This window comes from Acomys russatus, chromosome 22 (assembly GCF_903995435.1).
Source record: "Acomys russatus chromosome 22, mAcoRus1.1, whole genome shotgun sequence".
Lineage (NCBI taxonomy): Eukaryota > Metazoa > Chordata > Mammalia > Rodentia > Muridae > Acomys > Acomys russatus.
In genome coordinates this window covers 27,136,872-27,206,643 of record NC_067158.1, presented here as the reverse complement: position 1 = coordinate 27,206,643, position 69,772 = coordinate 27,136,872, and the positions used below count along the sequence as shown (strand labels likewise).

Below are 69,772 nucleotides of genomic sequence, written 5' to 3'. Positions count from 1 at the left end.
TGTATTAAAACACCCTCGTGAACCCCATCAAAAGGGCAAGCGGACTCCACTCCAAGCACAGCACCAGTGGCTGGGGACCAAGCTGCCCAGGAAGGAGTGCCCCTTTCAGTGTCCTGAGCATAAGCACAAGCAGAGAGGGACAGTCTCAAGCTCCGATTCCCTTCCATGCATGCACACCTTTTTTGCTGACCTTCTCGTGCCCACCGTACTGGAAACTTCCCTGAGCAACACGTGGCAAACTGAGTCACTTTCCCGGCAGGGTGAGGGCGAGGGGCGGCGGAGGAGGCAGTGGTATAAAAACTTGCTGAAGTCAGTCCTTGCATTTGCCTGGGAACGGGGCAGCTGAGCATTCCTGGGAAGTCACGGGGACTCTGGATGGGCTCTCCCACAGAGACACCCTGACCTTTTGGATTCAAGATCTAAGCCCTGAGCCTGAGGGAAACACCCTGATGTAAGTTTCAGTGACAGCAAGTGGCTGCAGAGTAGGATCTGGACAAAGCAGAGACTGCCCCCAGGGTCACTGGGCAGCTGGGATGGTGGAAAGTTAGGATATTCCTAGCCCCAAGGAGCAGAAGCACCTCTGTAGGTGCCTGTGCTGGGCTTGCCTGCTCTGAGCAGCTAGGATGCTGATAGGCAGAGAGAGCCAGGTCCAGTGAGACACAACACTCACAGGCAGGCAGAGAAGTTTTGCTACTCACTGAAGGCAGCAAGCATAACAGAAGGCAGGGCCCGAGGGGACCAGTACCCAGGGCTCAGAAAGGCAGCCAGAGTAGATGGGGTCTCTCTTAAGACATGACCACCTTGCATTATGCAGAGGCTCTAAGGATGCTCTGCTCTGAATTTTATGTCCTGGGCACCATGTAGCTCACTGTGCTTAAGAGTTGCGGAATAATATCTGGTTTTAGGTGGAAGGGCTACACAGCCTGGGGGCTCTGGGTATCTCATCTTAGGATGCTGCACTCTCTCTAGCTTCCACCCCGAGACCTGAAGGCAAAGGTGGGCAGCTAGGTGAGTGAGGCTTTTTAGGATGTATTGCTTGGAGCCTCAGCCTGCAGCTGTCCTACTCCTTTTCTGTGACACTCCCATACTGGTTTCGGTCTTTGCTCTGTGACATCCCACAGAGACTGGCTCAAATCTTGGGTCCATAGAGGTGACACAGCTGAAGCAACAAGGAACCCCTCAGAAGAAACCTCCATGTCCAGTGGAAGAGGCCACCTCTATCCCTGCATTGGAGGGGGCCTTTAGGGCTTACCCAGAAGCCCTGGGCTTGGCCCTGTCTCTGAGACAATGACCAGAGTGCCTTGAGACTGTTATCTTGTTTCTCACAATGTTATCCAAACTGGCTACATGATGAAGCAAGAAGAGGTTTTCCCCAGCAAGATGCTGAAGCTGGCCTGTGCACACGCTCCTAGCGAAGGTCAAAGAGCATCCAATGTCACGTGATGGCATTCAATTTCCTGAGCACAGCACAGAGAAATAGAAGGTTGGAATCCTTGAAAAATCACCCAATAGTGCTGGTGGCATGGCTCAGCAGTTAAGAGCGCTGCCTGCCCTTGTAAAGGACCTGGGTTTGATTCCCAGCACCCACATGGCAGCTCACAACTGTCTGCAATTCTAGTTCCAGGGGCTCTGACGTCCTCTTTTGACTTCTGTGGGTACCAGGCAGGCATGCGGTGCACAGACACGCGTGCAGGCAAAACTCCCACATATATAACAGAAAAGGAAAACAGCCTTGGCTGGAAAGAAAACCTTCCCATAAAGAGAGATTCTCCTGGTGTTGGCCTGGTAATTAAGCAGAGCCTCCAATGAACCCTTTGGATCCGTGGGCCAGAGAAGACGTCAAGTTCAATTGCCTAGGAGATTTCTGAAGATGAGAGCTGAGCCTTCCCTTGCTGCACTGACAACAGGAAGTTGAGAAGCAGAGTACCAGGAAACGAGAGATGCTGTGCATGGGATGATGCAACAGAGGCGCAGAAGCAGGAGCTGAGGTTGCCTTCAACAAAGGGAGAATGCAAGCCTGTGCATGATTCAACCAGCTAACTGGCTAACTCTATCCAATCCCTACCTCATGCCACGCCTAGAAATATGCACCCTGTCAATAAATACCGAAATGTACCCAAAACGAACACATGAAAACAAAAACGATCCTGGCTTGAGAAGAATTTCTAAGTGTGGCCTACAAGGCTGGAGCACACATACTTTTGGGGCTTTTTATTTATTTATTTATTTTTTTTATTTTTTTTTTTTTTGGTTTTTTCAAGACAGGGTTTCTCTGTGTAGCCTTGGCTGTCCTAGACTTGCTTTGTAGACCAGGCTGGCCTCGAACTCACAGTGATCCACCTGCCTCTGCCTCCCGAGTGCTGGGATTAAAGGCGTGCGCCACCACGCCCCCGGCAACTTCTTGGGTTTTAAAGTGAGAAAGAGTTCGGAATTTAAAGCTTAAGCCATTTTAATTCAAAATGAGAATGCTAATACACCACAAGGCAGATGACTAATGAGGGGCTATAACTTACAAAGGAGGACTATGGTTTTTACTTTCCATATGTAAAAATGTTTCAAAACCAGCCAGGTGTGGTGGTTCCTGCCTTTAGTATCAATCCGCATTTGGGAGGCAGAGCAGAGGCTGGCAGATTTCTGTGAGTTTGAAGCCAGCCTGATCTACATGGCAAGTTCCAGGAAGCCAGGGCTAGGTAGACAGACCCTGTCTCAAGACAAAAACACGCTATGAAACAAACAAAGAATGTTACAGATAAAACACAAGTTTAACTGCTCTGTTGGGCACAGAACAAAACGAAGGGCTCAGTGGGGAAAGAGCTTGCCACACAAGCATGGAGATCCGAGTTCAGATCCCTAGAACCCACGTCAAGCCGTGTGCGGCAGTGTGTCTGTGGTCACAGTGCTTCTACAGCAAAGTGGACACTCACTCACCTGCTATGCACAGGACTGACCTCTGAGGCCATCCTCTGACCTCCACAGGTCACTGGGGCGCACACGCATGCACACACACACACACACACACACTTTTAAAACAAGAAGCTAAGGACAGGTACCATCACAGGACAGCAAGAACAAATAAGGCTGGGCTATAAGATGAAAGGGGACATGCTAGTGACTCACTCCGGCCTCATCGAAGGCAGACTGGACAGTCAGCCTGCTGCTGTGAAATGCTTCCACCCTGAGGACAAGACATCTCCTGTCTTCCTGGGGAAGCAGCTGGGGGAAGACTTACCAAGTGCATAGCTTGCCAGCCTCTGGCTTGTGTGCACTCACAGATCTGCTGGCATCTATGCTCATACAATGCAACGAGGTGCCTTTCCTTAAATGGGAATGTTGCCACAGCTAGTACTGGTGCAGCTGGCCACTGCTCATCCTGTCTCCACCCCTCTATGACAACCTGGTATCCAAAGTCCTATAGCAGACCACACCGTAGGAGTCCCAGCAATCACCTTCTGAGAGCTGACCACATGCAAGGACATACAGATACATTTATGCCAGCTGTGGTGAGACTGAAGAGCAAGTTTGTAGACTCAGATCTCTCAGTCTCCTCAGGAGGAGGCTGATAACTTTGGAGGTCCCAGTGGCTTGGTGGGGGAAACGCATACAATAAGAAAAGCATCCAAAAGGATACCGAGTAGCATCATACCAGCTAGTGTGATGCAGAGCCAGGTGATGGAGAACCTTAGGAGAGGCGAGGGGTCGCTCCCACCACTTCAACTTCTCTCAGAGTGGAGGGAATCTGGCAGGGGCCAAAAACCACTGCTCTATGTCTTGTGCCTAACGTAAACGAGTAAAAGGTAGCAGTTACTCCCAGAGGTGTGAGGTTGCCAGAAACACTCGTTTTCTTTGAACTCTGCTGTTGCCCAACAGCGCCCAGTGACGGACACTGGCTTCACAGGCAGAGACATAACAGGAGAAAGCAAGGCTTGGATTTCAACACTTTATTGCAATTACTCAAGTTTTTACTGCTGTTTACCAATGTCTCATTTTTAAAGGACCTTTACAAGTTTGTCTCAATGATGTAGCCTTTGACCATAGGCCTCCACATGCCACCAGCCTCACCCTGGGGATGGAGGAGTAGAGTGCATCACAGGAGCAGGGACTAGGGATACATGATTCAGCCCTGCAAGTCACGTGATGTCTGCAAACTAACAGGACACCTGTCAAATTCTGGATGTCCAGAGAGTCAGTCCCTGCCCCAGGGACAAAGACATATGAAAACACATATGCACACATTAAAGAAAACTCATCAAGTCCACTTGCACCACACATATGGTTTTGGGTATGTGGGCATGCACTGGGGCATGGTCAGCATACCAGTGGCTACTTTTAAAGAAAATGGACTCTCCCTCTCCCAGAAAGTATAGCTGTTAATACATTTTTCTACCTTTGAAATCTGTTGGCACCTCAGCCACCAGTGGAAGTTCTGCAGTCAGACTGCTTGACTCCGGGAACCACATGACTTCTCCTAATGTAATACTATACTGACTGCACACTTCTGTGACATGCGGGTCAGTCTCCAGACAGGATAGTAACCGAGCTCCCATACAAAAGTATGGTCAGGCCAACAGGTGGCTGAGGTGACTACTGCATGGCAGGATGGGAGAGCACAGACCCCAAGATCTGGGAGGACCCAAGGGGACCTGAGACTTAGTCCTCATTGTTGGGAAAAGCCATAGATCCAGGTGGAGGGGATTCCCTGTGAACACCTGGTCCACATAGTAGGCAGGGACTCCAGCAGGCATGTCCCTACTGGCCTGGGGTGGGACTCTGAGAAGGGCTGAGCCAGGGCAGGGGGAGGAGGCTGAGCATGAGCAGGGTGGTGAAGAGAGAGGCTATTGGGTTCGGCAAGCATCTGGGGCTGAGAACAGCCCATCAAGAAGGCTAAGGCTGTGGGATCCCTCCCTACAGCAGGAAGGATGGTATCATGGCTCCTGTGCCTTTCACAGGCTCAAGGGTCTGCTGCGGCCAGTGTAGCAGTGTCACACCATGTGTGAATTTGCTTGGTGAGGGACAGATGGCACTGGGCATTTCTCCCATTTTAGGAACAAAAGGACCGAAGCCACTGCCAGCCACTCAGAGACACAGCGGGGATGTTGGCGGTGCGTAGACTGGATGTCCCCACCACTGTGCCTCTGTGCGGGCACTTCCTTGGTGGAGACTTCTGGTGCCACCAAAGGAGCTAATAAAACATTTTCCCCCCCCAAAAAAAATCTTCAAATGATGTCATTCTGATGGTCCATGGTACAGCAGTAAGTGGCAAGTAAACAGAGGTATGGGTACACCACAGTGGGATAAAAAGAAGCCGAAAGCAGCACAGAGAAGAGAGCTTTGCAAAAGTCTCCCACGGATCGCAAAGTTCACCTGAGCAGAAGCCTTCACTGTGAGCCCCGACTTTACCCTTCCTATCTGTATCCCAAGGGAACAAAAATAAAATCCTTTGTTAAAAATCCCAAGACCTTCAGGGAGCCACACTGTGCAAACACTCCCTGTAAGACCCATTTCAGGATGGGCATGACAGGCTGACCAGGGACAAGGACAAGGTGTGGTATAAGTGTTTTTCAGCGTGGGTGTCTTGTTGTCTCCTGGAGCTCCATGTCTGGACTCAGGCCTCTGGGTCAGCTGCTCCTGCTGTGGCTGCCCCTCCCAGTGTGTCTACATCTGGGACTTCAGCCTGCCAATCACAGGTTTGTTGGCAGTGAACTCAGGCCACCAGGCGGCACGTTCCAGCACCCCGTTCTGCTGCAGGATAGCGCCCCACAGGTTTTTATAGAGCTGCAGGAGACAGACCAGGTAAAAGTGAAGGGCAGGGACCAGCAGAGTCGTCAGAAGACAAGTGACCAGTGCCCTGCCTTCTGATCTTGTGAGAACAGGAAATTCTCCACTGTTGCTTTTTAGGAAATGTTAAGATGATATATGGTTAATTTATATAAGCCTTTTATTTTTTAGTAGGAAGCAATTAAGAAAACTTAATTATAAAACTCCATAAAAGCATTTCTGATGGGAACCATCCCTTGTGGGATATTCTCTCGTGGGGAGCCATGGTGGCCACTCCTATCTGCGCCCTTGTCCCCAACCCCTACTTTCACCTCCCACATCTGCCAGGCCATGTTCTTATTTTCTCTGAGACTTGTCCTCAGCTACCCTACATCTTAGGATGCACAGGCCAGCAGTGACTAAAGAGCGGGTGGGTGGACAGGAATGGGGGCTTGGGTCCCTGATAGCCCCGGCTGGAGTCTAGCTGTTCTTAGTCTCAATGGAACCAGCTAGAGTGGATGCTATCTAAGAGGCAGACCTGCGCAGATCCAACCTGGCCAGATCCCACACCTGCTACAGACATAGACACATTGGGCAGGGTCAGTTAGAGCAGAGCCACAACAGAGCAGATGGCTCAGAGGGACCCATGGCATGCAGCTGCTCTCCTGCACTGCAGACCTGCACTGCTGCCCTGTGGGATGGGCACGTGGCCACGTTCCACAATGCTGAGCACTGTGCTGCCATCAGTGCTCTCTCAGATCCCCAGCTGAGTTTCCAGGTCGGAAGCCATGTCTACCTGGGAGAACCTGGGCAGAGCACCACTTCCTTAGGGTGAGGGGTGCGTGCAGTTTGTCACCACGCCAGGCAGTGCCTCGGTGCCACGAGCCTCGGCACTCACAGCCAGAAGTCCCTCTCTATTCAGGGACAGCTCGTCTCTACCTCTAGTGATTCTTGACCAGAGAGCACGAGCTACAGTTCCTTCTGCAGGTGACAGGCCCCGGTGTGTGTGTGTGTGTGTGTGTGTGTGTGTGTGTGTGTGTGTGTGTGTGTGTCTCCTATAATGCAGGTCCTGCTTGCACATACCTGAAAGGCCCATCTTTCTTGGGGGGGGGGACCCACATGAGGGAACCCCACTCCTCAATGATTTCTCTACACACAAAGTCTCCCGTCATCAGTTCTAACACCAGGACCCAGATCTCTGTCCACAACTTTCCATCTAGAAGGCTTCTCTGTACTTTCTGCTCTTATAAAAAATATGTGGTACACACGGTGGGCCATCAGGCCTGCCTACAGGTGCTCTTGATGCTCTCTGCCCAGCCCTGGCTCCTATCTGCTCCCTGGACACCCACCCCAGGGCACATGAAGTCTGAATCTATCAATCTTGATGTTCAGACCCCATCCCCCATGCCCCGCCCCTCACAGGCTCGATCCCAGTACTATCTGAAGACAGTGGACTCTGTGCCTTTACCATTGTTCTCCATTTCACAGAAGGCCACCCTGGTCTTGGGGTCAGTAAGCATTAAACCTACCTCACAGCTCACAACCATCAGACCCCAAGCACATGGCTGGAACACTTTGCCACGCCATGTTGCCGGAATAATGGGGGCATGGCCCCATGGCTAGCCAGGTACTTTGGAATGCCAGGCTGTGAGTGTCTCCCTACACAGGAATCATCTTGTGGTAGGGTGTCATACAGGAAGTTACTTCTGAGCTGTCAAGGGCCACCTGGCGTTTGTATGAGGGAGACAGAGAAGGCAGGACTCAGGCCTGGCTGGGCAACAGAAGGGTGCTCCAGACATGGTGTGGTATGTGCAACGGCCTAGCATATTAGAACAAAGGGAAGGACGGGGGCTACTGTTGGAGGGCCGGAGCACCACAGTATAAAATGACAGGAGAGAAGCAACAGAGCCAGGCATAGCAAGGGCAGGCGGGTACAGTGAGGGCAGAAGAGTCCAGTTGCATCCTGGGTGGCTGGTTGTTGGTAAGTAGATCATACTGTGGATGGAGAGGCATAAGCCCACTAATTGCTTCTGAACAATCATTCTATAATTTGGTAGCAAGTGGGCATCAAAAAGTTATGGGGCTGTAGAGGCAGGCACAGAGGGGAAATGGCCCCCACAGTTGCAATAGTCAACTGGAGTTTGAAGGGCAGGCAGGGTAGGGGAGAACTTGAAGATGCCATAGTTGTAAAGCCAACCAGACAAGCTGATCTGCAAGTCCTGTCTGATCAGAAGGCCCAGGGCCTGGGTGGATAATGGTGGTTGCCGTGTCAAGTCTATGGCTTTGATGCTTGTCTGTGACTGAGCTACAGGGCCATGTGGAGAGCAGGTAGGGCGGGACTAGGAGGGTGAGACCTCAGGCCTCACAGAGGAACTGTGTGTCACTCCCGGGCAGCAGTGCAACCTTCCTGTTTCATGGGGTACAGGGCGTTCAGGAATGGTACCCAAGACCACAGAGCTGGAGTGACAAAGGGCTGTGACACCACCTGATTTCTCTTGTCCCCAGAAGGCTCCCCAAGGTTGACAATTTCTAGGAAGGCACCCAAGAATGCTCATTACCTTAGGACCCACACAGACTCCAGGCAAGTCTCAACAGCCGCAGGGGCACTCCCCCTTACCTCACCGTCAGCTCTGGCAATCGGGGAGCCCAGAACAAAGTCAGAAGGGGCGATCACGTCCACCAGGGCCACTGCATCATCTTTCAGCTGTTGGGAAACAGAAAGTCCATCCACTTGGCGCCGCCCTACAGTCTCCAGGGCAACCATGGAGTAACAGAGCCACGCAGCTGGTTGCTATAGCGCGGTGGAAACCTGAGCAGGCGCACGGTGCTCTGTGGCCTCATCGGGTCTGGGTTGTGGGCTCCCTGGGTGTGTGTTTGCATATTTCTACCATGTCGCCATTCACTCTGGACAGCCAGCATTTGTTGTTGCGGCAAGGCTGGGAAGTTGGCGGAAGTGGTGAGTGTAGCCTGTTAGCGTGTCCCCTGAGGCTCATCCCCAGCCTATAGCCAACCTGCCCACTGCTGTTCCGAAGCCGGAAAGGAAATCCAGAAGCCACAGGGGCAGAAAGTGCTCCTGAGCTCCTGCAAAAGCCATCATACTTGCAGCTGAGGTGGTGGTTACCTGACCCCTGCTTCCTCACACAGACTATTATGAAGCCCCACAGAGCAATCTGCTGTGGAGACGCCCAAGGATTTTCTTGAAATGCAAACAATTTTTTTTCCTTCAAATAACTCCTGCCAAGCACACTGAAGTTTAAGTTAACGTTTGGGTGTTGGCAGAACTCTGGCAGACAGCCTCAGGATGATGGTGGAGGCTGCACAGTATGGACAGAGAGGATCCCAACAAAGGTGACGTAACTCACCTGCCCACACAGTGCCAGGATGGCATCCTCCATCGCTCTTCCTGTCTGGTCACCAGAAATGTAGCCACCTGAAAGCACAACCTTGTCATACATGCCTCAACCCTGTAGCCACAGCACATCAGAAATGGCTTTTCTACTCAGCCCCATTAAATCTTGGACACAGATGTCAGGGTCTCACAGCACTGACCAGCCAGCCTACTGTGATGCCTGGAAGAAATGTGCTGGCTCTAAGCCAGTTCTGAGGTCCGCTGCCCCCTTCGGCATGTGTCAGGCTTGGCTAAGAAGCAGTGAGGGAGGCAAGGTCCTGAGGCTTGGCGCTGAATGCACTCCTACCACGGGAGGAACAAGGAATCCATGGGTAGGCAGGTGTCTGCATCAGACTGCACGGGGTGCCCAGATGCACTGCAGGTGGACAGGAGGGGCTGGCAGTAAGCAGGGTCACAGGCCTGTGGTATATGGGATGTGAAGGCCTCTAAAGCCACCAGGGGACAGAGTAGGAGACTCAGCCCCTTGGTGTCACCTCAAGGCTACAGCAGCCTTCCTAGAGACTCTCAGCAGTGCTCTGTGAATCGGGGAATATGCTGGGGGCAGGAGCTCCTTTTGTGATGTTTTCTCCAAAGAGAAAGGTGCCTGATTACCAGACCTTCTCAGATAGAGGTCCAAGTGGCAGCCTTACCTTGGTAGAGCAGAGCCATGTGCTGGCTCAGGGACCACAGGCCATAGAGTGTGCTGAGCCGCTTAAGTACAGCCTGCAGAGTTGGAGGCACGCTGGAGCTATGTGCATGCGTGTGGAACCGCTGCAGCACAGTGAACTCCATGAAGGCCAGGGCCAGGGGCCGGCAAAAGTACACCTGCAAACAGAACAGAGGCCGGGTGAGGGCTGGAGGTAGCCAATCACTGCAACTGTGTAACCGGGTCTCACATAAGGAGGGGCTACAGGGAACTGTCAACCAAGGCCTACACTCAAAACACTCATCCTAGGTCAGTACTGTGAGGCTAACCAGCATGAGGACACAGTATGGGCCCCATACACAAAAAGGATCTGTGAGTGAAGCTAAGCCCGGTGGAGAAAAGCTACAGCACTTGCACACTTCAAGATAGCCCACTTTCACCTGGCCCCATGCCCAACTTTCAAGAGAATATAGGCCCAACAGCCTATCACCCTGGCACTGTGACACCAGCAAGTGGTTCTTGGGCACAGAGTGTGTCCTATTCTCTGGCTGGGGAAGGCGAAGGAGCACACGTTCCACTGGACAGGGCTAATGCTGCACTATTCTGCAAGTCTCCCTGTTCCTAAACTGTGGGTAAGACTGGCGAGTGGCCACAGGCTCTGCAGGATTCCCTCTTGAGACATAGACGGACTGATCACCTCTCTGGGGAGGCTAGCCACGGAAGACTTCTTGGGTGGCCTTCTCTGGTACCCAAACCGGCTGCTAGCACATCTTTCCCTGCCCCCGGTGTGCTGCCTCACCAGGGCTTTTAAATCCACAGAGGATTTTAAGTCCACACATGTGCTGCCTGACTGTGAGCCCGCCCGCGCACATGCTGCCTCTGAGAGTGGGAGAGACACCAAGCCAGGTGGGTGGAGAGTAGGAAGCACTGCGGCCCATCCCCACCAAGGTCCACGGCAGTGGGGTGGGTAGGAGTGAAGGGTGGGCTGTGGGAAGCGCTGCCCCATTGAGAGCCCTTATTGTGAGTTCATGTTCTTACACCTCACGCCTCACTCCAGCTACCACTGCTCTGGTTTCCAGCAGCCACCACTCGGCACTATAAATACCCTTCATCTCTCTCACAGGCAGCCAGGCTTGTACTGATACTTTACAGTGTAAGGGTGGGGCCTGCAACTGCCAGGACACTGACTTCTCACAGCAGACACCAGAGTGAACAGAGCAGACACAAAGTGTAAAATAGACCTACCTGGCTGTTGTTTCTTGCTTCAAAGTCATTGCCTCTGGACTTTTTCTCTTGACAGTATCTCTGATGACTCCCTTGGAGCAGGTAACAAACAAGCCAGTGGTATGCTTCCAGGGGGGCTTCAGAGGGGACACAGGAAACAGAGCACCTATCACCACACCTGTAGCCCTGGGCAGGCAGTACCACTGGCCATATGTACACTGGTGGTCATGATGAGGACGGTAGAAGATGGGGACAGGGAACCCAGTCACTGAGGGTAGCTGCCCAAGGCCCTCTACCAGGTAGAGTTGATGGGGCAGGTGTGATTGACAGCATTTCCACACTGTCATTGCAGCTTCGAGGCTGCAGATCACAGAGCCACTTAGAGCTGCTCTGACAGTGACAAAGACAACGGCTACTCTTTCAGGAGATGAGAGGACGGATGCTTGTATTCCCATCCTCAGGCTCACTGGCCAGCTAGAGAGAGATGTAGGTTGGCATTTGCTCTGTCAAGGCCTCAGCCTGGCATGGTGCTCCCTACAAGCTCTCATAGGCAGCAGAGAGCCAGCTACAGAGAGGGGAGGGTGGAGGTGGGGGTGGGTTGCTGACACCTAGCCAGCCATGTGGCAGAGAGGCAGATGCGGGGCTCACCCTCCCTAACATACCTGAGCAGACTTCTAACTACTCAGGACATAGGGACCTGGTGAGCAAGGACATACAGCCTTGGATGGGAAATAGGGTCTGACCAGTCTCATGGCAGAGTCCACGTTCTCCACACCCTACTATGCCAGGGAGAAAGGGCCCAGCCACCTGGTCCAAAGGACCTGCAGGTTTCAGGGACCAAGGAGCAAGGAGACCTCTTTTGGGCAGCTGGTCATGGCTCCTGGGAAGGAAATAGAGGTCTGGCCATGACAGGTTTGGGCCCATTTCCTCTAGTGTCACAGAGCCTCTTCACAGGGAGATGATGCCACAGAGTAGCTGGCTGTCATATCCTCATGGCTCAACCGAGAAGCCTCCAGAGAGGTCTAGTGGCCCACACATGGCCACACAGCAACCATGAAGGAGAGCTGCAGTGGGAAGGCAGGTTGCTGTGACTTGAGCCTTAGGTGTTCCAAGGAGCACGTGAGGCAGGGTTGGGGTCTGGAGTGGCATGCCCTTCTCAGGGTCCTTCCAGGTGCAGTGTAGACAGGCAGGTGGTCCCCAAATATCTACTGGTTCCTGACCCCTGGTGTCTGTGACTGGCTATTTTAAAAGGGCATGTGTAGGTGAGAAATAGTTCCTGCTAACAAAGTGAGGGCACCCTGGATTAGGGAAGGCCTCCACTCCTTATACAGAGACAAAGAGAATATCCTGAGACGACAGAGGCAGAGGGCGGAGTATTACAGTCACAAACAGAGAGTGCCTGGAGCCCTGGGATCGGGGAGGGGCAGGGAGCACCCAACTTAATATTGGATATCTTCTTCTTCTGCACTGTGAAGCGGTGGATGTCGGGTACACTGAGAACCCAGACAACCCCAGGACAGGATCCAGGGCTGCCCGATGCTCATCCTTGAACTGTAAATGTCATCCTCAGCATGTCAAAACCTGCATCAACTTCTGGAGGCTACAGCCAAGGCTGGGCGATGCCCACCCATTCTTAGTTCATGTGATTCATGGCTCCTGAGGTTCCTTCCACAGGATCAAGTCATGGGCAGCATGAAGGTGCGTGCCACAGAGACCTTCCCAAGGTTCATGTGTGGCAACAAAACCAAGGAAGCACTGCAAGCCAGAAGAGCACCTGCTCCCATGGATGGTCACCCCAGCCTAAGCGCAACAGCGACAGTCTCCATCCCTCAGTCCCTCCCTCCTGTGGCCAGGTGCATCCTAGGGCAATGACAGGAAAAGCAGGATGGATGGAGGGGAGAGTGCTAGTACCTGCTGTGTCCAGCCAGTCAGCCTTGCTGGAGCCTGTGAACTTCCGGCTCAAGATTCCAGGATAGGCTTCCAGAAAGTCCATTGTCCTGAGAGGGCTTGTGAAGTGAGTTCCGCCTAGGGCACACACTTCTGTAACTTTGGAGAAATACAAGGAGTCCCCATCCACAGAGCCTGGCCTGCTAGCTCATTCATCTCTGGTTAGGCGCCCCCACTAGGCTGGCCTGCACCAAGACGTTCCTGTGCTACCAGATGGATGACCTTTGTATCCACCCTGCAGATGGTAGGGTGGATGTTAGCTTTTTTTTCTTGAGACAGTGTCATTTAATTTAATTTAATTTATTTATCTATTTATTTTGGTTTTTCAAGACAGGGTTTCTCTGTGTGGCCCTGGCTGTCCTGGAACTCAGTATGTACACTAGGCTGGCTTGAAACTCACAGAGATCCTCCTGCCTCTGCCAAGTGTTAGGCTTAAGTGTGTGCACCAACACTGCCTGGCAAGCAATATCTTGCTCCGTAGCCTAGACTTAGCCTCTAACTTGCAATGCTACCACCTTGCCCTCCCAAGCACTTAGATTATGGGACTGTGCTATCATGCCTGGCTGGAGGATACATCCTAACACAAGCTTGGAATGCCCAGAGCCTGAGAGAGTCCTGTGCCATGCTGGGCTCCGCCTCCCACAGAGGCGCCTACCTTGGAGCCGCTGCTCCAGGAGGTTGAGCAGGTAGTTGCTAGTCTGCTGGAGCAGGACATTGTTGTCCCCTTCGTAGGTGCAGTTTGGATCATTGTCATTTCTGAGGTTCCCAAATCGACTCACTGCAAAAGAAGAAAAAAAAAAAATCCACGGTGTCACTCAAGATGTTCTGAGAGGTGTCCCTCCCACAGCCCCACCCAGCCAGGGCACAGGAAGTGCTCACTCGCCTCCCTGTCCACATCTGCTAGCTGTGCTTCTGCACCACCCTTAGGGAAGAGAAAGCCTCCAGGGAGGCTATGGGATGGCACGTGGACACTCAGTTGGAGGTAGTGAGGACTGTCCTCTTCCTGCCTGTTGGTATTACCAACAGAATCACCTGGCAGAGCTTCCCCTGAGTGTGGGGACCACTCCAGAGATGGGACATGGGGCTACTCATCTTTTATAGCTAAACCACACCTTAAGAAGACAATTACTGGGGTTGAGGATTTAGCTCAGTGGTAGAGAGCTTGCCTAGCAAGCGCAAAGCCCTGGGTGCAAAGCCCTGGGTTTCGTCCTCAGCTCTGAGGGGGAAAAAGAAAAGAAAAGAAAAAGACAATTGCTAACTCTGAGATTGCTCTCTCCTGCTACGTGAACAGCCAGGGATTGGGTGCGCTTTGTCAGATGTGCTTTGCTCAGGGCCTGCCTGAGGTGAGCCTGGATTCAGCCTCTTGGCCTTCCTCTTTTAATGGAAAACATTCCCTTTGAGGGAGATGGAGCAAGAGGAGAGAGCCAGCCTCTCCATGCTATAGCTAACCCACTAGATAAAGGGCTGGGGTAGACTTCATGGGGACCCGGACAGATGACATTTAACCTTGGTTTGGTTGTTTGCACTGCTGTTGACTTTGGTCTCTGCATCCTTACTCAGTAGGTCATGAGCTGTGAGTCAGTCATGTCTGCATCTACGGTACTTCGAGATGTCATTTCCTAATTCTATTTAGAGCTAAACCATTTATGTGTTTCTGTGAGTTACAGTGACAAATAAAAGCCCTACCAAGAACCCTGCAGAAAGGACAAAAACACACAAATAACTCATATATGGCCATTGCAAGGTAGTGCTGGTAAGAGCCAGAGTATGGGGGAGTGCAGGCCAGGCCAGAACACGCTGAGCAGCTGGGACAGGCTACTGGGAGCAATCAAATCCAGACCATCACGGGAACATTGAACAGCTCCACAGGAGCCTGATTCATCTCTCTGGCTACTGAGGGCTTGGCAGGTCTGCACTGTCGGCAGCAGCGACAGCCGTCCCTGAGCAGCCAGTTATTAGTCATTTATGACGTGAACAGCAGAAGGCCTGCAGGTGAGTGGCAGAGAGCGGAGGTCAGAGTAACCATTCTAACTTAATAGCAGAGAAGTGTTATCTGGCCACTTCTCTACTATAGTATAATACTATACACTCTAGTGCTATACGGTTACCATATAGCACAGTATGCTATAGTGCTATAGGCCAAGTCCTCTAACCATTTATATGCATTGACTTGAAAGAATCAACATGCTCTGTGTAAAGCTGTGGGCACAGTGAGGGTAACCTGCCCAGTTACCATGGAGACCACACCAGCTGGTTGTTTCCGGTCATGTAGTAGCTGTGTGCATGACATGATGCTTGGTATCAGTAAAGCTCTTGCCCAGGTCTCAGAGCTACACTAAAACTAGTGCTAGTTTCCTTCCATGTCATCTGCCAAATGTCACAATGAAATAACTGGTTAACTCTGCTCAGCTGCCTGCTGGAACCGCACACACTTCAGACTTCCTCCTTACCCCAAATGTTGACCAGGAAGTACAAGGCTTCAGAAAGTGTTGGGACCTGGCTAGGACAGGGGTTGGGGAATTTTCCCTGTGATGGGCCAAAGGGTAAATATTTCAGGTCTGTGTATTGAGAACTTAGTACTGTCCACTACAGTGTGGAAACGGAGAAAGTGTGTACCTGAGTGAGTATGGCTGGAAAGAAAGCGTGTGCCTGAGTCGGTATGGCTGTGTCCCAATAAAACCTTATCAGAAAAACAGGCGGCACTTTGTGGGACCATGGCCCAGCAGCCTATGGGAGGACTGAGGCTGAGAAACTGCCTCAAACTAACCCAAACTTACTGGCCAGATAGCCGTGACCCCCGCATGCCTCACGGCACTCCTGGATTCCCCGTTGGGCAGTCCACGAGGCTAGGGGCTTGCCAGCTGATGCCAATACATGGAGCTCCCGTCCAAGCTCAGCCTGAGGGAGAGAACCCGGTAAGAAGAGGTGAAGACAGGCTGACAGTACAAGTCAGGCTGTAGCTTCAGCACTAGTGTCAAAGAACAGAAACCTAGCTATAATGACGAGGGGTTAGGAAGCACAGAGAAGAGAGTTAAGACGGATATGATCCAGGGCACAGGCCCACCAGATGAAAAGAAGTGCGTCTTGGCTCTGTGTGGAAAATACATGTCAAGGGCAGCATACCCACTGCAGGCACAGACTCCTGGAGAATGCCTCCTACTAGACTTCGCTCCTACCTAGTGGATGCGGAGTAAACGTGACCTTCTGCAGAGAGGGTCACAAATCAGGGGCAGAGGCTGCCACCACACTGGAGCCAGTGCAGCCCTCTGGGGAGAGGGGGATCTAGGACCATGGTCACGCAGATGCTTGGTGATGCTGGCAGCATGGGCATTCCTTGGCCTTCCTTCCTGAAGCTCACATTTGTTCCACATACATCCTCGTTTCTAGCTCATTGAGTGCAATGCCTGCTCCACAAAATGATCCATTTAGCCAACAGTATCTGTCTCAACTAAGGACAGTGTCAGCTGCCACTGTGGCTGGCTGGGTTTCACCAGGGGGTTTCAGAAAGAGGAGACCCAGAAGAACGATGTCAACAGACCCACTAGGGAGAGCATGTTTGGCCCCTTTGTCTCAGCAGCACCGCTCAGTAGCCAGTTCCTCTCAAGGGAACCATGCCAGCATGTGTGATAATGTTCCACCTCTCACTCCGGATCTGCGCTGCGCACCCCAATGCAGCTCACTTGACAGAGTATGTAGCCCCAATCTTCAGCTTCTAGAGCCACGTCTTTTGATTCACATCTGATTTCCACTCAGGGGACAGCACAAGGAGGGACCAAACACCAACCTGTAGGCCACTTACAGAGAAGCCAGCCACGGACCTCACTGTGCACAGCAGCTGGCCCAGTGGAGGTGCATGCTCACTTCTGGCACAAAAGCTGGGCTGTCAACTCAGAGAGAGTGGATTCAGACCTCTGCGCAGTTGCTTTTGAAAAGACAAGAGCTGAGATAGCCTCCGAGGGTGGCAATGCAGAGTGTGAAAACCATTGTGCTCTCAGAGAAGCTGCCAGCACATCCCCAAGATATGGGGTGATGGACACAGCCCAAACTGCAAGTCACTGGGTAGGCCAAACCCCAAGATGGTGGGGCAGAGTAAGTAATTCGTGCAGGCTCTGTTCCCACAGCCAGCTGCTTTTGTTTGGCCCCACTGTTGAAACAGGGCCGCTCAACCCCGGCAACAGTAAAGCAGATGCCTCACCTGCCTGGTACTTTGTTCTCTCTTGAGCAGAACACGATGGAGCCCTATCATATCCAAGAAGAGTGTCTTAGAGAAGTGGTCCAAGGCATAGGCAGCTGCCAGGTATGGAAGTAGGCGCCATTGCTGAGGGAAACAAGACACACAACAGGTACTCAGAGTTAGCCAGCCTACCACTGACCATGGGAACCTGGAGGCAGCTTCCTGAGGAATGAAGGAAACCCATTGCTGGTGCTCGGTCAGCCCAAGACAGGCACCATGTTTTTAAAAAATGCTTATTTATTTTACATGTGCGAATGTTTTGCTGTGTGTACTACATATATGCATCTCATGGTACCCAAGGAGGTCAGAAGAAGGTGTCAGAGTCTCCAGAAGCTGGAGTTACAGGTGGCTGTGAGCCACCAGACAGGTGCTGAGAATCAAACCAAATCCTCTGGAAGAGCAGCAGGGGCCTTAGACCACCAAGCCATCTCTTCAGCCCTGGCACCATACTTCTTGAACCCACATGAGATGATCAATCTCCCTGAGGTTGTGGGGACTCCTACACCAGGACCTGACACACATGGCAAACACTCACTTCCAGATGGACAAATGGATGAAGAGGAGAAGGGATTGGAGGAGACAGGCGGGGCCTGAAAGGGACCCAGTGAGCTGTCACCATGTCTGTTCCATGTGTGCAGAGGGCCAGCCATCACGCCAGCTGTCTCCATGTGCCAACTCTGTAAGCCCGTTGCGGCCCCAGGAAGTGGCAGCACCAGTGAGGACCTAGGTGGACTCCCCTTGGCACCCAGAGTACTCAATATGTTGTTGCATGGTGAGACACTACGTTTCAATATTCATTTCCTAAACAGGAAAAGCTCATTGCCAACATAAGACGAAAGTAAAAAGAACGGGCAGACGCTGTCTCATTTACTCTGACTCTCACTCAAACACTCAGGCACAAGGCCTAAGTCAGACATGGCAACCAGGCAACCTACCTGACCCTTGTCCTCAAAAAGTGGGGCCATAACTGCCCCCTCCGGCTGCAAAGGGCACCTGAACAGAACACGAAGAAGGGCTCTGAATGAGGAGCATAGGAGGTGGCTGTGATGCACCCCTTTCCACCGAAGGCCTTCTGTGCTTTGCCACGTAGCTGCCTCTGAAGATGTGAGGCTGGGTGCCCCTTCTACTGCTTTAAATGTCATAGTGTTTAAAAGGGCTGTGCTCACCTGCAGTTTCCAGAAATGGCTTCCTCAGGGCCATTTCTTAGAGAGATGGGACACATGAGTTGACGAATGTAGCCTGCCAAATCAGGGTGACTGCATGTGCACGCACATTCAGCTGCCTTGCACCTGCCACCAGAGGGTCTCCCTCCTCCACTCTGCCTTTTTAATTAAAAGCCACCCCAGGGCCCTGGTGCCTGGCAGGAGTGCTCCTGTCCTTGAGAACTCTCACCAACTCCCAGGGGCCAAGAAGAGCAGAAAGCAGGAAATGATTCGGACGGTCAGTACCTGCAGTGGATATTCAAGGACAGGAATTTCTTCCTTATCCGTGGGTCCAAACTGACAGCGTGTGGCTGAGAATCGGACAGCTATGGACACGGCCAGCTTCAGGTTGACCACGGATATGGCAATGATGGAGACGCGTCCTGAGGACAGGCTGCCTAAAGACGCTCCGAGACGCTGCCGGACATCCTGGGGAAGAGGAGCAGGTGTCCTATCAGTCAGATGTTGTGCAGCCTCAGAGAGCATCCCAAAGAAGATGTACGGCCAGACGTGCTATGAGGAGAGGAGAGGGAGCCCAGCTGCCCAAGAAAAGGAGCTCTGAGTAGAGAAGCAGTGTGACTGAACTGTGCGGGCACCTCCTCTTTGGTGACCTGTGACCTGTCCACCTGAGGGCACTGTGCCCTGCCTTTTCCTAGATGGGCATGAGAATGTAGGGTGGTCAAGCATGGTGCTCTGTATCCGCCAGGCACTCTGCTGGTGCAATGGCTCCTTGGACCCCAGCTGCCAAGCTTCTGTGGACTCAGGGTTCCAGCCTTCACTGCCAACTCCACATCCATCCTGCCCTTCACTATGTATGGAAGAAGCTGGGCTCAGGCCCCTCAGTGGTGCTCTGGGACAGCCTGGTGTCCTTGCTCCCTGTTCCTATTTCCTGCTCCGGAGTTAGTTTGGGTTCTTTTTCCAAAACTGTGGTGTGTGCATGGCAGCCTTCCAAATAGGGAACATCTGTCACACTCTCATGTAGAGGACAGTTTTGTTGGTGTTAAAAATGTTCAAATTCGCTGGGCATGGCAGCGCACGCCTTTAATCCCAGCACGCAGGAGGCAGAGGCAGGTGGATCGCTGTGACTTTGAGGCCAGCCTGGTCTACAAAGCGAGTCCAGGACAGCCAAGGCTACACAGAGAAATCCTGTCTTGGAAAAAAAAAGTTCAAATTCAGTGGCATGCCTGAGGAGTGGAGGTAAGCATTCACCTATGTCTTCTCTTTAATGATACTATTTTCCCTATGTGTCAGCAGACAGCTTTTCCTCTTTGGAACAGCACAGATACTTTTCATCATTCTTTCTTTCTCTAGCTGGGGACATTTGACTGCCGCTTCTCTGAATCCCTGCTGCCATAGGCAGGGCACCCACCTCTTCAGGACCTTAACTGAATTCTTCCTTTTCAAGTCTTTCACATTATGCTAAATTCTAATAGGCTGTTTTCATATTACTCTGTTTCTTATGTGGCTTCTTGGGTCACGGAGCTGATTTCTCTCAAGCAACTTTGCTGCATTCATCCTTGCTCCACCCCCCCCCCCACCACCCCCAGCGCAGGGTGAGGGTTGTCTGGGCAATGTCCTTCTGGGAAGTCTCCCCCTGGAGCCCTGCTCTCAGGGTCAGCCAGCTGCCTGTGTGCTCACCACTGGCCAGGGCTGTGGGCTGCCCCATGGTCTATCTCCATCTACAGCCTTACCACACTCTCAGTTATCAGCACATCCGGGTACCCCATCTGTGCACAGCTTTCCCTGTGACCCGGCTGTGAATGACAATGGCCCCCAGAGGCTCACATATTTGAATACTGTCAGTGGGACTGTTTGGGAAGGACAGCCTTGCTAGCGGAGGTGACTGGGGGAGGGGCTGGCTTGGGGTTTTCAAAACTCTTGCACCATTCCCAGTGTGTCTCTCCCTGACTTGTGAATCAAGATGTGAGCTCTCAGCTGCCATTGCTGCCATGCCTTTGCCACCATGGACTCTGACCTTCTGAAACCACATATCCCAAATTAAACACTTAAAAACTCCTTTTTATAAGTTGCCTTGGTCATGGTGTCTTTTGCAGGTGGGGGGGGGGCGGTTGAGACGGTAACCTTGCCTGTCCTGGACTCATTTTGTAGACCAGGCTGGCCTTGAACTCACAGGGATCTATCTGCCTGCCTCTGCCTCCCAAGTGCTGGGATGAAAGGTGTGTGCCACCACACCTGGCTCAGTCATGGTGTCTTATCACAGCAATAGTAACCAAGACAGTTTTCCACTATACACTCTGGGAGAGCAGCCCCCTACTCAAGCAGACCTAGATATCCAGGCACAACCAGAAAACACTGCCAGATCCAGGCCACCTCCGCCCACCAACACTGTGGCTAAGTCCCTTCTCTCTGAGGGCACCAAACCCAACAAAGAGAGCTGTGTGGTAATGCTGGGCCAGCTGCTCCTGGGGTGAGCTCCAACACTGCAGGGACAGGCACGTGGGAAGTTCGGCTTACAAACACCCACAGCTCACTGGTACCTTTAAGGAGGTGTTGTAAGTGCCCTCAGAGGTGACAGTCCCAGTCCTGTCCAGGAGGTTCTCGCGAGGAATTCGAACTTTGTGGAACATGGCGAATCTGTACAGGAGAAAAGGTAGGCTTCGATCATGCGAGTCCTCCAACAGCCTGTCACATGGTTCCTGAGCTTTCCTCCTTTCCCCAAGAGCAGCTGAAGGTAACATCACCCCCAAAGACAAGGCATGTGTGATGGGGCCATGTGTGGATCATCACGGCCCAGCCCTTTACTTCCCGGTATGGAGATGCTCTCATGTCACCAGCAAAGAGAAACTCCACACCCACCACCCTATCCTCAGCAAAGGTCACACACCACTGACAGGAGGATGGCGACTGGTTCTAAAGACTGACATCTCTGGTCTTCAGACTTCAACCTCAATCCAGAATCCCCAGGACAGAGAGATAAAACCAGCAGATGGAGCTTAGCTCGGTGGCACACGCCTGTAATCCCAGCACTCTGGGAAGCAGAGGCAGGTGGATCTCTGTGAGTGCAAGGCCACCCTGGTCTAAAACGTGTGTCCTGGACAGCCAAGGCTACAGAGGGAAACCTTGTCTTAAAAAACCAAACCAGCTGGACAGTGGTGGTGCACGCCTTTAATCCCAGCACTGGGGAGGCAGAGGCCGGCGGATCACTGTGAGTTCGAGGCCAACCTGGTCTACAAAGTGACTCCAGGGCAGCCAAGGCTACACAGAGAAACCCTGTCTCAGAAAAAAACCAAACCAAACCAAACCAAACCAACCAACCAACCAACCAACCAAACCCAGCAGATGGTGGTTTTAAAATGCTAAGTGAAAACAAATGGTCCTGTAGTCTAGGCTCCCTGCTTAGGAATAGTGATCTGCTTCTAACAGGTGCCGCTACAAATACTGGGCACTGACGATCCAAGACGGGTTTGTAATGGTTTAAGGAAGAAGCTTGTTCAAGATTACGAACCTCTGTCAACTGCAAAATAAAACCATTGAAAACCTCACGGGTTCCTATCACAGCGTTCTGATGGCCAAGATGCTATGCAAACACAGAGGACCTTATCAGTTGCCAGCAACCATCTGTGCTGATTGTAGGACCGCCTGCTGCGGCTCGCCTGCATCTGACCCCCTTCAGTCTCTGGTTGGAGGCAGCCCCACTCCACCTGAGTAGCCAGCTGCATTAAGCAGCAGGCACGAGCAAAAGCATTTCGAAAAAGGACACGCCCTACTTGAGACCACCATGCTGTGACACTGGCCCCTGCTGACCTGTGGCTCCCTGCCTTTTCCCTGAGAACCCTCAGTCTCCTTCAGAGTGAAGCAGGCTGCCACTTCCTCTAGGAAGTCCACATGATTTCCCACCCATCCTGCAAGGATCACAAGGCAGACCTTTGTAGTTGTCCCTGTTCCTCAGTGAGGCATTTTCCTGTCAGTGGATTCTTGGGGCTGTCATGTTTTTCTTACAAGTCCCAGCACCTGGCCTGTACCAGGCACTTAGTAACAAGGAACAGAGGTGGTAGGTAGGATGGAATCCTGCAAGGTGACAGAGCCATCCCCTCAAAAAAACCATTTCCTGGGAAGACACAGCTGTCCTTCCTGTACCACAAGACAGGGTTAAAAAGAGCCCTGGGGCTGCAGACACTAATACAGCACACCCAGCTAAAAGAGCACACTGTGTCTGGTGACCACTTGGCCTGTGTCCAGCCTGCAGGCTGCACACAATGGCCCATTTTTAAGAAAACCCAGCTTCACTGCCAAGCTCGAGGTGCTCCAACTATTTACTTGAAAGCCAAGGAATGCTTTTCAAGTGCAATGTTGTCAGTGGAACGCACACTTTTTAAGGAGTGGAAAATCTTCACCCTTTTTTGCCACAGAGGTAGAATGAGTCTGAAAACACTTGTGCTTGTGAAATTCCCACTCTAGTTTAAGATAGCAAATCTCAGCTGGGCGTGGTGGCACACGCCTTTAATCCCAGCACTCAGGAGGCAGAGGCAGGTGGATTGCTGTGAGTTTGAGGCCAGCCTGGTCTACAAAGCGAGTCCAGGACAGCCAAGGCTACAGAGAGAAACACTATCTTGAAAAACAAAACAAAAAGCAAATTTCACAAATCATCTTTGGGTCACTTTTATATCTGCAGAAATGGTCTCAGATGGGTTCAACTGGTGGGCGACTGACACACCACGATTACGGTTTCCAGAGGGCAGGGGATGTGTGTACAGCAGGGTGTGACAGCATGACACAGGGAGTGTGTAGCACAAGGCATGTTCACACATGTGTGGATATGAGTGTGACATGGGAAATGGGGAGGTTCAAGGAGGCGTGTGTGTATGGGGGTATACGGATGGGGGTTGAGGAGGCTTTAAGGGTGTGGCGTGTGTGTGTGTGTGTGTGTGTGTATGGGAGTGTGAGTGAATTACAGGACAGTGACATGGGATATCTGTATGACATGAGGCATGTGGAGTGAGGAGGGATAGAGTAGGGGCTAGGGAAAATGCTGTAGGCATGTGTAGATGACACAGGGCAGCGACCTGGGGCATGTAGTGTGAGCGTGACAGGCATATTGGAAGGGTGCCAGGGATGACACAGGGCAGTGATATGGAACATACATGTAACACGGGGCATGCGGTCTGAGTGTAGCAGACCTGTTAGAAGGGGGTAGAAGGGGTGTGTGTTACAATAACTTCTACCCCAGTCTCCTGCTGCAAATTCCAGCAACTTCCTCTCTGGAGGCCCCCTCCAGCACCACCAGCCCAGGCACACCTGGAGCAAATCCTCAGTCTGGAGCTTCCACCCCTCCCCCCCAGCTCTTGAGGAGCTTCCCTCATCAAGAAGTACTCCCCAGGCCCAAAGGCCCAGCCTTATCACAAAAGTACTATGGTCACCTTGAAGGTTTGACTCAAAGTGTCCCCTAGAAAGAACCTTGTCATTAGAATGTCTGATTGAAAGTGATCCATGCATCTGACTCTGGATCGGACTCTGCTCTGGATCCCTAGCCAGTCATGACAGGTCCCCAGGATGCTGTGCATCTCTTAAAATTGAGGCAGAGCAGCCACTCAGCTCTGGAGCTCTGGCGTCCTCTGCTGGTGACTTGTGGTCAGCGCAGGCAGGTAGCTTAACAATTTAGTCTTTTCCAAGGACCCAAGGATCCAGTGGCCAAGCATGTCAGGGAGGTTCCAACAGGCCATCTTCCTGGCCACTGCTTTGCTGGAGCAGCTGCTCAGGCTGCCCCACTGCGCATCCATGGTGAATCTCAGCAGAGCCTTTGCCACACCTACGTGCTGGAGCTCCTGTAATTTGTGACTTGGTGCCTGTGATGTGTGTCCCAGAAAGAGACTACCCATTCTGTAAAGACAGGAGCTGCTGTGATGGGCCAAATACAAGCTCTCTGTGGTGTTCCAAAGTTACTCTGATGGATCTAATCTGTAGCCCCGGAAGAGCAGCAGACAGAGGCCCTGAGGTCATAGGCCACAAGTTACAATGTGCCACCAGCACAAGCCAAGGGTACCTGACAGGTACCCTCAACAGAGGGAGTTCTGGGATTTCTGGTCACTCTCCTTAAGTTTAGACAGTTAGGTACTGGTACTTCCAGCCCCCTCTACACTGTCTGTGGCCAACCTATAGATTCGGGAGGCCTGAGCCCTCCCCTGGCCCTGCCCTAGCCTTCTGCTGATGGGCAGACAGACGAGTATCCAGTCCAGCCTTGGGAAGCCCCTGGCCCAGGTCAGGATTCTCTCTCTGGAGGTGGCTAGTCTCAGTAACCAGCCACAGCAGTTGTTCCTGGTGACTCTAAGAGCCCAACTACACACAGAAGAAGGGCCTACACAGTTGGGCGCCCCCAAGCCTGAGGTCTCCCCAGGAAATAGGGAGCACCCCTAGTCTGACCTCAGAGCTGGGAGGGTCAGGTGGACATCTGGGAATTAAGACGATACAGGCCATAGTTGGTGCTCAAAGTGCAGTGTATCCAAGGCAGGCCCTGGATGAGTGTGGCACTGGCAGCCTGCTGCAGCCTGTGGCTTTGGAACAATCCCGGGGAGGTAGGATTGCAGGGGCCCCGGGGAGGTAGCATTTGCAGTGACACTCACCCATTATCCAGGCCATTCTGTCCCAGCTTCCTCCCCATGTCGCCAACCATCACCCCTGGCATGGGAAGCAGGGTCTTCGGGTCCCGAATCTGCACAAAGCCCCGAGGGATAATGGCTAGTTAGTCTTTCAGCAGACTAGAAGGCATACCCAGACAAGCTGAGCACTGACAGGGGTGACTCTGAAAAGCTCTGGATCATTCTGGGTCCTAGTGGAATGATATGTCCAGGTCAAGAGATAGAGCCTCTGCAGCTGTGTGGAGCACAGATCTCAACACAAGATCACCTGGATTCCTGGGTGCACCACAAATCCATGGTAAGAGTCCTTACAAAAGAGAGGCAGTGTAGAGGGAGGGACGCAGAAGATGGCATGATACGGCTGCTAGGGAAGGAAGCCAGGAGCGGGGACAGGTAGTAGCGAGCTTCCTGAACTGTGAAAAAGCACAGATTCCTGACTCCAGCTTTAGAGACCAGTGGTTCTCTGGGTCTTAGTCCTAGCTATGGTGTGTCACTACACCAGCTTGGGGCAGGCTGGGGGCCCACACTGTTTCAGGGGTGTTGAGAGATCCTGTTTATACCTCAGACAGAGGGCCTGCAGTATCATGACAAAATGGCTGTGCACATATGTGCTGTGGGAAGGACGGCCAGGGCAAGCTAGGGCAAGCTCATCTGACCCCACCCCACCACACCCACACCCCGAGTGTCCACTAAACAGTTCCTACAGGAATGCAGGCAATGGCTGGCTATAGACTCCCGACCTAGGGACGCTATGGAAAAAACAGGTTTCATTCCACCTGAAGTGGGATTGCCAGCCTTAAAGCAGAGGCCTCACTGTCTCTCTTCCCCTCAAGGGGGTGGGGACAATGTTCAGAGATACTGCTGTTCTCAGTCACAGGCCCTGCTGACACACAGTAGTGAGGACCAGAGCTGCCACTTACCCACCCAGAAAACACAGGACTCTTCAGTTCGGAAGGCCAGAAGCATGGAGGTGGGGGCATTTGGAGGCTGAGAGTGCAGCCCAGGGCACAGTATGGGCTTAGTGTGTGGGAGGGAGACCTTGGGCCAAACCCCAGGAGCAAGAGAAGAAAACAGGGAGAGAGGGAGGGTTGAATCTAGGCATTTGGGATTTAGCTATCTGTCTAAGTCACTAGCTTTTCTTCTGTGGATCTGATTTTATTGAACTTCAATACATACGATAGTAAGGCGAAAGCTCAACATGCTAATTTTCTATAATCTTTCAGTAAAGCTCAGCAAAGATTTAGACACAGATACTTTTGAAATAAATGCCATAAAAGCAAGATAGTTGGGAAGACAGTGGAGATGACCAGGAAGTGTCAAGGTTTGGATCCTGGTCCCCAGAGGTAAATGGCATCAGTCCATGGTTCTGTGGGAAGGAGGGACATGGTGGGAGGAAACCAGGCCATGGAAAGTGTGCCCTTTAAGAGACTATTGAGCTGGGCAGTGGTGGCACGCGCCTTTAATCCCAGCACTTGGGAGGCAGAGGAAGAGGTAGGTGGATCTCTGTGAGTTCGAGGCCAGCCTGATCTACAAAGAGAGTCCAGGACAGCCAAGGCTACACAGAGAAACCCTGTCTCGGAAAAGAGAAAGAGAGAGAAAGAGGGAGGGAGGGGGAGAGAGAGAGAGAGAGACAGACAGACAGACAGACAGACAGACAGACACACACACACACACACACACACACACACACACACACACACACACACACACTATTGAGACTCTGGCTAATCCTTGTTTCTTCTCACTTTGTCCCCAGACACAGCTTACTCAGCCACATACCTCAGCCTGGATATCTGGGCTGTCACAGGCTGGCAGCAGCATCAGTGCCACGGACTGTGGGTGGACACTTCAGAAACTGTGCTAGAATAAACCTTTCCTCCTTTGAGGTTATTTTGTTAGTGATTTTTGTCACAGCAGCAGAAAGCTAACACAGGAGGGGCAACCAACAAGGCAGGAACAGTTGGCATTTTTCAAATAATCAAACAAAAAACCCACCGGTGGGGCCTAGAGGGATGGCTCAGTAATTCTTGCAGAGAACAAAGGTTTGGTTCCCAGCACCCATGTCAGGCAGCTCACAACCAGCTGTGCATCCAATTCTAGGGCATCTGATGCCCTCTGGCCTCCGTAGGGACTGCATGTATGTGGCATACAGGTGTATATTCAAGCACTCTGTACACGCACACATAAAATAAAAATAAGTCTTTAAAAAAATATGACTAGTGGAAGTTTCCAGTTCATCTGGAAAGTGTTCTAAAGTGAAAAGCAAAACTAGTTAAGGCTATGTTTCACTCATAAATATTAACTGTGCAACTTCACCTGTCTATTCCCACAATGTGTACAACGGCCAAGCCTGCAGGGCAGCACAGGCTGTGCTGTCTATATAAGCACTCAGCTGGCGGGGGATGGTGAGGTGTCACCAAGGTGCCCTGAGTACAGGCACTCAGCTGGAGGGGGATGGTGAGGTGTCACCGAGGTGCCCTGAATACAGGCACTCAGCTGGAGGGGGATGGTGAAGTGTCACCGAGGTGCCCTGAGTACAGGCGCTCAGCTGGAGGGGGATGGTGAGGTGTCACTGAGGTGTCCTGAGTACAGGGGCTCAGCTGGAGGGGGATGGTGAGGTGTCACCAAGGTGCCCTGAGTACAGGGGCTCAGCTGGAGGGGGATGGTGAGGTGTCACTGAGGTGCCCCAGTACAGGTGCTCAACTGGAGGGGGATGGTGAGGTGTCACCGAGGTGCCCCAGTACAGGTGCTCAGCTGGAGGGGAATGGTGAGGTATCACTGAGGTGCCCTGAGTACAGGGGCTCAGCTGGAGGGGGATGGCGAGATGTCACTGCAGTTTTCTTGCAGCTATTATTGATTTTTGAGACAGAATCTACTCCATAGGCCAGATTTGCCTCAAACTCACAATCCTGCCTCAGCCTGCTGAGTGCTGGGATTACAGATGTGTGCCATAACCACAGGCCTGCTGCGTGCTTTTAGTATCACTCCCAGAGACTCTGGCAGCACTGAAAGCGAGGCCACGGCAAGGAAGCCACGTGTCAGCATGCATATCTTCCACAGCAGTACAAGTCTGCCTGGTAACACCGCACACGTGGCTACAGGTAACTGTCTACCCGTGCCGGCCCCACCCAGGTCTTACCTGCACCACGAAGGAATGTAGCCCATGGCACTGGCCATCTGGCGTGTACAACTGAGCAAACACCACTGCATGAGTTGCTGTCTTCCCCATGTTGCCCACCCAAAATTTTGCAGCCTTGAAATCCGGGGAATGTAAGATGAATTCCTGTGAAGGGGAGATTGGTAGCCTTGTAATAGCAGCTGAGATCAGAGAATGCCTTTCTCTCCACAACAGGCTGACCCCAAGGCTCCAAGCCTCTGAGGCAATGGTAAAAAATGGATGGAATATTTTATTTCCTTTGCGGGGCAACCTGACTTTATTTTTGTTCCAGGGTCACCTTACCAAGGAAATGGAAACTGAGGCTCAGTCTCACATGTATAGAACTGGTGGCAGGCACTCACCCACAGAGGCCGCCACTGGTCTCACTCTGGCAGTAAAGGTCTGGTCTACTTCTTGCCACGCCCCCTTCTGACAGCTAATGAACAGTGCCTGCTTTCCTTCGGTTGCTTTGAATGTGTGGGTGCCCCTCGCAGGAGAGCATCAGAAAGGAACCCTGGGGATGAACATGTGAGGCACAAAGTAGTACATGAACTATGGCCACACGCCAGTGACAGGGATGTCTGAGAACAGGGCGGTCTGGTTCTGCTGAGTCAGCAGTTACCCCCACAGGCTAACGTATGACTCCAAGGCACTGCTCTCTGCTACCAGCCCGCACAGGCTTCCTACCAAGTCCCTTAGAAGCCATAGGCACCAGTGGGAGCAAACAGGGCCAGGGAATCAGAAAGACCTAGATGAAAGTCTTCATCAAGAAACTATGGGGGCCTATGTGATGGCAGGTATGACTGCCTGCATGGTGGTCCCTCTGTCACTTGTCCTGCCTTGGTAGGGCCTGGTATGAGGCTCTCCATTTCTACCATACAGGAGCCCATGTCTGCCTGCACGCTGCCATGCTTCCTGCCACGATGATAAAGGACTAAAGCCTCTGAAACTGTAAGCCAGCCCCAATGAAATGTTTTCCTTTAATAAGAGCTGCTGTGGTCATGGTGTCTCTTCACAGCAATAAAACCCTGAGACAGAAATTGGCACCAGGGACTCGGGTGTAGGAATCAGGCCTGACTGGGCTGCCTGCCTGTCTTGCTGTTTCATGTCCTGTTTCTAGCAGCTTCCACGTCTGTGTTTATCTTGGTTAACTAGTCGTGTTTACTGCTTTGAGAACACACCCCTCCCTTTCTCAAGACTTTTCCTCCTGTGTGCAATCACCTCTTGAGGGATTTCACCTGGGAGGAGGATTCCTGTTTTGCTGCCTATAAGAAGGCTTTTTGGAACTCTGGGAAAGGATAATAAACCGCTGTCGTTGCGGCTGCTGCTGCGGCTGCTGCTCTCTTAGCAGGAAGGACCCACTGTGTTTGTGTGTGTGTGTGTGTGTGTGTGTGTGTGTGCGCGCGTGCGCGCGCGCGCACGCGCGCGCACTTGAGTTAAATCCGCAGTCCCTCGCCCTCGACTCGGTACCGTGGTGGCGCAACTTGGGTATTGCTGTCATAGGCCTGAGCAATCTTTTGCTTGGAGGTATATGGAACACTTTAGGACTTTGGATTACAAAACCAGTTTAACACTTAAAGGGAAGCTTAGTGGGCCATCCTAGTGGGAACACGGAGGACAGTGGTGCTGAGGGGGTGACCTGAACTGTGGGAGTCCAGCTCAAGAGTTTCAGAGGAGAAGAATTTTAGTGTGTGGCCTAAAGGCTGTTCTTGTGATATTTTGGCTAAAAATGTGTCTCTTCACAGGAATAAAACCCAAACTAAGACAAGACCCATGTCCCTCTCCTCATACTGTGTACTAAGAGCTTATAGAGGACCAGGCATGTGGCGTGTGGCCTGTCTCCACAGTACCTCCCTGCAGAGGGCAGGATCCACACAGAGCACTGCTTAGCAGTGGTCAGCAACACAGCTGTCTCAAGGATGCCAGAAATGTGGCAAGGAGCAGAGGATCTAGGCATCAGTGGGCAGAGCAGACTGCTCAGCCACCAAAAGGCCTGTGAGCATAAAGGCAAGGCAGGCCCCAGGGTTGGGGCCAGGGAGAATTTCCCTCCTTTGGGAACATCATGAAATATGAGTATCTGACCCTCTATGGCTCCTTATAGCCATTCGCTCAGCATGGAAGGTAAAGGTTTCATGCCTCAGCACAAGGTGTGCTCTCAGTGGCCTTTGACAGTGGCCTCTGATGAGAGTGTGTAAGGGGACAAACATGCTTGATTAATTATTGTTCATTTACAACATGTCATGCGCTCTGCCCAGGGCCCAGAGGTATCCAGAACCTACCTGGGTAGCTGGATCATAGTGAGCTGTCGTCCGCATGGCCTTTGTGTTACTCCCATGACTCAGTTCGGTGAGAGCGAAACAGCCAAAAATCTAAAATCAAAGCGCAAAATGACTACAGGTGAGAGGTGCGTTCCTGTGTGCATTCCTACAGGGACCTTGCCACGGTGAGCCCTGGAGGTCTACAGCCAGGAGCCCAGGCACGCCGCGAAACCTTCCCTGTCTCTGTAACCAGAATATGACATGGCTGAGTCCTCCTGTTGTGCCGGATACTACTCTCACCTGCTGGCAGCAGCCTATGTTGAGGATAGTCTGCAAAAACCTTTAAAGTCAGAGGGGGCCACGGGGCATTCAGTCAGAAAGGAAAGCTAAGTCCACAGCCAGTCCAGATAGGCAAGGAAACACACCAGCCTGAGAGGACTTCGATGAGCAGGGCCTGGCTCCCCACGCCCCTCCTGTGGCCTGCCCTGTCCATGGCTAAGTGTGATGATAGCACTAGCTTCACAGCTCGCCATGGCTGACTTACCTCCATGGTAAAGATCTTCTCAAGGTATTTGAGATGCCGCTCAGAACCGGAACTGAAAACTGTGGATCCAAAAATCTGAAATGTAGCACAGATCAGGGGTAGAGGTGGGTGCTGCCGCTCCTGGGTCAGGGTAGGCAGGTCTCACACCTATCTCATGCATGCCTCACCCTACCTCTTCCCACTGGACTGTTGTAAATTTTGAATATATTTTATCCAAGAATGATGCACAGGTACAAATCTGCACTAAAAGCTGAAGCTGAACATCTGGTCTTGTTGCTGAATCTTTTTTTGTTTTGTTTTTCGAGACAGGGTTTCTCTGTGTAGCCTTGGCTGTCCTAGGCTCACTTTGTAGACCAGGCTGGCCTCGAACTCACAGAGATCAGCCTGCCTCTGCCTCCTGAGTGCTGGGATTAAAGGCATGCACCACCACACCCGGCTTTTGTTGCTGAATCTTAAATGCCACATATTTTAGGAGCCATGTGGCTGTGGATCGTGTCTGATGTGTGTGGTCCTGTGTGGACATGAGCTCCCTGCTCTCTGCCACATACTCACCATCATGTGGAGGATATATTTGTTGGCGAGGGACCAGTCATACATGCCCAGGCAGCTAATAAACACTAGAATCTTGAGGGGGTTCTGTAACATGTCCTCAACATTGAAGAACCCATACTCAAAGATCCGCTTGCAGCGAAGGAAGGTCAGTTCTCTATGCTTCTCAAGAGGCAGATCATCCCCATAGGAGCGGGCAAAGAGAGGGTCATTCTCCAGAGCTGAGAAGATGGTTTTCTGTAAACAGAGAGCACAGGGTGACAACTTGAAGGCCAAAGGTGGGTTTCACCTGCTCCTACACATTTAGTTTCTCTCAGGGCCATGGCTGCCTAAGACCTAGTCTGACCCAGAAACTCCCAGATGAAAACATCTGTCCCAGTGGAGAGAGAAGGACATAGGAATTTCAGAATCTATTTTTTTTCTTTGTTTCTTTTTCTTTATTTTCTTTCTTTCTTTCTTTTCTTTTCTTTTTTTTTTTTTTTTTTTTTTTTTTTTTTTGGTCTTTTGAGTTGAGACATGGTCTCTCTGTGTAGCCTTGGCTGTCCTGGACTAACTTTGTAGACCAGGCTGGCCTTGAACTCACAGAGATCCGCCTGCCTCTGCCTTCCAAGTGCTGGGATTAAAGGCGTGCGCCACCACGCCCGGCTTTGGTGAATTTCAGAATCTTGTCCATTCCTTCCTCTGGCATCCTAGGACCCATCTTGGGGTACAAGGAGACAGACCCATACTGTCCCAAGACCACACCCATCCTACAGAACCATCAAGGCCTGGAAGACCACTGCATTTCAGAACTTCAGAGCCACTTCCGTGAGGGAATAAAGCCAGGATCAGGCTCCCTGTGGACCTCACCTTGAAGTGCAACATGTCCGGGCCATCCCAGAAGAGCAGCAACTCCTCGGAGCTGAAGGAGGCTCTTGCTCGGTAGGCACTCAGGGGGCCCTCAGGGACGTCTGGCCATAAAGCGCCATCTCTTCCTTCTGCTGTGGATGCCATTGTACTGTCACCTGCACAGAGAACCAAACCCGCTGCGTGATACCATTGTGAACACCCACACCACATCAGAACAAAAGCAGAGCCTGGAGCTCCAAAGCTTCAGCATGGAAGCACCAGTGTCCGAAATAGAGGGTGAGACAGCACGTCTGCTGCACCTGGTCTGCATTCCTGAAAAGGCAGTGAGAGCCCACGGCTGAGCTGAGCCATCTGAGGATGGAGTGGGAAGGAGAGCCAAGGTAAACAAGCTGTGATAAGCCTGGTAGCTGTGGGCAGTCCGGCCTGGGGCTTGCTCTGTCGTTAACAACTGCCTGCCTGAGAACACTGGGTTTAGGGTGAGCAGGAAGTTCAGGTTCCTCCTGGATCACTAGGCCCAGAGCCAAGGAACTGTGTGTACCCTCCACCCAACCCCCACCCCCCGGGCATCTGGCTATTCACAACACATAATGTCCCTGCTCACCTGCTGAACACAGGCCACTGGAAGCAGAAGCTGCAACTCCAGGTTCCTGTACTGGTCTGTACTTTTAACACTCAGGCATCCTGTTCACAGGGCAGGTAAGCCCTTTTTACTAAAGGACTGTTCTGGAATTCTCTGGATAACCTGAGTCCTCTTCCAGAGATCTGATTCACCATGGCATATAGGCAAAGAGCCAACAGGAATCTGAAAGCCAAATCCAGGCAAGGAGACCCAAGGACCTATGTAATACATTGAGGTGACTGTTCAAATAGTCTAGGGCTGAGCTCTGTGTTGCAGTCATGGCGCTGGTTTTTTTTTTGGGGGGGGGGGGTAGTTTTGTTTTGGATTTATTCATTTTTATGTGCATTGGTGTTTTGCCTGCACATATGTCTATGTGAGGGTACCAGATCTTCTGGAACCAGAGTTACAAAAAGTAGTTGTGAGCCGCCATGTGGGTGCTAGGAATTGAACCCAGATCTCTGGAAGAGCAGCCAGTGCTCTTAACCACCAAACCATCTCTCCAGCCCTGGTGATGTTTTCCTATGTGACAGGGAAAGCAGGGACATGGCATGGCTGAGCACCTGCTCTCTGCAGACCAAGTCCTTCCAGACCCTCCCCAACTCTGAGCCAAGCAGGTTGTCCCCTCAGAAACATCAGCCACTAAACACAAAGCCATAGGGAGGAAACGCAGTCGAAGAGGAGAGCCAGGGCCTAAAGCCGAAGCAAGGGAAGGACAACAGACAAAAACTCCAGGAACAAAAACTATGTCGTTGTTAAGACTGACAGGACTGGGGAACTTCCACCATCTGCTCCCAGAGGAGAGAAAGCCCCGATGCAGACAAGGAGACAGAGGGGGCATCAGGACCCGTCACAAACCAGAGGCACTGTAGGAATACACAAGCGGAGTTAGCTCAGGGGTCACCACAACACAAGGAACTGTATTCAAGAGTCACAGCATTAGGGAGGGCGAGAGTCGCAGCTGTGAAAAGAGAGGTTAATTTAAATAATAGCACTGGGAACACTTTCAAGGTCAAAATAAGCTACCTGATGTAATCAGCCTTCTGGCAAAACCAGCCAGTAACTAATGCTGCAGGAGAGGTCAACAACTGACAAAGTCATCATCGGAGATGAGCAATGGGGACTGTGACCACCTAACTGGACGGGCAGTGCATGAACAGCCACAGATCAAACCTTACTATTAATTTGACTGGATGTGGAAACTTGAAAAAACAAAACAAAACAAACAACAACAAAAACAACAAAAAACCACTTAACCTCTGGGTGTGCTTGAAGTTGTTTCCAGTGAGTTTAAACTGGGGGAAGACCAAGCTAAACATGAGAATATCATCTCATGGGTGGAGTTACAGCCTAAATTAAAAAAGAAGAAGAAGAAGAGCTGGCCGCAAGATGGCTGGGGGATAAAGGTGTTTGCTGTCAAGCCTGGAGACCTGAGCTCGATTCCAGGGGCCCCACATGGTGGAAGGAAAAAGCCAACTCTCTCAATTTGTTCTATGACCCCCTACATGCATGCTATGGCATGCATGAGCCATAAATGACTAGAAAAGATTTTTTTTTTTTTTTTAATTTAAGGGGGAGAGATGAGTCAGTGATTAAGATCACTGGCTGCTTTTTAGAAAAGACCTACATTTGGTTCCCAGCACCCACAAAGCAGCTCACAACTCCAGTTTCAGAGGATGGGACACCCTCCCCTGGCCTTGGTAGGTACTATACCCACATAGTCATACACGTATATGCAGATGAACACAACAAAATAAGCATATACGATATATACATGTGCATATATATGCATATATATTCATATCTCCCATACCAGACATGGGCTGGACACCTGTAATCAACGTACTTCTGAGACAGAGGCAGGAGGATCAGGTGGTAAAGGCCAGCCTGGTCACCTAGTGAGCCCAAGGCCAGTCTCAGCTATGTGAAACCCTGATTAAAAAAAAAGTAACCCTTGTACATATTGTCACTCTCTTCTCGATTAGCATGCCACAATAATTCAATGTGAAGAAACAGAGTTTTCAAGAACTGTGGATAGGGCCCCGTGGAAGGACAAGGTTCTCACACACACAAAAACTACCTCCCCGTGACACAGGTCTGCACTACAGAGGAGACCTATCAAACTGTTAGATGGAGAAGCCAATCCCTGTAATCTTAGATTCTCAAAATCTTCTTGGATAAAGCATGTGATGGCTTAACTACATCTACAATCAATGAAAGCACAAGCCCCTGGTCAGCCCTGGGATCAGTTCTCTTGTTCAGATTATCTGAAGCAGAAAACCCTCTTCTGCTGGCACCCTCCACCTCCCCTCATCCCGATAAAAGGATGTGGAAGGAAACTTTGCTTCCAGCCTGCTTGCTCTTGCTTTCACCAGCAAGCCCATCTGCCCTGCTGCTGAGGCATTCATCCCAGGACTAGAACCAGCTTGTTCAGGATTCCACCGCAGACAGAAGACCAGGCGCTCCCCGGGAATCCTCCAGGGCTACAGCCCCACACCGGGACTGCTGAGACACCCACTGGCATGGACAGAGCGACTGCTGCATTCTTGGCTTGTCCAGGGTGAGACAGCCATTGCTATACTATGCAGACCACATTCTATAAGTCAGCCTAATAAATGATACACATACATACATACATACACACACACACACACACACACACACACACACACACACGAGCATATATTCATTCCGTCAGTTCTTTTCCGCTAGAGAACCCTCACACAGGCCATCATAGGCAACAAGGAAAAGTGGATTTCTTCTTAATTAAAAATGTCTGTGGCAAACGAGCAAAGTGCTTTGGTCTAGATCCCAGATCCTCACCAGCTCCCAAAGGTCCTAGGCCACCAACGCAACCACACCACGGTACACCTGTTACAAACATAGCCCACTGAGCCAAGTTGTCTTGGCTCCAATCTCAAAAATACAGTTTACTAGCCCAGCGAACTTACCAAGTTTCTTTGCCACTCTGGTCGCCAGAAACGACAGTGACTGTGCACAGAGGGCAATGAAGGTTCCTGGGACTCAAATCGGGCCCTTCCGGTGCTTCCTGGGGGTAAATGGCAGCTTCATTATCATTGTTCCAACACAACTTTTCCTCTACTCTTTTCCTCTATTTAAAATACAAAATTATGAAGCGGTAGTTTTGGCTGAAGTCCTCTATGTACAGCCCCAAGAGACCAGCTCCAACCAACAGAGAGTCACTAACATTACACGTCCCAATGTCAGACTGAAACTTGCAGGGAACCTCGGAGATTGGTACCATCTGGCCTTATGGCCTTATGGTAAGGTTTACCTCTCTGCTTCAGTCTTACTACAAAGTAGCAGATGGCTCAACCTTTACCAGTCTGTCCTTGCCTTTGTTCCTCTTCCTTGACTTAAAAAAAAAAAAAAATCACTGTTATGCTGGGCATAACCGCCCTGACTTCTGCCAAGACTGAACCAGGAAGAGCACAGGCGGGTGTAGATCAGTGGTAGAGCACTTCCTAAGAATTTCCTAGGTCTAGAGTTCAACGCTCTTGAGGAGAAGTATAAATAAGTAATATCCTGCCCCAGCCCAGTGGGGAGCAGTCCAAGAACACTACAAACAAATTCAATCTACGGCTAACTTTGTCTGTCTGTCATGGGTATCTTCCCAGGCGCGGGTCTGAATCTAAAAAGCTGCGGTCAGCTCTTCTTCCCTCTAGTAAGTACGACATGGGGGCAGAGTGCAAACTCCAGCAGCCAACCCCAGCCTGAGCTCCCGCAAACCCTGTCCTGTCTGGGACCTTCCGGGACCTAAATGTCCTCACCGGCCAGATACAGCTTAGGGTCCGCAGCCCCAGTCACTCTCGTCCGGCGAATTCTGTTGACCATAAGTATCCTGTCGTCTGAGGGCGGGGCAAGTTTGTAGTACCGGTCCGGTCCCGACCCCGGAACGTGACGTTATCTCTCCCTTGGCGCCAGTTGCAGCTGGCTAAAGCCTTGCGTCATCATTCCGAGACGCCTCGTCGCCGGGGAAACGCAGACGCGACCGAGGGTTGAAACGAACTGAGACAAGATTCTGAACTCAGATGCTGTTCCGGGTTTGGATTTATAGGACTTCGTCCCGGTTGCCCTTGGCCTGGCTAGAGCCCCTGGCCTATTCAGAAATCACCTTTGGCCCAGGTCAGAGCCCTCAGCCTAGGTCAAAGCTATCCTGTTTTGGTCCAGGCCTTTCACGGCTTGGGGGCACTTCGGGGAGAGTGGAACCGCGTCTCCTTTAAGGTGCATTTTACCTAGAATTGCTATTTTCCCAGGAGACCTTCTTGCCAGGAACTCCTAGAATAGTGCTCTGATTGACGGACTCCCGAAGTCACTGCAGAACTGCTCAGCGCACCTCTGGCTGGGCGTTTCTGAAAGAGCAGCTGCTGGTCGGCTTTCATCACTGTGGCTTTCATCACCGTGGCCCAGCCGCGGGACCTGCTGGCCACATTAACCAGCTCTCAACTGCAACCTCACTATACTTGCTTTCCTTCCTCTGCCTCACGGGTTCTCTCTACTGCCTCTTGGTATCAGCTCTACACCAGAATCGTTTCAGGGCCTGCTGGGGTCGGGGTAGGGATCGAAGCTAAGTCTTACATACATGAAATGTACAGATAGAACCAAATGGGACTTGGTTGTTTGCCAAGGGAATGCCAGTTTCCTTCGAAAGGAACTAAATGATGGGTAGTACAATTAAGGGAAGAGAAAGAGGCTGAATTCCTTTTCAGAGACAGGTTTAAGGCACTAGGACCAGACACAAGGGGACTTTGCCATAGTTGGCCGAGGCTGGGAGCTGCCTGCCTAATTGCATAACTACTTTGAAGCAATATCGCATTTATGGCCCTGATTCAGAACAGAACAGACTTGCAGTCACAGGTATCAGTGGGGCTTTCCTGTTGAAAAGCAGGGCGTCCTGCACATGCCTACTGAACTCACAGTGGAGAGGACTGACTCCTGAAAGAGGTCCTCCAACCTCTAGGAACATTGCGCACGCACACACACACACAAACACACACACTAACAATAATATTTAAAGCAGAGCATTTAATATTTAATAATATCTAATAGTTCATAAATAACATTTAAATTTAAATAATAAAGAAAATATTTAAATATTTCTTTAATATTTAAACATTAAAGGGAGCAGCTTAGAGAATGGAATTACTCCCACCATTAAAACACACCACAGAGAGAGAGATAAATATAATCAGATAAACCAACAACAAATACATCTTTTCCACTTACTGTGCAGTTGTCACAGTGCCTTCCATCACCACGCAGGGGAACCTAGCAGCAGGGTCAGAAAGCAGCTATCAAACCCCTGAAAGTCCTGCTCTAGTCTAGCCTAGAAGGTTCCAGAATTGGAGGAACACCCCTACCCAGCCACCTTCAGAGTGACTGCACAGATGGCAGGAACATCTTCTGCCAGCATCTACAACCAGAATGCCGTCATTGGCAGGGAGTCCTGGAATCCACAGGGCCAGCCAGGATGGCCTGTGAGGATGCATACTATTGTTTTTCCAAAGTTAGGAGAGTAACAAGGTACCGCTCATTATGGAAGTCATGCATAGCTCACAAGGTTTGTCCAAACACAGCTAGTAAGAAGTCAGGTTCATGTGTGAACATTAGAAAATCATTGGTCCCTTGGGAATGATCAGTTTAGATGAACGGTAGGAGACTAACTCCCTAAGATGAAGGTTTTCCTTGGGAACAATGGGATTGCTACCTGGGATGTATGAACCATGATGGATCACAGCATGGGAGAAGACTGGGAGTGTAAGGACAGTAACATGCATTCTTTGGGAAAGCAGGTTCTTAGCCATAAGGACAGATAAAAAAAGGTTGAGGTCCCTCGGAGGCTGATGGCAGTTCCTGGGCCGGCTTCCTTAGGGAAGGCTTTTTGTGCAGTGCTGTGTTGCTTTTATTATGAGGCAAATATTACCAAGAACCAACCCAGGTCTCCTGACACCATTTTGTTGGGAGGTTGTCGACATAAGGTAACCCCATTTGATTCTTGTCCAGGCTCCCTCCAGGAGTACGGGAGAGAAGAGGTATTTCCAAGATGTTGTGGGAGCAGGAGAAAGGGTCAGAACTGCTCCTGAGGCAGCCGAGGTAATGGCTGCGGCATGGAGTCCGGTGGGTGGGAAGGGAGCTGTCGACTGTCACATCCATGGAGGATAGGTGTCAGGCCAGTATGAGGCGGGAACTTAGAAAGCATGTTCCAGCGCCCCCCCCCCAACTTCCTGGTGTGCATGTTCTCCCCCTCTCCCCTCCCCATTTCCACTCTCAACAGTTCTCCACTTGTTTTCTCAGGGCAGGCTCAGCATGTTTGGCTCCCATTACTTCACTCTTCGTTTAATTCTATGGCAGCTGGGTTAAAGGCTTGACCCAATCCAGTGGGATGGAGAACTTTCCTTGTAAGACCAGCCCTAGGGAAGCTGAGGTAGGAGGATCACAGGTTCCAAGCCAGGCTGGCTGACATAACAAGATCTCGTCAAATCAATCAGTCAATCAGTCAGTCAGTCAATCAATCTGTCTCCCTTAGCTCTGGCCTGCTTTATTTCAAGACCTCTTGGTAGCATTTGCTCTAGGTACTCCTCAACTCCGTGGCCCCCTTCCTGAGTCTTAGGACATTCACTAGCCTGTGTGTGACAGAGAACTCGCTAGACAGCTCTGTGTTGAACCCAGGGGACAATGAGACTGCAGGATGGTGGTGAGAGGAAGGACTGGACCACGCTGGCCTCAGGTGCAGACTGTGAAGACCAGAAGGGTTTCATGTTACAGGAAAGAAAGGGCTTTGCTCTTGCCTCATTAGCTGCTTTCTGGAAAGACTGCCAAAAGCTGCAGGTGTGATGGAGCCTTGGATGGCTCAGCAGGCAGTGACCCTGCAGGGTCGGCAGGAGCTCTATCAGCAGACCCTCGCCCTCTGCCTCATTCCAGTGCCCTGTCTTGCCACCCACACCCCGTGTGTTCTGTTGGCTGGCACTAGCACCTGCAAGTATTTTCAGGGTTTTTTTTTTTTTTTTTTTTTTTTTTTTGGTCAATGGTGTTGGTATTTGAGACAGTCTCATGTACCCTGGGTTGGCATCATCCTTGTTATATAGCTCAGGAGGCCTTGAACTCCTGGTCCTTTTGTTGGGAATGTGGCTATGTGCATTGACTGTACATTGTAACAGTTTATTCCCAAACTCTGGTCACTTGTCTTTCACCATTCCTTCCTTGTCACCACAACACCTCCACAATCAGTCCAATATTCACAGGAAAGTGATGGGGGACAGTCACCACATCACTCAGCAGAGAACATGGCTGGTAGTAGCTTTGCCAGGACCACCCACACCAGTCTCCTGGTTGTAAACTCCTGTACAGCAAGCAGTAAGCAGCCAAAAGGGGTGTTGGGTTGTAAGATGCACACACAAAGGCTGAAGTTTAGTCATGGTGAATGTTCTGGTGTGAACCAGTGGAGGGGCTTGGGGGGAATCCCACTGTAAACACAACTATTCAGTCCAAAGGGTTATCAACCCGAAAAGAAGGGCAGATTCACAAGCTCTTGGGAGTCAAGAGCTTCTGTGGGAATAGGAGAACACTGCAACTCAGCCTGGCTGGTTACAGCAGATCTGATGAGCTGTGGACCAAAGGGAACGCCACACAAACCATCTGTTACAAGGGCTGCTGCAGGACTTGGCACTAGCTCGTTGGTGAAGACACACAGATGTGTCTGTGCAGGCTGTTTACCTGGATTGCTGCAATCTCAGGAAATCTCTCTATAATCCAAGCCCCAGGCAAGTACAAGGTGGGATAGGGGAGTGGAAAGCCATGGGAGCCATAGAAACCATAAGAAATCCCAGAGTGTCAGGGGAAATATGGCTAGGCTTTTGGCCAGGATCCAAAGGAGAGAGAAAAAGAAGGAGAAGACAAATGCTTAGTGCCAAACCACAGATGTGATTTCAGTCAACAAAGGGGTGCACTAGGGACACAAGGTCAGAAATGGAAATAGTTTCTTGAGAAGGGGAAAGGAGCTGGAGGGTGGCTCAGCACTTAATGGGTCTCCTTATTTCTGGGCACTTTCTGATAAGTGGCCCAGGAAGAAAGAGATCCAAGGAAGAATGTGTTCCTTGCTTGCCCAGTGGCACCCTCAGAGGGCAGATGGAAAGATCCCCCACCACCACTATGGCTACACCGGTTCTGGCCAGGCAATAACTCAGATGTCTTATCTATCCTGGATCCACTGGTTTCCTTTCCCTGAAGGCTAGGACCTGCTTCTCCCAGGAGTCACTGCAGGGTCCCTCAGTGCTCTGCAGTGTTCCTGTCATGCTTCCTAACCTCAGTGACCTCCTTTGTGCCACAAAGGGTCCTAGTGCCATAATGCTGCAAGTTATTGGTGCCCCTTCTAGAAGAAGGAGACTGGAAGCAAACAAAATCAGGTATAAGAAGACACAATACAAGAGCGGGAGAAAGGTCCGGGAGGTGTCTCCTTGGTGAGGAGGGAGAGAAGATCTGGAAATGTACAAACCAGAGGGAAGACCCTAAGGCCGGAGTGGCTCTGGCTTGTTTGAAGAACCAAAGACCATGAAGCAGGACTCAGCAAGTGGAGAAAGAAGGCTGGGGTATGGGGGCAGCTGAAAGGGGAGATGGACTGTGTGTGGTGCTGGGGGTGCGGGCCATGGGCAGGAAGACAGACACCTAGTTCAGTGGGACAGTTTCCCACAAGAAGCCCACATCATGTTCTGCCAGGACACCAGTGCACATCAGTTGGATGGCTCTCCCTCCTCCCCAGGCGGTGGCTTCTGGGTTTCCAAACTCTGCTCCAAACCTAAGCCTACAGGCTTCTTAGGTCCTCTATCACACTGTTGTGACATGCAGCAGTGAACTACTAATTAAAAGACGGTGTGGTGACACACACAGAATCCCAGCACTCGGGAGGCAGAGGCTGGAGGATCGCTAGTTTGGGGCCAGCCTGCCTCTGTAGAAATGCAATTGGCCTGGCAGGAATAAAGGTATTCTATTTTCATTCAAGTATATACTTGTACCTGTGGGGTGTGGGTGTGGGTGTGTGTGTACGTGCACACGAGTGCACATGCACATGGAGGTCAGAAGACAGCGTCCAATCCCTAGGATCCTGTTGCTGGTGTTTTTGAGCTGCCAGATATTGGTGTTGGAATCTGAACGGCAGTCTTCATGAGTTGAGCAGCAAATGTTCCTTTTTTGTATGTGTTGTGTCTTTTGTTTGTTTCCTTTTTTGAGACAGATTTTCCAGTTGGCTGTCCTGGAACTCACTCTGTAGACAAGGCTGGCCTCCAACTTGGAGCTCTGCCTGCCCCTGCTTCCTAAGTGCTGAGGTTAAATGTGTGTGCCATCACTGCTTAGGAAGAGCAGCATGTGTTCTTAACAGCTAAGACATTTCACCATCCCCTACGAGTTAAGATATTCTAAAGAAACACTTGTGCCCTCTCATTTGGCTATCAGACAATAGAAAAGATGGTTCCCAGCTGGGCCTTTAAGCTTAGCATTCAGGAGACAGAGGCAGGCAGGTCTGAGTTTGAGGCCAGCCAGATCTATGGAGTGAACTTTAAGCCAGTTTGCGCTACATAAGGAGAGCTTGTCTTTAAAAAAAAAAAATGTAAACAAAAGATTCTAGGTGTTTTAGCACACCGTCTTTTAATTAGTAGTTCACTGCTGCACGTCATAATGGTGTGATAGAGGACCTAAGACGCCTGTAGGCTTAGGTTTGGAGCAGAGTTTGGAAACCCAGAAGCCACCGCCTGGGGAGGAGCGAGAGCCATCCAACTGATGTGCGCTGGTGTCCTGGCAGACAATGATGCGGGTTTCTTGTGGGAAACTGTCCCATTGAACTAGTTGTCTGTCTTTCTGCCCATGGCTCTCACCCCCAGCACCATGCTTTGCTGTGATGTGAGTGATATTAAAAATCTCTGCCTCATTTTCCCAGGCCCTGACCTGAGCATCATCCACCAATCTTGGTCTCCTGATTTGTTTTGATAGAAGTGAGCTCTGGTAGCATGACCCTGCTATGGCTACCAGGGCCCAGGATACTCTGGTAACAGAAAGGCACTGCCTTAAAAACAAACCCACCCCCAAATGACAATCACTTTCTATTCCGATAGCCACTACAATGAGGAGTGGTGGCCAGCTTTGTACCCGCAGCCTCAAGCCAGCGAAGTCTTTTCTGTAAACATGCGTGCCCTGTGGAAAACTTTGCCCTTTACTTTTGACAATACCAACAAATGTGTGCACTAGCTTGTAAGCTTTGGTGACCCAGGGAACTATTTGGTTGGCTTCTGGGCCCTTTATTTGGGCAGTCAGGTCTTCTGGAGTCCAACTTCTGGGGGGAAGGCACAAATCTCTTTAAATCACTTGTCAATGACTTTTCTCTCTTTGAAATTGGAGGCGCCACAGTGAGTCACTAGCTTTTCTGTGTCTCTGCATGGCACCCTCCACTCCCCACATGTTGTTTTCTAGGCCCCATGGATACTGACATGTTGGTCAGCCTGCTCTGCCAGCTGGCGGCTTCTCAGGGACAGGGTCTGTTTAGCCCTGTACTCTGCATCCCCACAAACATCTGCAGCTAACCTTGGGCACCTTTGACCTCTGGCTGCCGCGGCACTGCTGAAACACCTTTGGATAAGTTAGTATTTGCCATTCAGCAAGCTGAGGTCCTTTGCTCTAAGTGGATAGAAATCAGGAGGAGGCAAAAGGAAGGTCTTCAAGGGCTGACTGGTTTTTGATGGCTTTTGTATCCCTCAGCGTATGCTAACGGTGAGTTCATGGCAGCACAAAGCATAAGCAACGGCAAATGGCGCCCTCTAGTGATCCATCTGTGTAAGCTTAAGGATACAAGGATCCTTAGTCCTACAGTGACAAGTGTAAGCTCTTATATAGGTCTAGAGTACAGAACTCCACAGCCTTGTATGGCACTGCTGTTGCAGCTCCTGGGTGTAGGGTGTCTGAGTCCCTTGGCTCTCAAGTCTCGCCGGCTCTTTGGAATTCTTCAAGCAGCCTATAGCTTTTCTTGGGCTCGTCACAGCACTCTGTCCTTCAGCCTCAGCTCTCTCTTTATTCCCCCCTGTTCTGGTTTCTGCTCTAGCCACCCTCTAACTTTTCAGCTGCCCCTCTTGCCATGACCACTGTCATGGCTGCTGCCACTGCCATGTTTGCTGTCTTCATCGATGTCGCAGCCGCTGCCATCCTTCTCTGCTACCACCCCCTGCCAGCTCCTGTCACCCACTCTACAGCTTCCACAGCTCCACTCTGCCCCTCCTTCAACTCCCCTGCTGCTACTCTGATGTCATTGCTGCTGCTCCACTGTCATCGCCAGGAGCAGCGAGCAGCTGTAATGGTTGCGTAGCCGCCTCACGGTGCCCATGCATCAGCCTGGCTCCCTAAGAGGCACAGCGGAAACCCAGGAGCAGCAACAAAGTGAAACTTTTGCCCCCATCGGTGTTGCCAACAGGTTGGGAGGTGAGGTCGAGGGGTGAAGGCTTGGCTCTTTGGACCACAGAGCAGAGGCATGCTGTTGAATGTGCTGATACAAAACCACAACTCCCGCCTTAAAGGGAATAGGAAGTCGCTTAGTCTGGAGCCAGTTAGGAGTGACTGTGGCTTAAATACCATGTCCATACACGATGACAGGCATAGGATGTTTTTCACAGTAACAGAATCCATAAAGAAATTTAAAAATACACTGGTGGGCACCATCAGGTAGGTGGGTTAGAACAATGTGGGAAAATCGCTGGTGACATTCTGGGCTTTCATGTTGGTGGAAGCTAATAGTTTGTACATTCCAAAAGGATTTAACAAATACTTTCTTGGGGACGTCAGGTCGCAAAGTAAGGACATCTCTGCTATACGCTTCTTATGTTTTCTTATGATAGCCTATCTTTGGGGTTGGCAGAAGGTAATGTTCTCCAAAGTTAATATATTCCAGAGGTTTTTCTTTCAGTCAAAGGGTCTGGGTCAGACACCGAGGTAGACAATGCAAGACTATGAAGGGGCTAAACAATCGGCCAAGGGAACGCTGGCTTTGGGTCTGCATTCCAACTCCTCACAATCACGAATTCTAGTCAGCCAGCCTTGTAGAATCCTCCAGCTGAGTGTGGCTTTCTGCTGGGAGCATCAGTTGCATTTTGTTTGCTCAAGTAACAACACCCTCTCTCCCTTTGCCGTGAGAGAAGTACAACCTAGGGGGCCAAATTTTATATTTTGGGGGCGTGAGATGGATGTACGGTTCTTGGAAACTCTTATTCTCACGCAAGAAAACAAGTCAGAGAGCAACTGAAGAAGAGGCTGCGCGTTCAACTAGGCAGGCTCCCAGGAGACTGTATCCCGGGTGGCCCACACTCTACTCACCTTTGTCAACTTCCCCGCCTCTAGTGCCTCACCGGATGGTACAGCCGGGCGTGCAAAACAGAAGGCGGGTCTTCCGGCTCTAACCTCCGTGACGTCAACGCGTTGCTGGGTTGCGTCATCCCAACGCGCCGAGCGCGCAGACATGGTGGAGTTGGGCCGAGTGCTGGTGAGCGACCCCGGTGGTCTGCTGCCCGAAGGCTTCTGGGCCGCCGTGACAGTGTGGCTGGAGAAGCCACAGGTGGCCAACAAGCGGCTGTGCGGCGCCCGCACGGAAGCCCGCGGGAGTGTTTCTCGGCCCCGGGACCAGGCGGAGTGCGAACCACGGCGGGGACAGAGGCCGGGGCTGGAAGGGCATGACACCGGGAAACCCGGACACGCCTCTCCCGAAGGAGAGCCGGGTTTGGGACCTAGGGCGGGCCGCGAAGGCGACGGCCCCGCCACTGACCTGGACTCGTTGTGGGACCTAGTCTCCCAAAGCCTCATCCACGACAACCCGGAAATGCTGGCCTTCCTCTCTGGCCCCTCTTTGGGTTCTAATCGTGGAGCCGCGCAGGAGCTCGATCTGGTTCTCAGAACCGTCATCCCGAAAGCGAGTCCCCACTTCCCCTTTACAGAGCCGAAGAAAGAACTGGTGGTGCAAGGTGAGAGCTTGGTGAAGAGCACAAACATTGAAAAGCGTCTGCTTTTTGAGACATGGCCTTGTTGAGCAGGCTGGCCTAGAACTCCCAAAGATCCTCTGTCTCCCAAGTGCTGGAATTAAAGGCCTGTGCCACTACCACCTGGCTCCGGCCTTGTACTTTCTAAGTGCAAGCTTTAATAGCATGCAAAGTGCAAAGCTCTTCTCCCTAGCACTGGACAGCCACTGAGGGTTGGAAAGCATCCTGTGTTCATTGATGCTCAGTTCTACTTCCAACCAAGGGATCTGTTTAGAGCAGCTATGACCTGTTGGCCTTGTCTTTTTCTCCTCAGATGTCTCCAATGGGAGTGTCACCTTTTTGCCCTTGGATGAAGATGATGAGGGGGATTTGGAGGTTAAGATAAGCAACATTTATCAGCTCCGTCTCCATCACTGTGAAGGAGAATGGTAAGAGCTGGATTTGTGGTGCCCTTCCTGGACATCCTATCCCTGGGCAGCTGGAAGATTCCGGGGTACAGAAGAACCAAAGTCTTGAGTTGGTGGCATGGCTCAGATATATACTTGAGTCACCGCTCTGCTGGTCCTGGGTTGAGGACTGCAGTGTAGCTTGAGTCCCCAGTCTCTGCATTGCATCTGGCCTTAGTGCGTGCAGCAACTGGTTGGGGTTCGCTGCTAGTCAGCTTTCTGTTGCTGTGGCCAAATACCCAAGCAAGTCAACTTGAGGCTTCAGGGCCAGTGATGTGACTCTGTGCGTAAAGATGCTTGCTTCAGATCCTACAACCTGAGTTTGAGCCTTAGAACCCGCATGTTGGAAGGAGAGAGCCAGCATGTTCTGTGAGTTGCTGTCTGTCTTTTTCAAGTACGCGGACACACGCATACACACAGTTGTATGTATAAAATTCTAAGAAAGGGTCTTAGGTTTTCGTACATGGTTGCTCTCCTCTTTGGTTTTGGGGCCCACAGTGAGGAGCTAGGAGCATGTGGTGGAGTCAAGCCTCTCTCTCAGGACAGCCAGGAATCAACAGGGGGGCCATGGATAAATTCTACCCTTCAAGAGCCTCCCCAACTCCCTACTTTGCCCTCTAAGCTCCCATCACCCCCAAGAGCCGTTAAGCTGAGTCTGCCTATGAGTTAGCCTGTTGATGAGGTCGGCCTCTCATGGTCCAGTCACCTCCCAAAGGCCTTTGAACTCAGCTGAATGGAGGACCAAGCCTTCACCACAGGAGCCTTCGGGGGACATGTCAAATCTAGACCAAATTCATGTGAACCCATCATGCTGCTGCTGGTATAGCTTGGTCCGAAGGTGTGGGTGGCATATCCCATCATAGTTTAAAGCCCTGCTTATTATCAAGTGCTGGCTTGTCACTCAGTGAAACCCTTGCCCATTGTGTCCCTAGCCAAGCCCTGAGTTTGATCTTAACACCGCCACCAGCAACAACAGCATGCACACACTCACACACACATTCACACGGATGTTGGAGTTACTGCTGTCTTCTGGGAAATAAGCATGTGACTTAGGAGTAAGAATCGAAGCCAGCTTTCCTCACTGGTATTTCTCTTATTTTCAAAGGTTCATATCTGTTTTAATTTTCTGTCCAGAGAGGTGGCATTCAGATGGTGTTGTCTATCCCAAGCCTGCCTGGCTTGGAGAAGAACTGCTGTCCAAGCTGGCTAGGTGGGCCGTGGAGAACAGGAAGAGCGAGTTCAAAAGCACACTTTCCCTGGTGTCTGTCCTGCGCTATAGCAGGGTGTACCAGGAGCTCAAAGAGAAGTACAGAGACATGGTAAAGGTAACGCCAGTGGCATGTCCGCAGTCGGTCCCCTCATTTAACAAGTGACATGGCCAGTGCCTGCCAGGAAGACTCTGCTCCCTGTGGGTTTCCCACCAAGTTCAGGCACCACACTGAAACCCCACTACTGTGCAGACAGTGTAAGCAAGTGGATACTTTGTTACATTTTAAAACTGAGGAGTAAACTTCTTTTAACATTTCTCAACTCAAAAAGCAGAATTTTAATTGAAACTCAATAAGCATTGTGTTAGTTACTGTATCACAAAGTTTACACTTTGTTTAAATTTTATTTTTGGTTTTTTTGTTTTGTTTTTGTTTTGTTGTTGTTTTGAGACAAGATCTCTATGTAGCCTAGTTTAGCCTGAAACTCTCATGCCTCTTACCTTATCATCCAAGTGCTATGATTGCGTGTGTGTGCTACCAGGTGGGCCTGGCTACTCTAAAGTTTTAATTTTCTGTTTATATGGGTATCTGTGTGGGGATATGTGCACGTGGCATCCAGTTGCCCTCAGAGACATGATAGGGCATCAGATCCCCTGGAGCTGGGATTACAGGCAGTGGTGCTGAGCTGTGCTGAGAACCAAACTCCAGTGCTGTGCAAGAACAGTCAGCTGTCTTAACCACTGAGCTGTCTCTCCAGCCCTGGCCTTATTCACTTAAAAGTATTACTAAGACAAGTACATCATAAGGCAAAGTAGCCGCAGCCACAGGCTTGGAGCCTCAGTGCTTGATTACAGAGATGTGGTTCAGGTCTGTCTGTACACAGCTGGGCCCCCTTCTCCTGAAGACCCAGGCCCTGGCTGAGTGGAGGGGTCTTCTGCCCCCCTATGAACCCTCAATACCTTTAAGAAGGTACTCCTGGTTTTCAGCTGTTAAATTGTTCCCAGGACATGGTTTATCCTTACATCACTCACTGTCCCTGTCTGCTCTGTGTGTGGCTGACTCTCAAGGTGCCTTGATTTTCCTGCCCTCCTCCCTCATTGCACTAGTCATTGTCTCTCTCCTGATAAGCTGACACATCCTGTAATAACTGTTTTTGTATAAAGCACTCATTGTAAGAAAGCAGCTGTGAGCTTTGCCTTTGAAATGGTATTATGCCTTTATTAATTATATGACTAGTTCAGTTTGACTTGGGCAGTTTAGAGATACTTTAATTTGTTTGAGGTAACAGCTATATACACCTTCTCTGAAAACATTTTAGGTGTGGCCTGAAGTAACAGATCCTGAAAAGTTTGTGTATGAAGATGTGGCCATCGCTACGTACCTGCTGGTAAGAGCACGTGGCAGTGTGCACATTCATGGGGGGGTGTGAAGCTTGCCTCTGGCAGATGCTACTAGTTAGGGGTAGAACATTCACCAAGTCAGGCTCGTGGTTTGCCCTGCATGTGTGCAGAGCACATGTGAATCAGGAGCTGGAGGGCAGATAGGGCAGGTGTCAGTGAGACACAGTTGTCAGTGGGGAGGCACCAACTGTGCAGTGGCATCCAGCTGTGCCATCCAGCTGTGAGCTGGGCCTCTCTCCCCTAGTCTGTTCTTACCTCCCTGGCTGGCCAGCTCAAGTAGGCACGCCTTTAACTCAGTATTCTTGGTTTTCTTATCTGTAAAATGCTTAAACTAGAGTCTCCCAATTTCCCTTTAACTTGTAGTTCTCTTAGTTTAGAAAACAGGGTCATTTTGGTTGTCAACCAAATGCAGTAGTTGAAGGACAAGGAGAAAGTATGACGAAACTTTGAATCATCTTGGTGTGCTGGTGCCTAGAAATGACCACTGGACATAGATGCCCTTTTTCTGGTGCTGGGGTGGAACTTAGGACCTTATATGTTCTGGGCTCACCCTTCCATGAGAACCACTAAGTTTTACCCCAGCCCTGCATGAATACAACATCAGGGGAGAACGGGGGGCGGAGGGGCAGCTCCTAGTATCCTAGGGGCCAAGGACCCCATCTGTGGCACCTTCCGGGGAGCCCTGGGGACTTGGAAGAAGTTTCTCCACCCTTCCCATCCCCCAGTGGCATTAACATTGGGTGCTTTTTTTTTTTTTAATACTTGCGTTGGATCCCAGAGACTCACACATACCAGGCAAATGCTCTGCCACTGAGCCATTCATCACCAACTCCTTTCTAAAATACTAGACAGGGTCCCACCAGGGTCCCAGGCAAGCCTTGAACTTACAGTCCTCTTGCTTCATCTTCCCATGGAGCTGCAATCACAGCCGTGCACCTTTACCCACTAGGATTGTTCTGGAATAGATTGAGTCAACATGTGGGTTGGCTTTACTTTGTCTCTCTCCTCAGATCCTATGGGAAGAGGAAAGGGCCGAGAAGGGAGTCACCACCAAGCAGTCCTTCGTGGACTTGGGTTGTGGAAATGGCCTCCTGGTTCACATCTTGAGCAACGAGGGGGTGAGCATAGCTCTGTTGTCTTTTCTTTTCTCAAGGTTTCTCTGGGTTGGGCAAAGGGGCCTCATGTTTCTTATTTTTGTTTTTAATTATCATGAGGCAAAGTCTCACTGTATAACTTGACTAGCCTAGAGGTTGTTTGTAGTCTAGGTTAGCCTTGAACTCACAGAGTCCCCCCCTGTCTCTGATTCCTGAATATGCAGATACACCCAACTCAAATAACATTTCTTGATGCTGCAGCCTGGTTCAGAGATAGCCTGGCTGGGAGTGGTGCCCACAGCTTCAAGAGCTTGGGAAGCAGGAGTGTTCGGGGTGTCTATACAGGAGGCAGTTGCATTGGTGTCCCTGGAAGGACCTGGAAGCCGGGGGTAGGGGTGACAGGAAGGTTCTGTAGCCCTCCTCCCAAGTGGGGAAATGAATAAGGTTTTGGTCAGGGTGCAGAGCCCTTGATGGGACCTGATCATAAACTTGCCTTCTGTGTGTCCCTTGAGCACTGAGCCTGGATGTGCTCTTAGGGCACAGGCCACTATGGTTCCTTTTGAAGGTCTGTGGTGATGGCTGGTAGGGCACAAATGCTCACCAGCCAGTGTTGCCAAGAGTTGAGGACTAATGCCAGGAAGACTCTGCCCTGCCCTTCCTGTGTGGCAATGGCAGTGCCTGCAGATTTATTTTTGCTAACATACTGCAGTGGCCCAAAGACCCATGATTTCAAAACTACTCATTTCAGCATCCAGGCAGAGGGATTGATGTCCGAAGAAGAAAAATCTGGGACATGTATGGACCCCAAACTCAGCTAGAGGTACTACTCTCTCCCTTCTCCCAACACATCCTCAGTAGATCTAGCAAGATTTGTCCCCTAGAGTCAGCTGTTGGCAGGAGCACCTCTTGATTCTGCCCCCATTGCCCACAGCTGCCACTGTACCTGTCTGTCCATTTGCTGCCCCAGACACTGCCCACGGCTGTCACTGTACCTGTCTGTCCATTTGCTGCCCCCAGACACTGCCCATGGCTGCCACTGTACCTGTCTGTCCATTTGCTGCCCTAGACACTGCCCACGGCTGCCACTGTACCTGTCTGTCCATTTGCTGCCCTAGACACTGCCCACAGCTGCCACTGTACCTGTCTGTCCATTTGCTGCCCCAGACACTGCCCACAGCTGCCACTGTACCTGTCTGTCCATTTGCTGCCCCAGACACTGCCACAGCTGCCACTGTACCTGTCTGTCCATTTGCTGCCCAGACACTGCCCACAGCTGCCACTGTACCTGTCTGTCCATTTGCTGCCCCAGAACACTGCCCACAGCTGCCACTGTACCTGTCTGTCCATTTGCTGCCCCAGACACTGCCCACAGCTGCCACTGTACCTGTCTGTCCATTTGCTGCCCCAGACACTGCCCACAGCTGCCACTGTACCTGTCTGTCCATTTGCTGCCCCAGACACTGCCCACAGCTGCCACTGTACCTGTCTGTCCATTTGCTGCCCCAGACATTGCCCACAGCTGCCACTGTACCTGTCTGTCCATTTGCTGCCCCAGACACTGCCCACAGCTGCCACTGTACCTGTCTGTCCATTTGCTGCCCCAGACACTGCCCACAGCTGCCACTGTACCTGTCTGTCCATTTGCTGCCCCAGACACTGCCCACAGCTGTTACTGCTTCATCTGCAGCAGAAAGTACAGTTTTAGAGGCTATTGCATTTTCTGTCATCTTATTTCTTTTTCAGGTTGGGATAATATGACAAAGGCTTAAGGGGTGGGGAGGGGGTGGGGCGTGGGGCTCATTGCCAGTCCCTTAACTCTATTCTTCCTTCTTTATTCATGGTTGTTTTCCCCAGGAGTCATAATTGCTTGTAGATTTATGTTGTAGGAAATTTAGCCAGGCAAGATGATGAACTCCTGTAATTCTGAAACTTGGGAGGTGGAGGCAGAAGAATCAGCTGTATAGTGAGCTCAAGGCCAGCCTGGCATTTATGAGACCTGTACCTTTAAAAAAGGAAGAAAATTGGGAAATGCTCTTAGGACTGGGGCATAGTGACATATGCCTTTAATCTCAGCTCTTGGGAGGCAGAGGCAGGCAGATCTCTGAGTTCTAGGCCAACCCGGAGTATATAAGTAAGTTCCAGCCCAGCGAATACTAAATAGTGAGCCTTTGTCTTCAAAAAGAAAAAATTCAGTCTCAGGTTTGAGGATTGTTGGTAAGCTGGCGGGTGCACAGAGAGAGGGCCCTGCAGGTGGATGTGCCTTCCGTCAATCAGCAGAAGTAATTCAGCACATGTCAGCATTATTGTCCTGTGCTTGGTACAGGACCCTCTGCTTGGTACAGACTTCAAACTGGCCCAGTAATAGTCCTGACTGACAGACTTTCAGGACATGTAAGAGGTTTGTTTTGAGTTGTGTATTAGGGACCTGTGGGACCTGCCACAGACCCTTCAGTGAGTCACCTGATTGGGAGCCCCTTCTAGTCTCAGTGCCAGCACTGTTGGTTCTAGTGTTGAGTGTGCAAGGTGGAAGCTGACTGTGTTTCTATTGCACTTTGTGCCTGAGCCTGGGGCCATGAGGTTTTGTCGAAGCTGCATGCTGCTGTTGCTAATAGTTTGCCTCCAGCTGCAGTTGTGTGACTTCTGTGACAGCTCTGTCTAGAAGTCCCATCCATTGTGGCTTAAGCTTCTTTCCAACCCCTGTTCAGTGGAATTGGAATCCTTGCTAGTACAGTGTGGTAATGATCTCAGATTGCCTTTAAGTTTGTGCATAAAACAGGGCGGCTGCAATTTGCTATATTCAGAAAGCCATTTGTAAAGCAAGTCTCATTGTTTCAAGGACCCTTTGGCCTGATAATGGCAATCCAAAGTATAAGTAAGGTCTGGATTCATGGAGAGAGAAATGGGCAAATTTAAGCGCAGAGTGAGTGAAATAATACATGTGGCTAAAGGCTTGGTTTCTGTGTGGCTATGTACTTGGCAGTTGGATGGTGTATGTTCAGTGTTGCAGCATCTGTGTAAACACCACCACAGTGGCTGTAACGCTTCTCCTGTGGGGGTTGGTGTAGGGAACTAACAGTCCTACCGTGAGGGCTGGTGTAGTGACATCTCTTGAGTTGTCACTGGTTAGTTCGAGAGTGGCTGCTGACCACCAGGAAGGGTGGTGTATAAATACTCAGAAGGGCAGTGTGGGTGAAGTGTCACTGCTGCGAGTTCACTGGCCATGGTGACAGAATAGCCCAGAACTGTGTGGACTTACTCCCTCTTCTCAGAGACCAGCTATGTCTCTGTTGGCCCGCTTTCTGTTTTTATACAGGAAGCAAGCTTTAGTCATCACCCAGAAAAGTGCTCTTTTGGGGGTCCATAAACTTTGCCGGTGATTTGTATCCTTGGTGATCAACTATAGGCAGGATAGTGACCTTCTTTTAGTAAGTTGGGCACAGTGGAGGCCCAGAAGGGCCATGTGGCAGGTGGACTGTGGCATGCACTGACTGGTTCAATCTGTGTGATGTTTTAAAGGAAGGTTCTATCACCCCGAGTGACAAGACCCTGTTCCCTGGTGTTGATTGGCTGATTGGCAACCATTCTGATGAGCTCACCCCCTGGGTTCCTGTCATTGCAGCCAGGTGAGTAGAGAGGCGGGTGGCTACTTCTTCCTGCGCACAGGACATCCACAGTAGCAGCCCCTAGCAACTGTGGCAGTGCAGCCTTTGACATGGTAACTCAGAGTGTTGAAATGATGGAAGCATAGATATAGTGAGTAAATTTAAATCTACCCACTTTTCTTTTGAAACTGTGGCTACTAGAAACCCTACACCATGCACATAGCTCCTCTGATGTTCTGTTAACCAACACTGATCCCAACCGCATCATCTCTATGGCATTTCTAACCCATATTGAAAGATGCTTCGTTGTTGTTGTTTTTAAACTGTTCTTCTGATTTTGGAGGGTTTGGCTTCAGGGGAAAAAAATCTTTCCTTAGACAGACCCTTTGCAGCAACCTCACCCTTAGATAGCACTTTGAGGAGTCTGAGACAACTGCCTGTGCCATCAGCCCCGCCTCCCTCGGTCTTCTATTGGGCCTCTCCCACCACCAGGACTTTGAGCTCTTTGTGCTCCCAGCTCCACTCCAGGTCAAGTCTGAACTTAACTCTGCTGCCCGTGTCTTGGTTTCTGATTTCTACCTGAAGTTCCAGCTCCAGAGAGCTAATTGGACCCGAGTAACTGCTCAGGAAAGTTATCCTTTATTTACTCAATTTCTCTATTATTGAAAGATACAGGCTGAACATGGTGGTGCACACTTTAATCCCAGCTCTCGGGAGGCAGAGGCAGGCAGATCACTGTGAGTTCGAGGCCAGCCTGGTCTACAAAGTGAGTCCAGGACAGCCAAGGCTACACAGAGGAAACCCTGTCTTGAAAAAACAAAACAAAACAAAACAAAAAACCAAACCAAAAAAAACCCTGAAAGATATGATGTGCTGCATGGTTTTTAGAGATCCATGGGAAAGAATCCCAATAAGATGGCTATTGAGAGAAAGGTACCAGCCTCAGGCTCAGCACACTGAAGGTAGAGGCAAGGAAGTCAGGAATAAATAGTGCATTTGAGGCCAGGCTGGGCCCAAACCAACCAGACAAGAAAGACTGCCTTCCACTCATTCTTAGCTATAAGACTAGCCAGGAGCAGTTTAGGCACTCAGCCCTCTGCTTGTGCATGCTGTGACCTGCCCACCTGGGTCTGTGCTGGGCTCCTGAGGATTTCCTGGCTTTCTCCTCCAGGTCTTCCTACACCTGCAGGTTCTTTGTCCTGCCCTGCTGTTTCTTTGACTTTGTGGGGAGATACCGGCGGCGGCAGAGCAGGAAGACACAATACCGCGAGTACCTGGATTTTGTGCTGGAGGTGGGGCTCTCCTGTGGCTTCCACGTGCAGGAGGACTGTCTCAGGATTCCTTCTACCAAGCGGGTATGTGCCAGGGCAGGCACAGGGCTAGGGAGCGGCATATGTGCTCCACCTGAGGCTCCTTCGGAAGTCCTTCAGGTGCTTCCTCAGGCTGGCACCTTTCTCCCAGATGGCGCCTGTGTTGGCAAGTCTTGCTCCTCGAAGTTGGAGAAGGTTCAGTCTGCATGGCAGAGGCTTGTGTTTCACACCTGCAGTTCCTCTGCTTGTCATTTATCACCAAGGAAGCTCATGCAGTCTCTGACCCGGTGTTACAATTGGGTGGTGCCCAGCAAGTGCCGGGCAACCACCAGCTGGTGGGGACCAAACCATGAGATGGTGCTGTATGCCAAACTCAGCACATGGCGGGGCTGGGTGGCTCTAACGGTTCCATTGGCTCCCTTTGCTGCTGTGCACGCTGACTCTGGAGTCAGTGACCAGAGGGAAGGTGTGGAGGAAGTTCCTCAGATGGCACTGGGCAGCTGCATTGTACTGAGTGTCACGCTAGAGGTTAACACAGCCTCATTCTCCCACAGACCCCCAGAAACCTTCAGAGGGAAATTGTGTCACCCCTAGGGCAAGGGCAGGTCCAGTGAGGGCCATGCAGCGTCAAGTGTTTAGAACCGTGAGCTCACTTGTACCTTCTGTAGGTCTGTACCCACGTTCCTCCTCGCTAGCCGCTGTTGTTGTTATACCATTTCTGTTGGTATCTGTTCAAAAAAAAAAAAATCAGGGTTACGGGGCTGAGGGCATAGCTCAAGGGAGTGCTTCCCAGCACACACCAGGCTTTGGATTCCATCCCTAGTACAACCAAGAGGCTAAAGTAAGGATTTCTTTCTTCGCATGACAGATTTCTAAACTATTGGTATAATTTGTACTTCAGCACACGTGTGCTCCATGAATGTTGAAATTCAGTGTCTTCGAACACAGGTCTGCTTTGTTGGGAAATCCAGAACATACCCGCCTTCTGCAGAGGTCTGGATGGATGCGCAGAGAACAGAGTATCTGCAGAGCAGACAGGGCCACTCACAGAGCCCGCCTAGTGAGGGACGTGCACCTTCTACAGCCCAGACTGCTGCTCAGGATGCTGCTCACCGACACCATCACAGGACCTCTGCTGCTGGGCCTGAGTGCACGCCTGAGGGACTGGCTGCTGAGCAAGGAGCAGAAGCCGCAGCCACAGGGCTCTGGGTCCCTGGATTCTACCCTAGAGAAAAAGCTGACCGTGTGCGGAATTGCGCTGCCCTCCCTCGAGACTTCATTGATCAAGTGGTGTTACAAGTGGCAAATTTGTTGTTAAACGGGAAGGAGTTAAACACAGGAAACCCTGAGGACAGGAGTCTGAAGACCTGGAACGGAGGAGGTAGGCCTCACCCTCGGGGTGGGCTCCCTTGCTAGCATGGACTCTGGGGCTTCTGCAGCTCAGCACACCCAGAGGCTGGGAGTGAGCAGCTGTCCATAGTTGCTGTTCAGAGGACGGCAGAGGCCAGGGCTGCTCATGTTCAATTCTTAGAGACAGGTCACTGAGTGTCAAAAACCCCACTCCCCTGAATGCAAATTCAATACTTTAATTCTCTGAAACCCCAAAATACAAGACTCTTGCCATGGGAGAGACAGTTACGTCCATTTGTTCTTTGGCTGGTTCCTGCGCTTTGGAGAGAGACAGAGTAGGGTTGGTGTTACCAGCTAAGTTGAGGCCTCCAGAGCCTTCAGCTGCACTCCTTCCTTCCACTTACGACCACCAGAGGGCGGTATGGGGCCATCTGCTGGCCAGAATCAGGATTGCACCTGAAGCTGGGGGTGTTGCCTAGTTCTTGCCCCACACAGGTGCAGGTGACCCCAGCATAACTTAGAGCAGAGTGGCAACACTGTCCCATGCCACATCCTCATTTGTGACGGCTGGGTTTAGGTTACTTCCTTTTATCCTCTTATCTCCCACATATGACATGGCAGGACCCTTTTGTTTGTTCCCCTCCAGAACTAATCAGTCTTGGAAGGTCCTACAGGACACTGGCCAGAGGGGCCTTGGCTCAGCTGCCCATGTAACTTGAGGACCCAGCACTCTGGTTTGGGGCCAGCATCACTGTTTAGATGCTAATATGGGGTCTTTGCAGAGGGAGGCTGACTGGAAGAAAAAAGAGCAGGCTAGGATAGCAGTGTGGGTCTGGAAGTTCCTGAGTGTTCTGTGCAGCAGGATTCCTGGTTTACCAGAGGAAGTGATGGGAATGGTGTGGGGGGCTGTGCCTGGGATGGAAAGCCCTGAGCCAGCTGGATCCTCCCTCAGACCTAGGTCCAGAGATGGCTCTAGGGGCTGGGCTCATCCTGCCGCTACCAAGAAGAGCACTGGGTGCCATACCTTCCCTGAAGGAAGGACTGTCTGGAGGTGTCTGGAGGCCTGGGTCTGTTGGAGACTCTCAGATGTGCCCCTGGGTGAAAAGCGTGTCTGTGAGGATGGAGTGTTCTTGGGCCTCTGAGCCAATAGGTAGCCTCTCTGCACTCTGCCTGATGGAGGCCTGGGCATCTCCCTCAGTGAGCCATTGCTGGACACTGAAGGAGGCCCTCAGGTCTGGGTCAGGCAATGCTGCTACTGCCTAACTGAAAAGGCTGTGGAGGCTGGGCTGTCTTCAGCCTCCAGCTTTACTAGGAGGCACAGGTGTGCTGCAAGGCCTGCAAGATTCTGGCAAATGCAGCCAGGGAGACTTGTAGGCTTCGACCTTTTCCAAACCTACTTGATTTGGTTTGTTTGTTTGTTTCTGGTTTTAATTTCATGTACATTTGTGTTTTGCTTGCATGTATGTCTATGTGAGAGTGTCCGATCTTGACGTTACAGACAGTTATGAACTGCTATGTGGGTGCTGGGAATTGAACCTGGGCAGTCAGTGCTCTTCACCCCTGAACCATCTCTCCAGCCCCTATTTGAGGTTCTTTAATGCTTAGACCTCCCTTCCAACCCACCTACCCTAGATAGGAGAGGAAAGAGGCTAATGGGAACAAAAAAAGTAGCCCTTGTTGGACTCAGTTCCTGGGAGCGATTCCCCTCGTGTAGTCAACAGGATTTCAGCAGACCAGCAATTCAACCAAAGTTGCTGCTGGAACTCGGAGCCCCAAAGCGTTCTCTGAAGCAGTTCTTTCTAGGAGCATCTCAAAGTGGAGCGATGAACAGCCAAACACCACCAAGACCCAAAAAGCCCCCACCTCCTGTTTTGGAGATATATATATATCCTCTCAGAGTCTGTACTACGATGTGTTTCAGATGACAAAAGCCAAGCCCCCACAGGAGGCGGTTCATCTTTTAGTGGGTAAATAAACATCACCTGTTTTCTCACAAGTCTGTTCCCCATCCCACACTTGGGATCAAAACAAAAACGTGTACATCCACTACAGAGACTCATTGTCAAATTAGTTGGAATAGACCTCAGTGTCACTGGTCTGATCAGAGAGTCTTCACATGTGAGCAGAGTCTTGAGCAGCGTTGTGAGTGGAAGAGACCTCTGCAGTTCTGTTTCACCCCCCCCCCCCCCCAGTTCCACCTGTGTGCCTGGCGCACGTGGGCAGGGCCCCGCAGAGCTCTAATAGCAGCTTGACCAAGAGACACAGCTGAGGCTTGCCTGCTGGCTCTGCCCCCTCAGCTCTGGACTAGATCTCTTTTTGTTTGTTTGTTTGTTTTTGTTTTTTGTTTTTGAGACAGGGTTTCTCTGTGCAGCCTTGGCTGTCCTGGACTTGCTTTGTAGACCAGGCTGGCCTCGAACTCACAGCGATCCACCTGCCTCTGCCTCCCCAGTGCTGAGATTAAAGGTGTGCACCACCACGCGCGGCTGAACTAGATCTTATTTGTATGGTGCCAAGGATGTGGAGTCTGAGCCACCCACCAGGCGTTGGTAGACTTACTTGATGCTCAGCCTGCACAGTGAAAGCATGTACTACTGTGTACTGGCACACGGTCACTGTGGCTGGGGTGATTGCCACTGCACGCCCTGTGGCTGCAAGATGTGGACTTATTAAGCTGCATGCATAGGGTCCTGCAGCTGAGGCACACTTGAAGCTACAGGATTGGCTTTGGCTTCAGGAACTGACAATCTCTGCTGATTACAGACTTGTAATCTGGACTGTTTGTGGAAACCTGCTTTCCCACAGGGAGCCTTTCCCTAGCAGAAGTGGCTGCGGAACTGAACCCAGAGACGCTGCGGAGGCTGAAGCGGGAGTGTGGAGGCCTACAGACCCTGCTCAGGAATAGCCACCAGGTGTTTGAAGGTAAAATCTATGAGGTCACCATACACTGTCCATCCTGCCTGTCCCCAGAGCAGGCTCCTCCCAGTGCATTCTGTAGCACTTTGCTTTCTGTCCCCTTTGGGGAGGGGGTTGTGATACTTGGGGCAGCCTAGATGCTCAGAAGAGCCAGGTGGATAGTGTGGCACCCCTTTGCCCACCCAGGCCACCGCTAGCTTATATCTTGAGGTGAGGCCACAGCCACACTTCTCTCTAGGCACGTGCCAGCCTCTGCTTAGACTCCCTGTGCCTTGGTCCAGAGGGCTCCTGTCTAAGATGTGCTGAGCTCCCGGTGCTTCTGATGCCTGTTCCTCACGCAGGCCAGGTGGTCAGTTGCAAAGCCTGCTGGCCGCATCTTATCATCATAGGAACATTGGCTTACCTCTGCCACCTGCAGCAAGAAGCATATGGAGCTGTGGAGCCCATCAGGCAAGGTGGGGCATGAGCCTTCTAGTCTCGCTTCAAACCTCCACCCTGTGGGCCTGGCACAGAGGCTGCTGCATGGCTCTCCTGGTAGACTGAGACTTGGCTCTGCCCCAGCACTGGATTCCACACTTCCATTTCCTGCCCTGCAAGAGTGTTCAGACTAAGGATGGAGATGGAGTGTGACGATGACCACCCAGAGGCCTGAGATGTAGACAGTGCTGTGAGTTCATGAGTGTGTAGGACTAGCACAAGGTGAGGAGAGCTGCAGCCTTGAGCCCTCACTCCAGCCGCCTCACAGGCTACTGCACGTCATTGACTGTGTGTAAGTACACCCTGTGTCTTAGTTAGGGTTACTATTGCTGTGATAAACACTATAACCAAAAACAACTTGGGGAGGGAAGGCTTTATTTGGCTTACATATCAATCCGTTGAGGAAAGCCAATATAGGAGGAATCAAACCAGGTGGGAACCTGGAGGCAGTAGTTGATGCAGAGGCTATGGAGGAGTGCTGCTTACTAGCTTGCTCTCCATGGCTTGTGCAGCCTGCTTTCTTATATAGAAATCAGGACCACCAGCCCAGGAGTGGCCCCACCCACAATGGACTGGGCCCCACCTCCATTTTAATCACTAGTTAAGAAAGTGCCCTACAGGTTTGCCTGCAGCCCAGTCTTCTGGGGGCATTTCCTCAGTTGAGGTTGCCTCTCAGATGACTTTAGCCTGTGCCAGGTTGACATAAGAACTAACCAGCCCAGCCCAGCTGGAGTGTGCTCTCCGCGGGTGCTTCCACAAACAGCACCAAGCACAGTAAGCGTTGTCTTGCAGCACCAGTATGCCTCAGTACTCTGCTCGGGCTCAGATGCTCAGAAGGTGGGAAGTGGTGCTCCAGTGGGACCAGAGGGAGGGAAATCAGGAAGAGAGGGCCAGGAGGAGAGGAGGGAGAAGTGAGGAGGTCAGCGTGTGTGAAGATCTGGGTTGGGTAGCAGGCTCCTGTTGCATTGTCCAGAGAACTATGGCTTCTATGACTAGCACAGGGGGTTGATAGCCAAGTGGCCTGGGAAGGAGCAGCCTGGCTTCTATGTCTTTGCTTCTGGGACCTGTGGCATACTGCCCCAAGGTCACTGTCAAGTCAGACTGCAGTGTTGAGCTCCGTGGATCCAGGGGATGGTGTAGCTGCTCTCAGCTCAGCGCTGGTTCCTCTGTAGTATGCCACCCCAAGCCAAGAGGCCAACATTGTGCACCTCATGCTAACAGTCTGGGACTTGGAGACAGGTTGGGGTCAGCCTTAGCTGCATCCACGAAGAGCCACTGACTGATGATAGGGAACAGGGCCTTGATGGGGACACGTGTTGGGAACAGTTGTCCCCAACCCAGCCAACACACCTTAGACCTAAGGATGAGAACATCCCATGTTCCTGTTCAGTGTTATTGTGAGAGACAAGGTGTGCACTGCCTCGTATATTTGGGCACAGATGTGTACTGCCCCATGTACGTGACAACATGGATGTCAGGTACTCTTGCATAATGTATTTGAACATGGGTGTCAGGTGCTCTCCTGTGGGAGGGCATGGCTGTGTATGTCTGCACACCTTGGGTGGTCCAGTTGTCCTTGGGAAGTTAAGTGTGGTTCTGTCCAGCTAACTGACCTTCACTTGGGTGAGTGCTGCTTATGGTAGGTGCAGGAATGGCCTGACACATCATCCTGGAGGCACTGCTGAAACCAAGAGCCCCACACCCAGATGTCCAGATAGGCCGCCCTGTGCCTGGGATCTGTGCTTGCTAAGAAAGCTTTAGTCAGTTAAAATATTACAGCCTGAGGGGCCTCTCTGTCTCCCATATGTTTTCTTTTGACTTTATAAAGGACCATCTCTTCTGTCCAGTGTAAATATGCATGTTTAGGGTTAACCGCTTTTCTGTGCAGTTCGCTTTGTGGGAGCAATTATTTTTGGAATCATTTCTGAGTAGAAGGCTTGGGGATCCAGTGCCACATGAGCATTCTCTGTGCAGTCATGCAGAAAATATGTGCTGAAGCTGGGGCTTATCTCTGGATGGGGTTTTGTTTTGTTGTGTTTTAAGCTAACATGGCTCCGGCTGATCTGGAGGAGTGTGTGCTCCTAAGGAAGCTATTTTCAGATGTCTAAGGCCAGCTCATGTGAACACTGTGTCTGTGTCATGTCAGAACTGTCCCCACCTTGGCTCCACCCCAACCCAGGGCCTGCATGTTTGTGTCTTCCTGTCTGCTGGTGGAATAGCATCCTCATCTAGAGGACTTGGACATAGCCCAGAGGGCTTGGTGACTTACCGGGGTCTCCAGCGAGTCTGACAATCCAGGCCAGGTGAGACCGTGGCGCTGGTGTACCTGCAGATACAGCACCTACGTGCTCTTTCTGTTCCTGGTTCTCAGTGCATGCTAGTGAGAGGCTGTTGTTGCTGAGCAGCTGTGAGGGAGCCTTCCTGCTTCTCTGCAATCCCACAGGGCCCCCAGCAGGAGGCATGAGTTGGGAGGTTGCGAAGGCAGCAGATTTGTTCCCATGATTCCATTTCAAATTAGTAGCACATTTCCCAGAGGAAAGCTGTTAGTAGTGTGCCTTGAATGGCTGGCATGTGCCCTGGAGGGCCGCCCCTCTGGCTCCTGACACCAGCTTTCCAGATTGACGGCTGTGGGGCCTACAGGGAGCTGCCTGGCATCTGGGTATAAACTGGGACTATTGGCACACTGCATACTAGATGCCTGGCTACTGCCCTCTCCAGGCTCCTTCTCTTACTGGTTCTGTTATTTAGTTTTGGTCTTTATACTTACAGTCTGGGCCTGATCACATGACCCTTGCAAATAGTGCCCCAGAGTGTAGCTAGGCCATGCTACTAGTTCTTAGCTAGCTGGGGGGTAGGGGGCTGATGGTGTGGTGTGTGTCTTCTACTGGCCACCATGCATAGGGAAGGCCAAATCCAGCATTGAGGGCAGGCTCCATGTCCATTGTAGCTTGACCTTAGATTGCTTAAACATGTGAGAACTTGCAGCAGGGACTTCTAGCCACAGACTAGTGTCCTGCTGCTTCTGGAAGATGCCCCAGAGGCTCCTCTGCACACAGTTCAGAGTGTTCTGGGCCCACAGTGACTGAGTTGTGTCATATGCTGCACTGAGAGGCTCTGCTCTAGGAAATGTCTCTCAGAGTGTCCTGAAGTGACCCTGACATGGGCCTTAGTTCAGGAAAGAGAGACCTTGGCCCCAGGGAGGTAGTTGCATGTGGTGTCATGTGACCTAGGGAGGTTCAAGCCATGCCTGAACATGAAACCCTCCTTATGTCCTGGGTGCCATAGGGTCTTCTCAGGACTCATTGCTCAGGCTTCCAAGGGAAATATTTACTCCCAGGCTGCTGATGGCAGCAGCCAGGCTCACTGGGGCCAAAGCACAGGGGATCCCAGAGCTGACAGGAAGCTGCGTTCACTCACACATACACTCAGTTCTGGAAGTCAGTGAGCCAGACCCCCTCAATGAGGCACTTTGATTTCTCCTGCCATGCTGGCTACAGGTAGTTTTGCATAACTAGGAGAGACTAGAAGGTTTGGTTGCTTTGGCTGAGTTTCACATGCAGCTGTTGGCAGAAGGCAGAAGGCCACCCTGGGTATTTCCTGACTAATACACACTGTGCATCCAGGTCCCCTCCTGGCTGGAGGCCCTCACCATGACCCTGCGCCCCTGTCAGGACTCCCCACAAGGTGGCACTTTTCAGTCCCTGTATACTAATGACACTCAGGCTAATGTCTTAGGTTTGTCTTTTTGTTCTAAACCTCAGTTCTGAATGGGCGAGTTCACATCCGGGACTGGCGGCGAGAGCTGCAGAGGGAAAAGCCTCCGGAAGCCAAGCGGAGCCTTTCTGCAGAGGTGTTTAAGACTCGTATCTGCTGGTTCTTCACTCACCATCCTGATGGCTGCGTACTGCCTGCTGCCCGTTGCCCCTTTGCCCATGGGCCTGAAGAGCTGCGCCTGTCCCAGACCTCAAAGAAACAGAGGCAGGCTCCTGAGTCACTTCTCAGTGATCTCTAGCTGTTGCCTCTGTGGCACTCCTGCCTGTTTCCCTTGCCCTGATGACGCCATGTTTGGCTGGGTTGGCTTCAGTGACTTGTTGGTGTGCATAGCCACTATCAGTCACTGGCACATGTCTCCAGACTGTGGAGCCTGCTCAGCCCTTCTGGGTCTGCCGTGATGCCAGAGCCACCATGTCAGCCTCTACAGACATGAGCTTCTCATTCTCAGGGCTGTGTGCCACAGGTTTCCTCTGCCCGGAGCTCGCTGCAGGCTGGTCACAGGATCCTGCAAACAGAGGCACAAGGCTTTCTGGTGATTATCAGAGCCCTAGAGAGAACAGCTTCCAGAGTCACACCCGGACACCCTGTGATCGAGGCATGACTCAGTGAACAATGCCCCCTCTTTAACCTTGTCTTTGGAACCCTCTCCCCATTATTGGGCAGTTTTTCCTTTCAGGAAAAATGATTTCCGTCTTACATAAAAGATGACACTCAATACATCTTGTCAAACATCCAGGGGACCAGTCTCTGAATCCTCGTCTTGTGGTAGAAGTGTTTCTGGTGACTGACCTGGTATCATTTGAGTGATGAGCATGAAGTCATTGATTGTGAAGAGCCAAGGGCTTTAACAGCATCCTGGGTCAGGACAGCGGCCATGGGTCTTGGGTCCAGCTGGTGAGACCCCACAGAGCTTGCTCCCACCTCTTCCCTTACCAGTTTGGTAGCCCCAAACCAAGAGCAGTGATGGTGATCTGCACCCAGGCAGTACCACCACCTCTCTTTTGGAATGACTAGGCTCTGCCCTCATTAGCCCTGCCTATAATTGCCTCTACTCCCAGGTCCACGGGGGAGGCGGGGGGCATAAGCTGCAGAGCCCTTTCCCAGCCTGGCTTCCTGTCTGAAAAGCAGTGTTGGGTCTCAGGCGCTGCAGGTACCTGGAAATCTAACCATGATCCTCAAGGACTTAGTAAGGCAAGGCCCCCAGAGGTGTTTTTGGCTTAGTTAAGACAGTAGACCAAGAGGTAGGACAGCAGTCTTAGGTTTTCCTGTCCTTCCTAGTTCACAAAGCCTCATGCTAAAACCTGGCTTGTGATGGGAGAAGACGACAGAAGTGCATTCAGAATGAGCTGTGAGCTTGTTCTTTCATGGCCTCCCCCTCTCCCCAGGTACTGCATTCAGTGAAGACAACTTCCAGAAGCCCCTGCATGGGAAGAATCTGAGCAGAGTTAGGGAAGTGCTCGTGGAGGAGGTGGGCCATGCAAGTGCCCCTTGACAGTTGTGCTGCATTGGGTGTTCTGTTAAACCAATGTCCTACCATGTCAGTGACAGGACCAGAGGAGCAAGTGAGTGAACAAGTGTGCTCAGAGGTGAAGAAATGTGCTAATTCACACTGCAGTGCTAGCTGGCTGGTGAACACCCATCCCAGACCTGCTCCACATGCAAGCACACGCTTGTGCATAAACATGGGGTTTGCCTGGAGCATGGCCACCTTGAATCCATTTGATATCTGAGTCTTCAAAATGACTGTGACCGACAAGATTGGAGCTCAGTGTTGGTGAGAGCTGCTGTGGGTCCAGGGCAGTTATGCATAAGGACTCTGGGCATCTTCTCTGCCTCAGGTCAGCAAGGAGGAACCTCAGAGCATTTGTTTTGTTTTGATTAGCAGCAAATGGCAGTGAACCTGGAGACTTAAAGCACTGCAGTAGGGGCAAGCATAGCCTTGCTGGGCCTCTCTACCCAGGTCCCTCCTGGCTGCAGCCAAGGTATGGCCCAGGGCTGAGGGCTCAGCAGAGACTAGACGGGAAGGTTCTATATCCATTCTCTCGTGGCCCTCTCCACAGGTCAGCTGACAGCAGCAGCAGACCAGTTCCTACCTGTGTCACATCAGGCAACTAATGCCCTGTTGGTCACTTTTGCTGTTTCTCCTGGTGGGAAGCAGGCCACAGGCCCTGCCCACACTCAGAACAGGCTGGTCAAGCACATGAGCACCAATGGGTAAGGAACATAGCTCCCCACTGCCAGCCACACCTCATGTCCAGACTATTCTGCAGCCTACCAAGCAGTGTCACCAGGTGGTGACCAAATGTCAGACACACAAGCCTTGGGGGACATTGCACATTTATACATTACAGTCTCCTTTCCATTTGACTCCACCTTAACTTCCAACTGGGTGGTCATGTCCCCCCAAAGATCACAAGCCGGAACTTCAAGTACGGTTTGAAATGGAACCTTCACAAGTGTGATGGGCTGTGTGGGGGTGGGGTGCATCCTAATGAAGTGACAGAGTCCCTAGGGAGGCATACAGACACAGGAAGAAGCCACAGCCAGGGATCCTAAGAGCCCCCAAGAGCCGGAGGAGGGGAGAGGGTGCCCTGGAGCCTGAGACAGCCCCAGAGATGACTTTGGGTCAGACAGACAGTGGTTGGGTTTGAGCTGGCACAGGTGTCTCATGGGTTAGGACACCATCTGCTAAAGCTGAGTGGGAGGCCAGAGGACATTCCAGAACCATGGATTATGGCCTAGTGATCAAGCTGGCCTCTGGGACATCCAACGCAGAATTATCCACTGCAGAGGCCCTGGATAGCCGGCAGTGTCAGGGCACCTGGGTCTTAGGCTCAGACTCCGTGGACCTTAGAAGTAGGAAGCAAACATGCCCTTGCCATTTCAGACTTAATTCTGAACCAGCTGGATGGCCCAAAAGATGATATCCTCACTGTTCTCCCTTCTATGTGGTGAGAGGTTGGAGACAGAGACGGTAAGTCATTTGCTCAAGGCTACACAGTAACCTACATCGCCAGAGCTAGGAGCCCAAGCCTGCCTGGGTCCATATACTCTGATGCTCAAGTGAATCAGGACCTGCCTGAGACCCACAGGTACAGAGGGTTGTAGAGGCCCCTCAGAGTAGCCCCAAGACCAGTGCAGACACTGGATGCAGGGCTGAAGCATGGGGCTTCCTCAGAACATTCCGACTGGCTCCATTAGCTAGCTAGCATCCTGGCCACCAGGCCTCCAGTTAGCTAGAAGTAGTACAACAAGCCAAGGCCACTGCCCACGCCAGCCAGAAGCAAGACTTGTGCTCGAAGCAGTGTGGCCAGGATCCCACAGTGCTCAGTGTCCACTGACCCAACTTGCCTTGGGTTCTGGGTTCTGCCAGATCCCAGGGTCCTCATGTGACCTGGCCAGTCCCTTTCTACTCCCTTAGCCAGAACAGTTCTGCCAAAGTGCTGAGTGTGCACTCCTGCCACATGAGCAGAGAGGACAGGGCGGGAGAGGGCTGCAGGCTTGGCTCCTGGCCTCTCGAACAGGGAGGTTCCAATGGATCCACGTCTGCAGACCTCAAGCCAGTTTTTGCATGAGTGAAGCTGTCGGAGCTCCAAATGGGGAAGCTGCTAGCCTGGTTGGATGGGGCTGGCCCAGCCCACTGAGACTCCCTTGCCCAGGGCAACGGGAAGGAACAGGACCACTCACTACCCCGGGTTGGAGCTTCCACAGCATGGCTCATATGGCAACCAATCAAGGAATCAGCCTGTGCACTGGCAGGATCATAGACGCGTGGCACACCAGCTTCTCTTGCCAGGCCCACAGGACCAGCAGTCACTACCTACCCTGGCGATACCTCCAGCGCTGAGCCTGCAAGGAGCCAAGAGACAAACTGCACCTTCCCTTGAGTAAGGCTGACTTTCACAGTGCACTATGGCCTCCCTGAACCTGAAGGAGTCCCTGACCCGAGCAGTGAACAGGGAAGGACATCTCTTCCATGGCTGATTAGCTCTCCAGACCAGGGTCACGTGGCAGCGATTTGTTTTGCTATGGGGCACTCCAGAGCAAACAAGGAGTTGGCTCCTCAAAGGAGAGATGTGAGAGGTGGAGACTCCAGAGAGCTACCCGGGGCCTCCTACTGAGTTCTGAAGCCATCTCCTCCAATTTCCTTCCCTCCTCCCTCCCTCCCTCCCTTCCTGTACTATTCCTATGTGCATCTTTGAAAGGGTGCTAGACCCATTCACAGTCCAGAGGCTGCTCTCTGGGGACAGGGCTGTCTCCATAGGCTGGCTTGACTGGTGATCCTGTCCTAGTCGGGTAAGTCGCAGCCCACACAGGACATGGAACAGGCCTGGCTGGCAGGGACTGCTAGAAATCTGAACTGGGGTTGCCAGCCTAATTCTTCCATGCCCAGGCGTGGAGAGCCTGAGGCTGTGCCCCAGCTGCAGGGAAGGGAGCCTCTCTAGATTGTCTGAGGAGACCTCACTGCTGGAGTGTTCCTTGTTGCCTCCTGTGAGGTCCTTAGTATTTCTAATTGTGCTACCTAGTTGTATGTCAGCCCAAGCTAGAATTATTTGAAAGGAGGGAACCTCAATTGAGAAAAAGCCTCCATAAGATCGGGCATTTTTCCTCGTTAGTGATTGTGGGAGAGGGCCCGGGCCATGGTGGGTGGTGCTATCCCTGGGCTGGTGGTCCTGGGTTCTGGTTTTGTTTTTTTGTTTTGGAGTTTTTGTTGGTTTTGGTTTTTTGAGACTAGGTTTCTCTGTGTAACCTTGGCTGTCCTGGGCTTTGTAGACCAGGCTGGTCTCGAACTCACGGTGATCCACCTGCCTCTGCCTCCCGAGTGCTGGGTTTAAAGGCATGCGCCACCACTGCCCGGCGGTCCTGGGTTCTATAAGATAGCAGGCTGAGCAGCACCCCTGCATGGCCGTCCTGCCTCCAGGCTCTTGCCCTGCCCAAGTTCCTGCCCTGACTTTGCTCAGTGATGGAGTGTCACCTGGAAGTGTAAGTTGAAACATACCGTTTCCTCTTCAATTTGCCTTGGTCATGGTGTTTCATGACAGCAACAGAAATGCTAAGTAAGACAAGTTAGTACCAGGCTAGTGGGGTATTGCTGTGACGGACCTGACCGAGTTGTTTTGGGAGGAATGTGGAAGGACTTTGGAGCTTTGGACTGGAAAAGCCACTGAGTGTTGAGAGCTCAGCGGGCTGTTCTGTAGGAGCTCAGGAGATAAGAACGCTGAGAACAGTGCAGACAATGGAGGCCTGGCTTGTGAAGTTTCAGAATCTATGATGTCTGGTCAGCTTGGGCTGAAGAGTCAGCCATGATCAACCATGACCAACAAGAGCTCAGCAGCACTGAGGTGAAACCTGTGTTACTGGGACTATTGATGGCAGTCAGCTGCAGCCGGGAAATAAGTGATGAAGAAGAGACCAGCATCATTGAGGTGAAATTTGGGAAGTGTTTCCTGAGAGTTAACACAGAATCTCCGATCCAGAGGCAGCTGAGGTGGTGCCTCACACTTGCAGCCAAACTTGATAGTGTAAGAGTCATCCAGGAGATTCTAATTTTTGAAAGCGTGAAGGGGTCATGGAGAACAGCTGAGGCTTGGCACTCTGTGGCAGGGCTGGAGTCGCTGAGGAGAGCCCAGGAGAGCCGGTACCATGGGGTGACCATCAAGAACAACAGCAATGGAGAAGTGGATCCAGCAAGAGTCAAGAAGACAAGCTGTGTGTTGCAAAGGACACAGCCAGAGAAGTGACCCTTCAGGTCCTTTGGGGGAACCCGGGTCTTCAGTGAGTCTCAGGCATTGGGCACTGAGTTATTTATACTTTGGAGTTTGGTTTTGCTTTGATTTGGTTGTGACTGTGCCCTGGTTCTTCCCTCTTGAACTAATAAAGTACTTTAATAATTTTTTATTTTATATGAACCCAGTTGAAATACTTTGAATTTTAAAAGACATTGGATTTTAAAGGGACTGAATTTTTAAGTATTTGAGTTTTTAAAGGCTGTGAGAGTTTTAAATTTTGGAATGTTTTCATTGTAATGTTGAGGAAGAACAAGAAAGGAAGGCTTAACAATGATGTGTTTGTGTGACAGCCGACAAGGGGTTAATTCTGCTGGCTAGATTTATGTCTTTATGTCAGTTTGACACAAACTAGAGTTATCTGAAAGGAAGAAACCTCAATTGAGAAAATGCCTGCATGAGATTTGGCTTGAAGGCACTTTCCCAGTTAGT

The 69,772-nt window shown here is 51.3% G+C and overlaps 2 protein-coding genes and 1 long non-coding RNA gene across 5 annotated transcripts; 1 reads left to right on the top strand and 2 right to left on the bottom strand.

The window, feature by feature from the left end:
* Positions 1–5,199: 5,199 nt before the first annotated feature.
* Positions 5,200–35,966, bottom strand: Acox3 (acyl-CoA oxidase 3, pristanoyl). The gene is made up of 18 exons (XM_051164786.1): positions 35,913–35,966; positions 32,346–32,500; positions 31,500–31,733; positions 30,948–31,022; positions 30,425–30,514; positions 28,128–28,271; positions 24,974–25,062; positions 20,894–20,990; positions 18,642–18,824; positions 17,155–17,277; positions 15,737–15,857; positions 13,615–13,737; positions 12,924–13,037; positions 11,034–11,149; positions 9,793–9,967; positions 9,117–9,184; positions 8,372–8,458; positions 5,200–5,772 (listed from the first exon to the last, which is right to left on the bottom strand). The coding sequence occupies exons 2-18, from the start codon at positions 32,487–32,489 to the stop codon at positions 5,653–5,655; spliced, it is 2,103 nt and encodes a 700-aa protein (XP_051020743.1). The 5' UTR covers positions 32,490–32,500; positions 35,913–35,966; the 3' UTR covers positions 5,200–5,652.
* A 9,485-nt stretch (positions 35,967–45,451) lies between these two features.
* Positions 45,452–64,154, top strand: Trmt44 (tRNA methyltransferase 44 homolog). The gene is made up of 11 exons (XM_051164805.1): positions 45,452–45,965; positions 46,294–46,408; positions 47,532–47,751; positions 48,953–49,021; positions 50,045–50,152; positions 50,877–50,948; positions 53,645–53,751; positions 54,902–55,085; positions 55,989–56,421; positions 59,193–59,309; positions 63,542–64,154. Exons 1-11 carry the CDS (start codon positions 45,467–45,469, stop codon positions 63,790–63,792), a joined length of 2,175 nt encoding a protein of 724 aa, XP_051020762.1. The 5' UTR covers positions 45,452–45,466; the 3' UTR covers positions 63,793–64,154.
* LOC127205590 (uncharacterized) lies at positions 51,190–52,068 on the bottom strand. 3 transcript variants are annotated; one of them, XR_007832673.1, is made up of 4 exons: positions 51,660–52,068; positions 51,464–51,610; positions 51,366–51,413; positions 51,190–51,317 (listed from the first exon to the last, which is right to left on the bottom strand). It is a non-coding gene; the product is annotated as an uncharacterized LOC127205590 (long non-coding RNA). The 3 variants fall into 3 exon arrangements; XR_007832674.1 differs by having other exon boundaries at positions 51,513–51,610; XR_007832675.1 differs by having other exon boundaries at positions 51,709–52,068.
* Positions 64,155–69,772: the final 5,618 nt, after the last annotated feature.

Bases quoted from the DNA above. Each gene is read 5' to 3' on its own strand.
- Acox3 (XM_051164786.1), bottom strand. From the start codon at position 32,489: ATGGCATCCACAGCAGAAGGAAGAGATGGCGCTTTATGGCCAGACGTC. The intron at 13,038-13,614 runs GTAGGCGCCTCT...TGTGTGCCCTAG, and splicing joins CCTGGAGCAGCGGCTCCAAG to GCGGAACTCACTTCACAAGC. The intron at 8,459-9,116 runs GTGAGTTACGTC...GTTTCCCAACAG, and splicing joins TCCTGGCACTGTGTGGGCAG to CTGAAAGATGATGCAGTGGC.
- Trmt44 (XM_051164805.1), top strand. From the start codon at position 45,467: ATGGTGGAGTTGGGCCGAGTGCTGGTGAGCGACCCCGGTGGTCTGCTG. The intron at 49,022-50,044 runs GTAAGAGCACGT...CTCTCTCCTCAG, and splicing joins CCATCGCTACGTACCTGCTG to ATCCTATGGGAAGAGGAAAG. The intron at 59,310-63,541 runs GTAAAATCTATG...TCTAAACCTCAG, and splicing joins TAGCCACCAGGTGTTTGAAG to TTCTGAATGGGCGAGTTCAC.